General features: G+C 38.0%; 1 pseudogene; it reads left to right on the top strand.

The window, feature by feature from the left end:
* Window positions 1-25,245: 25,245 nt before the first annotated feature.
* LOC113890318 lies at window positions 25,246-68,801 on the top strand (annotated as a pseudogene).
* Window positions 68,802-72,089: the final 3,288 nt, after the last annotated feature.

The raw sequence follows: 72,089 nt of genomic DNA, 5'->3' as shown, positions 1-72,089 counted from the left end.
ACTTCCAAACAATACTATGGGACTTTGATATAGATGGAATAATTTGCAGAAACAATAGTTTGCCATTCACTTCTATTTCCTTTAAGATATATATATGCTTTTTCTTTGTTTCTAAATGACTTTTCCTGCATAATTGCTATAGTCATCTTCAGTTTTACAACCTTTGTCACAAAGTAAATGCATTAAGATACATTGTTCTTTTATCTCTGTGACATTTCAGAGTTTTTCATAAACATGAACTAATCTATACCCCTTATGACACAATATAACAACAGTTTGTTCTCATTCAAATTACTTGATTCTCTGTTGAAAAAATAATATTTTTGTTGATAATGACCTTATCCTCAGGTTCATAATAATAAATAATCATTTAAATAAAGTCAAAAGGTCAAACATGCTGCTTAAAATTATTAAAACAATTTTTTCCAATAGAAGAAGGGATCCATCCTTACCTTGTTGATATTGTTTTAAGAATATCAGAATACAAAATAATACCACTGAAAAAGATTTGATGAACCAACTAAATTATAGAGTCAGTTGCTGGACTAAATGAAAAATAAAAGTTATTTAAATATGACAGAACTTTATTTCTGTCTCATGTAACAAACTATATTGAAGAATCCCAGGGCTCAACAGTGTCAAGGACCAGACTTTTTCTATCTTGTTTCTCTGCCATCCTAACATCTTGATTTCATCCATGTGATCCAAAAGTAATCACCACCATATTCACCTTCCAGTTGGAAGAAGGGGGGAGGAGGAAGAAGGAGACCAGAGACATTCGTCTTCTTTTGAAGGTCATGAATCAGAGATGGAAATTTATCATTTCTAATGAAATCCCTTTGATCAAAGTTTCACGTGGGCCTACATAATTCCAAGAAAGAATTGAAAATATAATATTTATTCTAGGTGGCTTTCTACCCAGCTAAAATTCAGGAGCTCTATTAAAATAGAAAAGGAGAAGAATTGATATTGGAAAATAAGTAACCATATGCTCCATGCATTGTAGTTTAATTTCAATTTATTTTCCCCATCCAGAATGGATGCCACTTAAAAATGTATGAAAATAATCCTAACATTTTATTCATAGATAAGGAGGTGGCAAGCCTGAATAAACAGTGAGATTTTCATTTCTGTGACTATTCTATTTGTCAGCCACAAAGCTCCCAGACTTCCAGAGTAATAGTAAACAGAGACACAAGGGTCCTGTAAGTGGAGGAATGATTCAAATGGATTCAAAACTCTTCACGTTTATCTTCCAATGTTATTTTCACATTGTATCAAAGTGAGTCTCTATATTTAAAGTACAATTGCTGTGCACTTCCTTATTCGTGAGTGAAACAGTTCCTACTTTGTGCCTGAAAAGGAAGTCTAGATGTTTCTAGACAAGTTTTGAGCAGGAGCAAAACTCAGAAATGCAACTGGCATGATGGGAGAGGTGAGCTATATTCTAACTATATGGCATAATGTAGTCAATAGAATTATTGACTTCATTTAATTATAATTAAAATTAAATTAAAATTAAATAATTTTAAAATTAATTAAAATTCTCCCCACACTTTTTGTATAGCTACTGCTGTTAGTGCTCATAATTTTCTTTTTAGGGCCCTAAGAAGTTCATCGGAGAAGGCAACGGCACCCCACTCCAGTACTTTTGCCTGGAAAATCCCATGGATGGAGGACCCTGGTAGGCTGCAGTCCACTGGGTCGCTAAGAGTCAGACACGACTGAGCAACTTCACTTTCACTTTTCACTTTCATGCATTGGAGAAGGAAATGGCAACCCACTCCAGTGTTCTTGCCTCGAGAATCCCAGGGATGGGGGAGCCTGGTGGGCTGCCATCTATGGGGTCGCACAGAGTCGGACACGACTGAAGCGACTTAGCAGCAAGAAGTTCATACCCTAAGTGTTGCAGGCATTGGAAGCCGAAGCTCACATCTGCACCATTTCCAGGGGATAACCTGTAGTTGACAGCAGCTGCCTTGCTTGGATATGCCTACATTTTACCCTAATCCATAGCCAACAACTTCTGCTGCTGCTGCTAAGTCGCTTCAGTTCAGTTCAGTCGCTCAGTGGTGTCCGACTCTTCGCAACCCCATGAATCACAGCACGCCAGGCCTCCCTGTCCATCACCAACTCCCGGAGTTCACTCAGACTCACGTCCATCGAGTCAGTGATGCCATCCAGCCATCTCATCCTCTGTCGTCCCCTTCTCCTCCGGCCCCCAATCCCTCCCAGCATCAGAGTCTTTTCCAATGAGTCAACTCTTTGCATGAGGTGGCCAAAGTACTGGAGTTTCAGCTTTAGCATCATTCCCTCCAAAGAAATCCCAGGGCTGATCTCCTTCAGAATGGACTGGTTGGATCTCCTTGCAGTCCAAGGGACTCTCAACAGTCTTCTCCAACACCACAGTTCAAAAGCATCAATTCTTCAGCGCTCAGCCTTCTTCACAGTCCAACTCTCACATCCATACATGACCACAGGAAAACCATAGCCTTGACTAGATGGAACTTTGTTGGCAAAGTGATGTCTCTGCTTTTGAATATGCTATCTAGGTTGGACATAACTTTCCTTCCAAAGAGTAAGCGTCTTTTAATTTCATGGCTGCAGTCACCATCTGCAGTGATTTTGGGGCCCCCAAAAAGAAAGTCTGCCACTGTTTCCACTGTTTCCCCATCTATTTCCCATGAAGTGATGGGACCAGATGCCATGATCTTCGTTTTCTGAATGTTGAGCTTTAAGCCAACTTTTTCACTCTCCACTTTCACTTTCATCAAGAGGCTTTTTAGTTCCTTTTCACTTTCTGCCATAAGGGTGGTGTCATCTGCATATCTGAGGTTGATATTTCTCCCGGCAATCTTGATTCCAGCCTGTGTTTCTTCCAGTCCAGTGTTTCTCATGATGTACTCTGCATATAAGTTAAATAAGCAGGGTGATAATATACAGCCTTGACATACTCCTTTTCCTATTTGGAACCAGTCTGTTGTTCCATGTCCAGTTCTAACTGTTGCTTCCTGACCTGCATACAGATTTCTCAAGAGGCAGGTCAGGTGGTCTGGTATTCCCATCTCTTTCAGAATTTTCCACAGTTTATTGTGATCCACACAGTCAAAGGCTTTGGCATAGTCAGTAAAGCAGAAATAGATGTTTTTCTGGAACTCTCTTGCTTTTTCCATGATCCAATGACCCCATAGATGGCAGCCCATCAGGCTCCCCCGTCCCTGGGATTCTCCAGGCAAGAACACTGGGATGGGTTGCCATTTCCTTCTCCAATGCATGAAAGTGAAAAGTTTAAGTGAAAGTGAAGTTGCTCAGTCATTTTCCATCCATGGGATTTTCCAGGCAAGAGTACTGGAGTGGTGTTCCAATCCCTTCTCTGAGTCAACAACTAGCAGGGTATTATTTAAAAGCGCACACGTTTGCCTCCAGTTGGATCTAACTCCCCAATACTTCCAGTAAGATCAGATTGCCTGTAGACTCTTCCTAGAGCCACACTTTTTTTACCTTCTTCCCTTCCCTTATCTTCTCTCCTTCAATAAATTCCCTGAGGCTCTGCTTCTAAAGAAATCAAACTAAGATGTTTTCCTTTAAGTAGACTTAGTTTCTGTTAACATGAAGAGTAATGAGACAGGCAGATACCACACTCAATCCCTGTCATCATCAACTATCAATTTTATTAGGAACATCCAAATATTTTCAGTAATGATTCACTTAAGCAGAAAATATTACATGTGGACTTCAGGGCACAAATTAATATTGCATGTTCAATCTATTCAATACTAAATATTTTGAGCCATAAAAGATATAGAGTTATAGACCTAATGCTAGTGAATAAATAACATTAATGTACAGTATATGTACAAACATGTATAGTAACGTTCTACCATAATGTAATGAGAAAAAATACTAATTACATAAAATGAAGTCTTGTTATTATGAGCTAATGAAATAGTCTAGGTAAGCCTACTGAAAAGAACAGGAGTTAATCTCCAATTATGCTACCATATACCCAAATTTATATTATCATAAGGCTATTATTAGAGGATGTCATCTATATGATTACTTGAACATTCTTAAGATCTACAAAATGTATTTTATCCTGGGACATCTCAATTATGACTCTGCCTTGCATCTAATTCAGCGTTTACAGTTTATGGGAAAAAATATTTTTCAAAGTTACATAAGATGTAAAAAGTTCCCAAAGCTTAATTACATGGCCCCAAATCTCAGGATATTTCTAAATACATATGCATTTATAAAATATTATTTCACACTTTTTATTAGGCATTTTTATTTTTAACCTTATCATTTTCATTTAAAACTGTCATATTGATTGAACATTTACCTGCTAATTCTTTTTGTTTGTTTAGATTTGCAGCTCAGGTCAACCACAAGAATTTAAAATGATTCTGGTCCTTACTACTGTTTCCAGGATAAGGGACTACTTCTAGATTAACATTCCTGATATCTTCCCTCATCTTCTTACTCATTCTTTCTCATGGAGAGAAAGTGAAATAACTGATTGAGGTGTCCACATTTAATGAATGAGTGGAGACAATCTATTAAAAATGACTAAGGAATCATTTTCTTTTCTTCCATCTCCAACCCTGACCAGTGTAACTCAGCAATGAATATAAATGTGTCAGCTCTTCCAATCCAAACTTCAGTTCAGTTCAGTTCAGTTCAGTCACTCAGTCATGTCCAACTCTCTGCGACCCCATGAACCACAGCATGCCAGGCCTCCCTGTCCATCACCAACTCCAGGAGTTTATCCAAACTCATGTCCATTGAGTATCCTCCTGCCCTCAATCTTTCCCAGCATCAGAGTCTTTTCAAATGAGTCAGCTCTTCGCATCAGGTGACTAAAGTATTAGAGTTTCAGCTTCAACATCAGTCCTTCCAATGAACACCCAGGACTGATCTCCTTTAGAGTGGACTGGTTGGATCTCCTTGCAGTCCAAGGGACTCTCAAGAGTCTTCTCCAACACCACAGTTCAAAAGCATCAATTCTTCAGCGCTCAGCTTTCTTTGTACTCCAACTCTCACATCCATACATGACTACTGGAAAAACCATAGCCTTGACTAGATGGACCTTTATTGACAAAGTAATGTCTCTGCTTTTTAATATGCTGTCTAGGTTGGTCATAACTTTCTTTCCAAGGAGTAAGTGTCTTTTAATTTCATGGCTGCAATCACCATCTGCAGTGATGTTGGAGCCAAAAAAAAAATAGTCTGCCACTGTTTCCCCATCTATTTGCCATGAAGTGATGGGACCAGATGCCATGATCTTTGTTTTCTGAATGTTGAGCTTTAAGCCAACTTTTTCACTCTCCTCTTTCAGTTTCATCAAGAGGCTCTTTCCTTCTTCTTCACTTTCTGCTATAAGGGTGGTGTCATCTGCATATCTGAGGTTATTTTTAGACAATTGTCTAGACTGGAAGTAGGTGAATGTGCCAGCGAGCCCATTTACCTACAATTAGGTCATTACTTTCAATCAAATGTTTACCAATAATTAAGGTGCAATATTTATCTACTTTTAGAGTGTCTCTCTCTTTCTCTCTCTCTCTCTTTTTTTTTTTTTTTGTAACAAAATTAGGACAGAAAAGAGAAGATGGTTATTCACTGACCATGTAAAACCCAGTCCACTCTTATTCATCAAAATCTATTTGTCCCTGCTGATATGGTGACTTATTTCCATGAAATAGTCTGATAACCCCACAAAATGTATAACTGCACTCAGCTCAGGGCACTTCAGCACAAGCAAATGTGCTCTCTGTATTTGCAATTAAGCCAACAGACATATTCACTTAAAGGCTAATGTGAACTTTTACCCTTGAAGAAATCATTAATATTCTTTATTCATATTTTTTAAGTTGGTTTATTTTTCAAAGTTGGGTTCTCAGAAATCTATACTTAAAAATAAAAACTTTGCCTGAACAAACAACACAATATAAACAAAAAATATTTATACTAAAACCTTGAACTACCATTTTCTTTTTTCTCCTGTTTTTCAAAAGATCACCTGATCATTGTTAAAGTGTTTCTTTAACATTTTTTAAAAAGTCATTTTATTGTATGTAATACAATATTCAATTTACAATTTGAATGTAATACAATTAATTTACAATTTGAATGTAATACAATGTAATGCAAAATGTAATACAATTTATTCAACCTTGACAAGAGAAAAAGAAACAAAAAGAGCACATTTTGTGTTTCTTATATGTTATAAACTGCTGAAATGGGGAAAAGGTTTCACCTCTCTTAAAATCATCTTTTCCTCTCACTACACACTGGGAAATCTTATGCATTAATACCTCATGACTTTGTATTCCATCTCTACATTTTTGACTGTCATTTTTTTGTGTGTCCAACATTAACATATTTACTCATTTCCTCAGTCCCATAATACATAAAAAATAATTTTCTCTAGTAAAGGTTCATTTGTTTTAGCAAAATTAAGCAAATATCTATATAGTATAAATTCTTTTTTTATTTTTATTTTTTATTATTATTATTATTATTTTACTTTACAATATTGTATTGGTTTTGCCATACATCAACATACATCTGCCACAGTTGTACACGTGTTCCCCATCCTGAACCCCCTCCCACATCCCTCCCCATACCATCCCTCTGGGTCATCCCAGTGCAACATCCCCAAGCTTCCTGTATCCTGCATCGAACCTGGACTGGCGATTCACTTCTTATATGATATTATACATGTTTTAATGCCATTCTCCCAAATCATCCCTCCGCCACAGACTGTTCTATATATAGTATAAATTCTTGTTATTTCTTAGAGGAAAGACAGCATATTAAATGTATACATTTGCACTGAGCTTTTTCCATACAGTAGCATATACTAGAAAATTGCTCCATGTTACCTTAAAGATATCTCTATTGTTATTTGTATTTATTTGCTTTTTAGCAATAATACTTCAGAGTGTGAATGTACCTGAGCATATTAAATTTTCTACATGATATTTAAGTTGTTTTTCAGTTTTTTGCTAACGCCACAATGAATAATCTTGACTAACTTCCTGCAGGTGGGATTGCTGGGTCAAAGAGTAAATGAAACAAAACTATAATTGTATAGCACAAGGAATTATAGTCATTACCTGTCATTCCTAATACTGGTGATTTGTTTCTATTGCATTTCATTTTGGTTAGTCTTACTACTTACTAGTTTTCATCTTTTAAAAAACTAGTTTTGATTTTACTCATTTTACCTATTGTGTGTTTTCATTAAATTCTGTTCTTTATTATTTCCCCTCACTGTACCTTATTTAGGTTTAAACTGCTGCTCTTTTGCTAACTTCTTCAGACTGATACATATACATCATTTATTTTCAGGCTTTTTCTTCACATATATACTTTGAGGGCTATATTTTTTTTTTTCTGAAGATGTATTCAGTCCCATACCATAAATGTTATATATTATCTTTTCATTATACTTAAACTCAAAACATTTTCTATCAACAATATTTTATTAATAATTCTTCTTTTATGTATGGGTTATTTCATTTTCAAACTTTAGGAGATTTTTTACTTACTTTCTTATTTACTGATTTCAAACTCAAATCTATTATAGTCAGAACATACTCTGTATTATTTCAGTTATATGAAGTATTCTGAGACTAGCTATATGAAGTATTCTGAGACTAGCTTTTTGTATGTGTAGTCCACCATATGAAAATTTGGGGAAATATTCCAAGTACACTCCTGTATATTGATTACTTGGATGCAGTGCTCTATATTGTCAATTACGGTTAAGTTGATTAATCTTTCTTTTCAATTATTCTGTACTTTTACTGATATTTTTCTGCTTTATCCATAGCTTTCTGGAAATTTTGTATTAAAAATCTTTCCCTATGATCATGGATTTATATATTTATTAATTCTTTCAGTGTTTATTCTATAAACTATGTAATTAGGTACATACAAATTTAAAATTATTATATATTCCTGATGAATTGACCCTTTTATCATTATTAAATGCCTCTCTTTACCACCAGTAATGCTTTCTGTCTTAAAATCTATTATATCTAATATGGGTATAGTTACATAAAATTTATGCTAGTTGCTGTTTGAATGTTACATCTTTTTTTCTTTTACTTAACTTTCCACTTTTATGTAGGTCCTTATATTTAAGATTTAAGATTTTATCTCTTGCTGCAGCATACAAGTGTCTTGTCTGGTAATCTTTGACTATTAATTATAGAGTTTAATAATCTTATTATGAATTTAATCAAGTATTGATACATTTGGATTTACTACTATCTTAATATTTTATTCTATTTGCCTCACTTCTTTTAGCTTTCCTTTTCTCTCCCTAACTTCTTTTGGGTTTATCAAGTATTTTTCATTGTATTTTTGTCCGCTGTTACCTTTTACGTTATACATTCACTAACATTTTTAATTTTATTTTATTATACTTGTGTTTTGGGTGGTTCTTCTAAGAATCCTTCAATTCCTCAATCTTATATATATGTGTGTGTGTGTGTGTTTATATATATTAGCATTCCTAGATGGTGCAAGGATATTAAAATACTTTAACTTCAATTACCCCTTTGCATTTTTGTGCCATTCTTGTCATGTGTTTTGATAAAATACCACTATGCATTATTATTGATCTTTATAGTCACTATTTATTTGAACATATTCACCACTTCAGATGGTGACTGCAGCCATGAAATTAAAAGACACTTACTCTTTGGAAGGAAAGTTATGATCATGCTGCACTCAATATGCCAGCAAATTTGGAAAACTCCGCAGTGGCCACAAGACTGGAAAAGGTCAGTTTTCATTCCAATCCCAAAGAAAAGCAATGCCAAAGAATGCTCAAACTACTGCACAATTGCACTCATCTCACATGCTAGTAAAGTAATGCTCAAAATTCTCCAAGCCAGGTTTCAGCAATATGTGAACTGTGAACTTCCTGATGTTCAAGCTGGTTTTAGAAAAGGCAGAGGAACCAGAGATCAAATTGCCAACATCCGCTGGATCATGGAAAAAGCAAGAGAGTTCCAGAAAAACATCTATTTCTGCTTTATTGACTATGCCAAAGCCTTTGACTGTGTGGATCACAATAAACTGTGGAAAATTCTTCAAAAGATGGGAATACCAGACCACCTGACCTGCCTCTTGAGAAATCTGTATGCAGATCAGGAAACAACAGTTAGAACTGGATATGAAACAACAGACTGGCTCCAAATAGGAAAAGGAGTATGTCAAGGCTGTATATTATCACCCTGCTTAGAGTACATCATGAGAAACGCTGGACTGGAAGAAACACAAGCTGGAATCAAGATTGCCAGGAGAAATATCAATAACCTCAGATATGCAGATGACACCACCCTTATGGCAGAAAGGGAAGAGGAACTAAAAAGCCTCTTGATGAAAGTGAAAGTGGAGAGTGAAAAAGTTGGCTTAAAGCTCAACATTCAGAAAATGAAGATCATGGCACCCGGTCCCATCACTTCATGGGAAATAGATGGGGAAACAGTGCCAGACTTTATTTGTCTGGGCTCCAAAATCACTGCAGATGGTGACTGCAGCCATGAAATTAAAAGACGCTTACTCCTTGGAAGGAAAGTTATGACCAACCCAGATAGCATATTCAAAAGCAGAGACATCACTTTGCCAACAAAGGTCCATCTGATCAAGGCTATGGTTTTTCCTGTTGTCATGTATGGATGTGAGAGTTGGACTGTGAAGAAGGCTGAGCGCTGAAGAATTGATGCTTTTGAACTGTGGTGTTGGAGAAGACTCTTGAGAGTCCCTTGGACTGCAAGGAGATCCAACCAGTCCATTCTGAAGGAGATCAGCCCTGGGATTTCTTTGGAGGGAATGATACTGAAGCTGAAAGTCCAGTACTTTGGCCACCTCATGCGAAGAGTTGACTCATTGGAAAAGACTCTGATGCTGGGAGGGATTGGGGGCAGGGGGAGAAGGGGATGACAGAGGATGAGATGGCTGGATGGCATCACTGACTCGATGGACGTGAGTCTGAGTGAACTCCGGGAGTTGGTGATGGACAGGGAGGCCTGGCGTACTGTAATTCATGGGGTCGCAAAGAGTAGGACACTACTGAGTGACTGAACTGAACTGAACTGAACTGATTCACAACTTCACCATTTACATTGTTAGTCTTCCCCTCTCTGCTTTCATTCTTCCCTATGAGGTGATGTTCCTTCTGTTTAAACAAATATTTCCTTTTAGGAGTTTTTGTTGGCATCAATATTTCCTGTCTTGCTTTTGTTTATGAGGAAATTTCTTTTGTCTTCATTTTTGACAGATATTTACAATAAAAGGAGAATTTTAAGATAACCATCTTTTTTTTTTTTTTAAACCATTTATGGTCTTCATATAGGTCTCTTCTGGCTTCCACTTTTTTGTGTAAGAAATAATTAAGAATTGTAGAACTGTTACTTTAATTTTGTCTTTTTTTTTCTCCAAGATTTTTCCCTTTGTCATTACTTTATATTAATTTTACTATAATGTGCCTGGGTGTCATTTTCTTTGTCTCCATCCTGTTTAGTCTTCTAGTGTTTCTTGAATCTGTAGCTTAATATCTTTCATCAATTTTGGATAATTTGGGGCCTTTATTCAGGTCTTTCTTAGTGTCTTAAAAGTCTATGCATCACATATATAAATTCTTTATGTATTAGACACCTGTTATGCTCTTTTCTGTACTCTTAATCTTTTTGAATATTTTTTACTAATTTATCTATCTTATTCACTAATCTTTCTTGTAACTCTATGATAGCCTGTTAGCAAGGAAGCTGATCTCCTTAATGCAGTCAGGGATTAAGCTACTTGTAACTGGTTTTAGGCTTGGTCTTCTAACTTGCTATTATTCCCAGTGTATACTTCTCCAGAAGGCTTAACTAAATACCTAGAAGATTTGATGTAGTCAAATCTTGCTAGACTTTGAACTCAGTTTTTAATCTCCAAACAGCACTGTAATTCTCTGCCTCTTTTCAACTGTCTGCTTTTAGCTTCTGAGCCTTTCCACCCACACTGCATATGCACTAACAAATGACTCAAAGAGAAAAGCTGCCAAGAATAACACACTTAACTAGTTTTCCTCCTCTCTGGAATCCAGGGTCTCCAAGTTTTTGTTGCCTTGATTGCTTTCTGGTGTGTTCCAACAATTTTTAAATCAAATCCAGCTTTATTTTTGCTCTCAGTGGGAGGGTGGTCTGCTACAAACCAGTTCTTCCTAGCTGGAGTATGAAATTTTAGATATTTTTATAAATCTATGTTAATGATAACTCCTCCATGAAACTTTTTTCTTATCATCTTATCAGAAATAATTTCTTCCTTCACTAAATTCATGTGAATATAGAGATTGATAGGATAGAATCTGGAGCCATTTGACTCAGCCACAACTTTGGACAAGTTATCTAATTTTCTTTTTCCTCAGTTTTCTCTTTAATAAGATGGAGATAAAATGTGCACTTATGTCACAGTGCTGTTAGAAAGATTAAATAAGATGATATATGTAAAACACATAGTAAGCATTATGTAAGTGTTAGATATTCTTAGTCATATTATTAGTAATATGATAGCACCTTTCATTAAATATTTTCTTATTTGAGCATATATTAATTTAGACCTGACAATTGTACATTCTCTGAGAGGAAATGTCTTCTTCATCTTTATTTCCAAGTCTTGAGTGCTGCCACACATGTCTATTCATTGCATTAATAAATGAATATAAAATTAACTGTATATACTAAGATTGGTTAATTTAATGAAATGAAATGGCAATTTGTGTTGAAAGACCCATGGAGAGTGAAAGAAGTTTATTTTTTGCAAATGAGAACTGGATCTGTAGATTTCCCATATCCATTTTAACACAATTTAGCTCCTTAAAAGAAGAAATTGGGTTTTTGTGATGTCTTTATTTCAGCACTTAGCTCAGTTCTTGGTTAATGATAGATGCTCAACTAGTGTTTGCTGAGTGACTGAAGCAACACTCATTCTGTCTTATTTATTACTACGTACTGATGATCTAAAGTGGTTTTATTGAAAGTTCTTATTTATCTAGATTTCAACTTATCAAATCTTCTCCCAAATTAAAAAAAGCTGCAAGTTTTCTTTGAAGAGTCAGTTTTATTTCTCCTTTAGTGAGCTGTATTCCACTGACTATTCTAAAAGCTTCTTTTAAATAATTTGCATCAGGCAGTTATGCTTCTATTATGCTAAACTCTGATCACACAAGTGTGGCCCAGATGTCCATAGACCAAATAACTTAAACATCTTCTCACATGCTACAGAAGACAAAGAAAAATTTTCTATATTTTTCAAGCCAAGATTTCCCTTTTAAATTTTTGATCCTTATCTTTTTTTTTTTCCATAACATTAGCCAAAGTCTCATGGATCTTATTTTCTATATGTTGCCCTTCAGAGAGGTCCTTTGATGACAAGAAGAAAATGTTCAAAGATTTGATCTGGACAACAGAGAACCACAGAGCTGTGCTACTTCTTTTTTCTTTGCCTTGACCTTACCCAGAAGAAAGCACTCCTTTAGGCTCAAACTCTTGAAAATGATTGAAGTCTCTCTTAGGATGTGCTTAGGTCATAGAAAAAAAAAAAAAAATCATTTAAGTTCCATTCAAGGTACAGCCTCCCTTTACTGTATAGATTAAATTGGAAAGTACCATTGGGAAGGGAAAGAGGATCATGAGTATTTAAAGTTTATCATAAATGAGAAGTTTGTGAACAAAGCCTGCCCATGAGGCTGAGGATTGTGTCACATTACTTCTTAAAAGCAAATCTGCAAAAAGGAGTACTCACCATACAATCACACCAGAGAACAAAAATTCAGTATATGCCTCATTATCACTCTGAGAAACGCCAGTACCAATGGTCTTTCTTTAAGCTCTTGACCACCTTTTGACATTTTTCCTTTAAGTCACATCATCTTTGGCAGCTCACACAGCAACTAAAAAATTTTGTTTCTTGTCAATTATAAGTCCTTTTATGTTTTCTTTCTCACAGATTTTTGAAATGAGGAAAATACATGAGAAAGACATTTCTTAGATGAAGAGAGAAAGGAAATATTTGCCATAAAATGACTCACTGCCAAAGTTACTATTTTACTAGACAAGAGAAACAGCAGTCTTGGAATAAGTGTTTATAATAACAGTGTTAAGTATTCATTTATCTATTTGACCATGTTAATTAAAAACGCTATTACCAGACACTGCAAAATGGCAAGTGAATTTATACTTGATGCCGATTTGAATTTATACATGATGACAGTTTGATCCAAGTTTTCTATTCTCAGCGTATAGATTGTAAAACAATGCTATTTGGTGAGATTATATAAACCCTATATTATAGCTTTAAAGGTAAATAAAACAACTCCACTCCAAATTATTTCTCACTCCAACTGCTTTTACTACACTGTACTCCATATTGTAGAGTCCACTGGTAAATAAATAACGTGCAATCCATTGTCCTTATTGTCACTGAAAACATGTATTCATTCAGTGATTCTTTTATTCAACAAACATTCTGATTCTATTGTATGCAAGAACAAACTATCCATACCCCAATTCAGCATATTCCATATTGTTGAGATTTTGGGGTCTAAGACAGGGATCAGTACTTTTATCTATAAAAGACCAGGAAATAAATATCTTACAACTGTAAAAAGGAATGAATTTGAATCAGTTGAGATGAGGTGGATGAAGCAGAGCCAGTTACACAGAATGAAGTAAGTCAGAAAAAGGAAAACAAATATCATATGTTGATGCATATATGTGGATTCTAGAAAAATGGTACTGATGAACCTATTTACAGGAATAGAGACCCTGACGTAAAGCATGGTCTTGTGGACATGATGGAGGAAGGAGAGGGTGGGAGCAATCGAGAGAATAGCACTGACATGTGTATACTACCATGTGTAAAACAATTAGTCGGAAGCTGCTATACAACACAGGAAGCCCTGCGTAATGCTCTCTGATACCCAGAGGGGTGGGATGGGGCATGGGAGGGAGGCTCAAGAGGGAGTGGATATATAGATAAATATGGCTGATTCATGTTATTATACGACAGAAACCAACATAACATTGTAAAGCAATTATCCTCCAATTAAAAAAAGAAAGAAAAAGAAAAAAATAACTAAGTATCTTAGACATTGCAGATCGCAGAACACTCTCCTGGAGATGCTGCCGTTGCTTTTTTCTTCTTCTTCTCCTCTTTCTCTGTTCCTGCCTCTTCCTTCTCCTCTTAAACAGTTTAAAGATGTAAAAATCTTTTTTTAGCTTATGGACTGTGCAAAAACAGGCCTTGGGCTGGATTTGGCCAGCAAACCATCGTTTGCCAGCCCTTAGTCTAAGGGCATGTCTTTATCAAAATATGTTGAGTTTAAAACTCACTCTCATCCTCTTTAGAGTTTCCCTGTCACCATAATAGGAATATTGAGCTTCATGATTCTCTTCCCATCATTCAATTTCTGCTTCAGTCTCCAGAGGGTAACTGATTAAACTAGGGAACACATACATTTTATTTAGGAACCACTTTTGCTATGAAACATAATGGTTGTAACTCAACCCAAACTGAAGACCCCTTCAATATTGCTACACAGAATAATTTTTCTCTCAATGATTTAAAATTTCTTGAACAAAACCTAAGATTTTTATTTCCTTCTCAGATACAAAAATCCAACCGGATGATCTTTCGTATAAAAGGAACAATGTGTTTTAAAATACAATTCTTAAAGAATAAAAGTATTGCTCTTTTAAATTGTTAATACCTAACCTCTAGAATCTGTCCTCAAGGATTCCAAAATAGTTTTGCCAAGGCTTAGAGAATAGAAATGGTCATACACAAACACACACACACAGATCTGGAAAACACACTGACAGAGAGATCAACACATGTAACAATGAAGAAAGTAGATTGAATTTTGTATTATGGTTCTTGGAATCAGTATCACTTGCTTAGTGTTCTACCTAATATGTGTATATACGGGTTGTTGTTGTTCCGTTGGTAAGTTATATCCAACTCTTTGTGACCCCGTGGACTGTAACCTGCGAGGCTCCTCTGTCCATTGCCTGGGATTCTCCAGACAAGAATACTGGAGTGGGTTGTCATTTCATATTCCAGGGGATCTTCCTGACCCAGAGAGTGAATCAGCATCTCCTGTGTCTCTTGCATTGGCAGGCAGATTCTTTACCACTGAGCCACATGGGAAGTGTGATATAGATCTAGATATAAAAATAGGTTAGATATAAAGATATAGTAAACACCCCCAAATAATGATGGTTTAAACAAGTTAAGTATTTGTCACTTAAAAGTCCTGATGTAGTTAATTCATGGCTTGTATGGCAGCTCCGTGGTCTTCTGGGGTCCAGGCAGTATCTGTCCTTCTGCTTTTTTTTTATCCCCAGGACGAGTCCCTCAACCTTATGGTCTGAGATATGGCTTCAGCTCACAAAGGACAGAGGAAGGATCATATCTGTTTCATCAAAAAGAAATACCAGAAGCAGCACATCACCTTAGCTAGAACTTAGTCTCAAATTACAGTAGGCCGTAGGGTTAAGAAATGCACTCTTCTAAGAGACATGAAAATCATGTGTTCAAGAGAACAGATTTTGAGAAGCAAACAACTCTTTCCCTATAGCGATCAGAATGTTTTGAGATCATTCAGTGACATAGAAAACTAGTGGAATTATCTGTAAAGGAGAAAGCCTTAGAGGTACTTCTGCCACAATAAGTAGAACAAATAAGCATACCATTTAAAGTTACTTGGAAATATTCAGTGAAGGCTTAAGAAACTTAATTAGAAGACATTAGAGGACAAAATCAACATAATACATTTTTATATTAGCTCTACTTGTGACATTTCTAACTAGCAATAAGAATGAGAGGGAACATTTGTAGTTTGGAGTGTCCCTTACCCAACTTCTTTTTGTTTGGTTAGCTCTGTGCCCAATTTTCTTCGGAAGATTCACCTCTCCTCCTCTGGTACAGTCTTGGTGGAAATATCAACAGATACTCTGCTCAACTGAGGGTCTTGAGAGTTAAGGTAAACCAATAAGGATCTCTTTGGATACATTGAAACCAAATAAAAATGACACCAAGTTGCAGTGGTTCAGCCTGTGCCTTTCTGATGAACTGTCAAACACATAACGTCCTCAATTCCCATTCTATTTGAAATATACATCTATGTACACGTTTGTTTATTTCATTGATACAGCCCAAATTATTCCAATGAATTCTCTTTTGGTTTGTTTTAGGAAGCATCATATCTTTTTTTTTTTTTTTTAGGAAGCATCATATCTTGCTACTTGCAAACAACAACAAAAATCTGGCCATATCTGTATAGTAAATTGTGTACCAGGGTAAGTATAAGATATATAAACGTACACACATACACACTAATAGGACTCATGAAAAAGAGATCAGAATTTTACTATATTGTTTTCTCTTTTGTGTATACTTGGTTTGTTTTGTTTTGTTTTGTTTTGTTTTTTGCATGTATATGCTGAAAGGTGAAATATCCTACTCTAATTACTTGAGAAACAATGGGAGGAAGCGATAGCTGGAGAGAAAGCACATGATTTGGTAGATGGGGAAAGGTAAAATGAAACATTTTTAGGCCAGATGGAGTATCTACCCAGCAGCCTAATGATCTTAAGAAAGTGATTTTTCTGGGTTATACACAAGTCTAATATTTTTAAAGCCCTTGTTCCAAAGGATAAAATCATGCAGTACAAATGAAAACACAATGTGTGGATTAGATGCCTCTGGTTATATGAATACCGAGGGCTTTTTTAATGTATGTGTGTGTCTTTATTATTGCTCTTCTATTGTCATTTCAAAAAATGAATTTCTAAGACAGCCCTTCTAAAAGGTACTTTAGGCTTAATGGCTACAGCATTTCTGAAAGTGTTCAGAGGGTCAAATTGATTCAATTATTTTCGTTTGGATAAAAGGAACAAACATTCTTGAGAGTCTACTATGTTGGTTCTTAACCCCATTTGAATATTAGATTCACGAGAGAGCTCTTTAAAATGCAGATTTCCAGAACATTTAAAGTCCTCCTCCGCATCACTGTGATTTTGATACATCCAGTAAGTGCTAAGGATTGTACCTTATATTCTTTATATATAAGATCATACAGGGTAGTGGAGCAATTAAGAGGTCAGGCGCTGGATCCAGATTTCATTCAAATCCTGCTTGAGCGCAAATTGGCTAGATAACTTTGGGCAATTTACTTAACCTTATTGTATTTTGTGTTCCTCTGCTATAAAATGAGGACAGCGTTAGTGTTTGCTTCATTCTATTGTGATTTCTGGGTGGTTAGCATTCATTATTGTGGATTGCATAATAACTGATTTTAAATCCTTATAAAAATCCATTGAAGTTACTATTATTTTCATTTTAATATAGGGAAACTTAGAGATGAAAAATGATTTTCCCAAGGTCATCTAAGCTAAGGCATGGTACATTAGCAATGATGGAGACTATATGAATAGCAATTACCGGAGTGAGTTTTGGTCATGGTGACTTCGAAATTGTTACGGAGTGCCTAAGTAGAGAAGTAATGTCAATTGTGTCATGTGGCTCTATGTCTCAGCAGAGTGGTCCTGGCATAGGGATATTCGTTTGGGGTCTTTGACATGTAAATTGTGACCGAACACCTGTGACTGAATATGGGAGTAAGAGTGAGCTCATGCAGGAATCACATACAGAAGATAGCAGAAGGCCATTACAGGTCTTGAGAATGTCAACATTTTACAGGACACATAGTCAAAATGGAGACTGAAAGAAGACTAAGAAGCCAGAGGCAAAAGTAAGCTCTGAGAAAGTGTTAACTTAGAAAATTAGAGTGTGGAGTTTCACTAAGGAATGTTACTTAAAAGTGTTAAATAAACCCAAAGGTTTGAGGAAAAAGTTGTCACATGGTTTGAGAAAATTAAAGGTGATCTGGATCCTAAGGCACATCAGTTAACTAGACTAAATATGTGAGCATAGCAAGTATGAACATCACTTCAAGAAGTTTGGTGCTAAAGGGAAAGAAAGAGGATTATAGATAGGAAAAGATAATGGTAGGGGTTAAACAAAATAATGGAAAATGAAGGTAATGGATTTGTGGCTCAGTAACAATTTTCTCTGACCACTTCTTTTCAACTGAACTACTTCTGAATGAGTATATTATATGTGTATCCGTTCAGGCATGAATGTAAATTAGAAGTGTAAACATTTTGAAGACTTTGCACAGTGAGCTTATGAAACTTAACCCCCTTGAGTAGTAAAGTGAACCTACAAGTCAATACTGAGTAGAAAGATTCTCAAGATGTGACAAATGTTACCAAGTAAAAAGAAGGAAGCTTATATTTTATTTTAAATTTAATTGCATACAGGATAAAATATAAGTTTTTGTTTTAATTTAATTCCCAATAGTCTAGGATCCAACAAATTTTGGCAAAACATTGCTATCATACTACAATGGTTTCAAGTTCATTTTCTTCATGTTATTGGAGATGGTTTTAAAATTAAATAATTTTATATTAATATGAAAAACACTCAAAATTTCTGAATTGAGAATTAATGACATTTTCTAAAATGAATTCATGGACATGAAAGCAAAAGGAATTTGTGTTTGAAAGAAAATTGTGAAGTTTTACAGATCATTCACCATAGCACAGAGAGACGTGAAGGTTCAAGCGTCCTTACTTTTATAGTATCAAAGTATCCCATGTAAGCAATTTACTTTACACTTTTCCCTTTTTATTTTAGAAGTATATCTATATGACACATGCCTTAGTGGAAATATAACTCAACATAGAGTTACACTGATGATGAGTTACTTCATTTATTTTATGATGTATTAGAATCATTCTACTTTCTTTCAGTTCTGTGAACACCAATCTTACTCCAAATGTGGTGACACTAGATTTGCTGTTGATTTTGAGCTGTTTCTTCAACTGAACATTTTAACAGGGATCCAGTTATGTTGCTCACTCAATGGACTTCAGTGAAAACCATAACACCCAAAGACAGAGTAAGGAAAATAATATGGGAGTTGAGTATGTGTGTTAGTCACTCAGTCGTGTCCAAATCTCTATGACTCCATGGACTGTAGCCTGCCAGACTCCTCTCTCCGTCATATTCTCCAGGCAAGAATACTGGAGTAGGTTACCATTTCCTAGTCCAAGTGATCTTCCCCACCCAGGCCTATTACTAAATGCTGGGAGACAGTTGGGCAGTGGGATGTAGGATGAGGCCTCTGGAACAACGCCACAGAGCAGAAACTGATCACCTTTCCAAATGAGATTACACTGAAGTTTACAACCATCTACCAAAATGGATGAAACTACATTTTAAAGAATATGTGTGTAAAAGGAAATCTTTTACGTAGGAATATTGGAATGATTGGATCAAGTTAATATTTGTCAGCGGTCTCTTACTCAAGGACAAAGGTTGTGACTCAGTACTTGATAGAGAAATACAAAAGTAAGCTTTTGGCATCTTTTTGTTGAGTTGTATGATTGGTGTGCATATCCTCTAAGGGCAGGAACTGACATATTTTTGTATTCCCTGCTCAGAAAGCCCCTTGCCAGTATTCCATGCTAAAGACACATTTGGTATTTGGGGGAAATATGGGCATTATAAGCATACAAACTTGAGTGCCTACCCTGACCACAGTCAGCACTAGACATATCTATATTTGCAAGTTCCTTAAGCATTCTGATGTTGGTTTCCTTCATTTCTGAATAATAATATATAGGTTGAAGGTTTGTTGCAAGGAGTAAATAATGTGACAATTGTGCAATAATGCTTTAGTATCTCTTAATATAATGTTTAAGATTGATGATATTGAATAACTTTTAGTTCTATTCTTTTCTTCCCTTTATGATTCCTGTTTATACTTAATTCTTGATTTCCTGTGAAAACTCAGTGACTTGCATTAATGTCCCTGATTTTGGCCAGGATAGTCCTCCATTACTGATTCTTGCTTTCTGACTCTAGGCCTCACATACTTGCTCTATAGCCATGATCCCCTCCCCTCCCCACCCCACCCCCAGACTCCCTCATTTCCAGGACATATACTCTAGAAGTTCTTCCACCACTCTATCCTTACTTGCTTCAAGTTCCTCTCCATTTTTGATCCAACCATCTGGGTACTGACACTAAGACAGGTCCTGGCCTTTAACTTCCCATTTCTCACATTGCTTAGTGTCTTTATGACCTGCTCTGGGAATGTCTTCCTTCATCAACTCCATTCCACATTCAAAACTGTCTTTAAAATGCAGTTCAAATATTACCTCTTCCAGAAAGGCAACTCTCATCTTAGAAACAAAGAACAGCTTAATCCTAAATTGACATCTGGAAAGTGATCCATTCCCAAGTCTTAGAAGTGTCACTTTTTCTGATGTGTTTGTTGCCTTGCACTAGGTAGGCAGCATCACCCAGGGAGGACCTCTGCAGACTTTGAAGCTTGGATGATTAGAGATTAAATCCAGAATCACTAATCCAGTGTAACACCGGGCTAGTTACTTCACTTCCTTGTGACTTAATTTCCTTGTAACTGAAATTGAAAGAACGCTTACCTTACAGTGTCTCTGAGGATTAGAGATGATACAGATGAAACATCTAGAGTTCCTGAGATAAAGTAAGTCCTTATTCAATGATTACTGTTGTTAATGGATTTGTGTGTGTGTGTTTTATTACTTCTCATAGTACCTTATATTTGTCCGTAATGTTTAATCAATGTTGAATTTGTTATAATTTCTCAGAGTGAGACTTTTATTTGTATCTTTTTTGTAAATCCAACTCTTGTCTTCCCTGATTAAATACCTAATATATTGTTGCTATGCATATATGAGGCCTGAATAATTTCAAAACGGATAGACGAATGATCCAGTTTATATCTATGAATGAAATCACTATTTTTATTGTCATGTCTAAGTACTAACAATTAGAGCTCATAAAATATAGAACTACTAAAATTAAGCAGCTGAATCTTGAGACAATATGAAGATGGCTTTTGGAATTAAGATTTGTTTACATCTAATATTATTTTATTTTGATATTGTCTGCATTTATTTTACTAATATTTTACTTGTTGATATTTTATACTACTTCATAAAATTTTTAGCAACCAATTTTTTAAATGTATGAGTAGCATTATATGTATGAAACTATATATGTATATAGTATAATATATGTATACACATATATATTTACAACAGTGATATTTAAAATAACTTATTTGGATTTTTTTATTTGTTCATTTGAACCCAGCTTCATCCAAACACCTGATAAAAATGCCAAAGGACATTACCACATACATGTATCATGGAGATAAATAGAAATACCGAAGGTGTGGTAATTCCCTTCATATACTCTAATTCATGTACTGAGGTTATAGTAAGGAAAATTATACATTTCCTGAACGAAAAGTAGAGCTAGTGAGTTTTCTACATAGTACATATCTGTATATTAATGGCGTGTGTATCTTAGCTTTGTGTATCATTCATAGCTCTTGGGTGAGTTGTTAGTAAATAACTATATGCCTCTTATCTATTTTTACTAGATCAATATCTCCTATGTCACACTTTGACCTCCTAGAGGTAACAGCATTGAACCTATATGACAGGTAATAATGGAATACTGTTTCTATTGTAGTGAAAAGAGAAAGAGAAAGAAATACTAAAGGGATTAATACATAGTGCAATTGCTTATTAAGTGACTCAAAATCATGTGATATGTACAGTATATTATGTGTAAGGTATGTATGTACTCAGTCGTGTCTGATTCTTTGAGATCCCATAGACTGTAGCCTGCCAGGCTCTTGTGCCCATGAGATTTCCCAGGCAAGAATACTGGAGGGGGTTGCCATTCTCTTCTCCAGGGATTGAACCCATGTCTCTTATGTTTCTTGCATTGGCATATGGGGTTCTTCATCAATAGCACCACCTGGGAAGCCCTAATAGACTATAGGATAGTGTAAGCATGGGGCTTCCTAGGTGGCGATAGTGGTAAAGAACCCACTTGTCAATGCAGGAGATGTAAGAGATGTGGGTCAATCCCTGGGTTGAGAAGATCCCCTGGAGAAGGGAATGGCAACCTCCTCCAGTGTTCTCGCCTGGGAAATCCCATGGAGAGAGGAGCCTGGTGGGTTACAGTCCATAGGGTTGCAAAGAGTCAGACATGACTGAAGCAACTTGGCATGTACACATGCATAGTCTATTAAGCATATGATAGCATCTGTCTAAAAAAAAAAAAATATATATATATATATATAAACCTTAATTTAAAAATGACTCATTGCTAAAACATGAAAACCATCATGAGCCTTCAGCAAGTTGAAAATATTTTTGCCAGAGGATTTGAAATATTGTGAGAATTACCAAAATGTGACAGAGACATGAAGCGAGCAAATGCTTTTGGAAAAACAACACCCATAGACTTGCTAGACACAGGGTTTCACAGACCATTAATATCTAAAAGCTGTAATACAGTGAAACAAGGTGTGTCTATATTCATTCAATGGAATAATACACAGCAATGAGATGAACAAATTGTAAGTACATGTATAAGTTTACGAACATAAAATTGAGTAACAGAAGCCAAGAACATATTCTGTATGATTTCATTCGTGTGAAATTCAGAAGACACTTCAAACTATAGTGTTTAAGAATACAAGCTTAAGGAAATGTTTACCATACAAGGCATGATAATGATTACCTTTTCAGGATAGTAATTAAAAGGTAGTACTGCTACCAAACTTGCAAAAATAAAAGTATCACATGGAATTACTGTAAACAATTGTATGCCAACAAATTAGAGAATTTAGAGGAAATGACCAAATTACTAGAAATACAAGTTACCAAAACTGACTCAAGAAAAAAATAGAAAATTTGAGTAGACCTATAACAAAAAGAATGAAATAGTAATTTAAAGACTTCCCACAAAGCAAAGCTCAGAATTAGATAACTTGATAAAATTAGAATTTTATCAAACATTTAAATAGGAATTAATAGCAACCCTTCACAAACTTTTCCAAAAAATAAAGGGAGAAGGAACTCATTCTACTGGGTCAGTGTTACCCAGATACCAAAATCAGTCAAAGATATCAAAAGAAAAGAAAAGTCCCCTGTCCCATATACTTCCCTGATCCACATCAGAAGTGCAGCCAACAGGTCACACAACCAGAATCTAGAGCACAAAGTGCATAAGTCAGAGCATACTTTCTGGCTCTGCCCTGACCCCAAAGACCTCCCCTCATCCTTCTACAGTCTAGGGGCTGAGAACCCTGGCACCTTGTGTACTCTCTACAGCCATGGAGAACCTCTACTACCTTGGGAACCTGTATAAGAAAGCCATATTGAGCAATAACATGCAGAACTGGGAGAGGCAGAGGGCAAATAAAGGCACCTATCAAGCTCACTATGTTGACAGAAACAAGGGCCAGGTGGTAGAAACCAGAGGAGGCTTTTGTGGTTGCAGAGTTTCACTGACAGGCTTATCTGGAGCAGGAAAGACCACAGTGAGCATGGTTTTGGAAGAGTACTTGGCTTGCCAGAATATCATGCTACACTTTGGATGGTGACAACATTCATCAAGGTCTCAATAAAAACCTTGGCTTTAGTCTTGAACAGAGATGAGAATGTTTGATGAGTTGCAGAAGTTACTAAGCTGTTTACAGGTACTGGCTTAGTGTGCATCACATGTTTTATATTACTATATCCTCGAGATCCTGGGCTCCAAAATCACTGCAGATGGTGACTACAGTGACGAAATTAAAAGACACTTGCTCCTTGGAAGGAAAGCTATGACAAACCTAGACAGTATATTAAAAAGTAGAGATATCACTTTGCCAACAAAAATCTGTATTGTCAAAGCTATGGTTTTTCCAGTAGCCATGTACCAATGTGACAGTTGGACCATACAGAAGGCTGAGAGCTGAAGAACTGATGCTTTCCAACCGTAGTGCTAGAGAAGATGCTAGAGTCCCTTGGACAAGAAGAATATCAAGTAAGCCAATCCTAAAGGAAATCAACCCTGAACATTCACTGGAAGGTCTGATGCTGAAGCTGAAGCTTCAATACTTGGACCACCTGATGCCAAGAGCTGACTTACTGGAAAAGACCCTGATCCTGGGAAAGATTGTAGGCAAAAGGAGAAGGGGGTGGCAGCAGATTAGATGGTTATATAGCATTACCAACTCAATGGCCATGGATTTGGGCAGACTTCAGGAGATAGTGGGACAGGGGAACCTGGTGAGCTACAGTCCATGAGATAGCAAAGAGTCAGACACAACTTAGTAACTGAACAACAGCAACAATACTCAAGATCACCATAAGTGAAGTCGCTCAGTCGTGTCCGACTCTTTGCCACCCCATGGACTGTAGTCTACCAGGCTCTCCAGGCAAGAACACTGGAGTGGGCTGCCATTTCCTTCTCCAGGAGATCTTCCCAACCCAGGGACTGAACCCTGGTCTCCAGCATTGTAGGCAGATGCTTTATTGCCTGAGCCACCAGAGAAGTCAACCTCGGTAGGGACGTTCTGTGTTGGCTTGAGCTGTCAAAGTCAGAATCCAAAGGTGGATTCTTGGCTGGAGGGAGCATCTTGTCCTGGGTCCTGCCCTGGGAAAATCACCAGAGAAGTGAGGACCCTTTCAGCTGCAGGGCTCCTGGACTCCTAAGGCTGCTTGGTGCTGGCTGCTTGGGTTCCCTTCTAACCAGTCAATCTGGGCCACCACAGACTAGCCAGAGGCAGCTGCCACCATTTCCAGCAACAAGAAACAGGTGGGCCATGCCCTGGCTAGAAAGAAAGAAAGTGCAGTTGCTCAGTCGTGTCCAACTGTTTGCAACCCTATGGACTGTACCCTACCAGGCTCCTCTGTCCATGGAATTTTTCAGGCAAGAGTACTGGAGTGGGTTGCCATTTCCTTCTCCAGGGGATCTTCCCGACACAGGGATCGAACCCGGGTCTCCCACATTGTAGGCAGATGCTTTACCATCTGAACTACCAGGGAAGGTGTTCTTTTTCAAGATCACCATATTGCATGGCAAATTCCTAAGGGTGTGCTTGCCTTTTTTTTTTTTTTTTGAAGTACTTGTTGATGCTTCCCTGCATGTTTGTGAACAGAGCTATTAAAGGACTCTAACAAAATGCACAGGCTAGAGAATAAAAGATTTCATTTGAATCAGTTCTGAATATAAAAAACCAAAGGCCCCTGATATGATGCTGAAAATAGACTTGTGATAGAAATGATCGTGTGCAGTAAGAGTTATGGAACTTCTCTGGGAACAGGGTGTTGTACCTGTGACATCCTCTGTGTGCCAGAAAATAAACTTCATTTGGCAAAAACAGATGGAGAAAAATTACAGCATTAAAAATTAATAAAGTGGATATGCAGTGACTACAGGTTTTGGCAGAAGGTTAGCCCAGCCCATTGAATGGTTTTATGAGAGAGAGGCAGAACTTGCAATACCTTCATTTTGATTGTCTTCTGTGTGGGGGTGTTATTTTAATTTGTCAGTGCCTGTAGTTCTGACAGCTACTCAAGAAGATAAATGCTGGACATCTGGACAGCATTTTCTCTGGTGTAGAAGGGTCACTGTGTGGCTCTTCTTTACAATACTGAGCTTTTTTTTTTAACACAGGAAGAAAGAGCACTGTGTTAGACAGGAAGGAACAGCATTCAGGACCACCCCTACATCAAGATTGTTTTAGAGAAAGGAGACTGGCTGATAGAAGGAGACCTTCAAGTCTTTGACCAAATTTATTGGAATGAATGATTTTGATCAGTATTCCACTCTTACTGAGCTAAAGCAGATGTTTAAGGACATGAATGCTGATGCTGTCTTTGTATTTAATTACAAAACCTAGTGTAAAATGGACATGCTCTTTTAATGCGGGATACTCAAAAGCAACTTCTAGAGAGGGACTACAGGTTCCCTGTCTTTCTCCTTCACCCTGTTGGTGGCTGGACAAAAGATAATAATGTTCTTTTGATGTGGCACATGAAGCAGCAAGCTGAACTGCTGGAGGAAGAAATCATGAATTCTGAAACAGCAGTGGTGACCATCTTCTATCAAGCATGCTGGACCAAATGTGGTCCAATAGCATTGCAGATTCTATTCTGCAATCTGGAATCAAGATTGCCGGGAGAAATATCAATAACCTCAGATATGCAGATGACTCCACCCTTATAGCAGAAAGTGAAGAGGAACTAAAAAGTTTCTTGATGAAAGTGAAAGAGGAGAGTGAAAAAGTTGGCTTAAAGCTCAACATTCAGAAAATGAAGATCATGGTATCTGGGCCCATAACTTCATGGCCAATAGATGGGGAAACAGTGGAAACAGTGTCAGATATTATTTTGGGGGGCTCCAAAATCACTACAGATGGTGATTGCAGCCATGAAATTAAAAGACACTTACTCCTTGGAAGGAAAGTTATGACCAACCTAGATAGCATATTCAAAAGCAGAGATATTACTTTGCCAACAAAGATCCGTCTAGTCAAGGCTATGGTTTTTCCAGTGGCCATGTATGCATGTGAGAGCTGGATTATGAAGAAAGCTGAGCATTGAAGAATTGATGCTTTTGAACTGTGGTGTTGGAGAAGACTCTTGAGAGTCCCTTGGACTGCAAGGAGATCCAACCTGTCCATCCTAAAGGAGATCAGTCCTGGGTGTTCTTTGGAAGGAATGATGCTAAAGCTGAAAGTCCAGTACTTTGGCCACCTCATGTGAAGAGTTGACTCATTGGAAAAGACTCTGATGCTGGGAGGGATTAGGGGCAGGAGGAAAAGGGGATGGCAGAGGATGAGATGGCTGGATGGCATCACCGACTCGATGGATGTGAGTTTGAGTGAACTCTGGGAGTCGGTGATGGACAGGGAGGCCTGGTGTGCTGCGATTCATGGGGTCGCAAAGAGTTGGACACGACTGAGTGACTGAACTGAACTGAACTGAACTGAGCATTGCAGAACACTGATGGTTTCAAGATTCAATGTTTATAATGTTGAGTGAGACTGCTGGCATATCTCATCCAGAAAACAGGGAAGGGTCTTTAACAGCCAGCTCACTGTAACAATTGTAGCAAGAAAAAGAAATGCAAGAAGGCAGAATGGTCGTCTGAGGAGGCCTTACAAAGAGCTGAGAAAAGAAGAGAAGCTAAAGGCAAAGGAGAAAGGGAAAGGTAAACCCAATTGAATGCAAAGTTCCAAAGAATGGCAAGGAGAGATAAGAAAGCCTTCCTAAGTGAACAGTGCAAAGAAATAGAAGAAAATAGAATGGGAAAGACTAGAGATCTCTTCAAGAAAATTAGAGATACCAAGGAAATAGTTTCATGCAAAGATGGGCACAATAATGGACAGAAATAGCAAGGACCTAACAAGCAAAAGAGTGTGAGAAAAGGTGGCAAGAATACACAGAAGAACTCTACAGAAAAGGTCTTAATGACCCAGATAACCATGATAGTATGGTCACTCACCTAGAGCCAGACATGCTGGAGTGTGAAGCTAAGTGGGCTTTAGGAAGCATTACTCAAACAAAACTACTAGGGGAGGTGATGGAATTCCAGCTGAGCTATTTCAAATTCTAAACGATGATGCTGTGAAAGTGCTGCACTCAATATGCCAGCAAATTTGGAAAACTCAGCAGTGGCCGCAGGACTGGAAAAGGTCAGTTTTCACCCCAATCCTAAAGAAGGGCAACAATGCCAAAGAATGTTCAAACTGCTGCACAGTTGCACTCATTTCGCAAGCTAGCAAAGCAATACTCAAAATCCTTCAAGCTAGGCTTCAACAATACATGAACTGAAAACTTCCAAATGACAAGTTGGATTTAAAAAGGCAAAGGAACCAAAGATCAAATTGCCAGCTTTCTCTGGATCATGGAAAAAGCAAGGGAATTCCTGAAAAACATCTACTTCTGCTTCATTGACTACACTAAAGACTTTATGTGGATCACAACAAACTGGAAATTTGAACAACAGAATGGGTCAAAACTGGGCAAGGAGTACAGCAAGGCTATATATTGTCACCCTGCTTATTTAACTTCTATGCAGGGTACATCATGAAAAATGCTGAGCTGGATGAAGCTCGAGCTGGAATCAAGATTGATAGGAGAAGTATCAATAACTTCAGATATACAGATGCAGATGCCACCACCCTAATGGCAGAAAGTGAAGAGGAACCAAAGAGCCTCTATATGAAGGAGAAAGGAAAATAAGAAAGCTGGCTTAAAATTTAAACTAAGATCATAGTATCTTGATCCATCTATTTATGGCAAATAGATGGGAGAAAATGGAAATAGGGGCACACTTTGTTTTCTTGGGCTCCAAAATCACTGGACTACAGACACAAAATTAAAAGATGCTTGCTCCTTGGAAGAAAGGCTATGACAAACCTAGACAGCATATTAAAAAACAGAGACATCATTTTGCCAACAAAGGTCTGTATAGTCAAAGCCATGGTTTTTCCAGTAGCCATGTACGGATGTAAGAGTTGGACCATAAAGAAGGCTGAAGACTGAAGAACAGATGATTTTGAGCTGTGGTGCTGGAGAAGACGCTTGAGAGTCCCTTGTACTGCAAAGAGATCAGACCAATCAATCCTAAATGAAGTTAATCCTGAATATTCATTGGAAGGACTGATGCTGAAGTTGAAGCTCCTATACTTTGGCAACCTGATGAGAAGAGCTGACTCACTGGAAAAGACCCTGATGTTGGGAAAGACTGAGGGCAGGAGAAGGGGACAACAGAGGATGAGATGTTTGGATGGCATCATAACCTCAATGGACATGAGTTTGAGCAAACTTCAGGAGATAGTAAAGGACAGGGAAGCCTGGCATGTTGCAGTCCATGGAATTGCAGAGTTGGATATGACTGACTGACTGAAGAACAACAACAATGTGGAAAATGGATTGGAGAGTACAAAGAGAGGAAATTAGAGTGGAAAGGAAGCAATTGCAACAGATAAGACTCAAGATGATAAGAGTTGGACTGAAGTATGGGTAGTAATGACATAGAAACAAATTAATTTGACAATTATTTTGGAGGCAGGAATCATAGGGCTTCATAATGTATTGAATGTCAGTTACTTAAAGATAAGGGAAAGGTGAGAAAAATGACTTTATGTTTTCTGATTAGTAAACAAGACGTATAGTTGATCCAACAACAAGAAAGAGAACACTGGAGAAGAAGCTGTTTGTAGAGGAGGGTTTGGAGAAAGATGGGTCACAGTATACAACTAAATCTATTGAATTTAAGTATTAAATATGAAATAGACCTGTCCAGAGTTTATGTGCAAGCAAGAAACAGAGACTCACAGAAACTGGAGGTCCTATTGAGTAAGGTGAAAATGTTTTGTTTTTTTCCTAGTACTTTGGTTCCATTTCTACAGATCTGTCTGATAATTCTCATTCTGCAATTGTATCTTTCTGTTCCTTGAAATCAAAGAATCTTTGAATAATAGTCAAGATATTTTTCCCTCTTCAGTCTCTCAGATCAAAATATCTATGCAGTATTTGAGGTAGAAATGTTTCAGTAACAGGTGAAAAAAAAAAAAATAAAAGCCTCTAAACTCAAAATTATTTAAACAACAAAGAGGATTACTGACTTAAGTAACTGAAAAGTCAGAATAAGTCTCGATCTCACACCTTAAATGAACTCTCCAAGGATCTTCTTTCTCATATCCTCTCTACTCTGGTCCTCTGATGGCTGTATCCCCGTTCTGCCCTGGTAGCCCTCTGGGAGTTCGAGGTTCTTCTGATAGTTTCAGCAGAATGTTTGGAACAGTTCTTCATCCTCAGGGAAGCAAGAATCCTCTTATAGTAGGTGTTGTACATCAGTTTCCTTTCACTGGCATGAACAAAAAACCTGCCTGACAATGTTGGAGATGTGGGTTCAATCCCTAGGTCAGAAAGATCTTCTGGAGAAGGAAATAGCAACCAACTCCAGTATTCTTGCCTGGTTAATTAGCAGGCTTTAGTGATTGGGGTCACAAAAGAGTTAAACACAACTTACTAAAGAACAACTACTCCAATCATTGTGACAAGATTAACAAATATTCCTTATTTTGTAATGGGATTACATCTCATGCATCATACATTGACAATATCAAAGTTGAAATGCATTTAATACACCTACTATAAGAAAATTCATCTTAGCTTCAGTTCAGTTCAGTGCAGTTTCTCAGTCGTGTCCAACTCTTTGCAACCTGATGAATTGCAGCACGCCATGCCTCCCTATTCATCACCAACTCCCGGAGTTCACTCAAACTCATGTCCATTGAGTCGGTGATGCCATCCAGCCATCTCATCCTCTGTTGTCCCCTTCTCCTCCTGTTCCCAATCCGTCCCAGCATCAGAGACTTTTCCATTAAGTCAACTCTTTGCATGAGGTGGCCAAAGTATTGGAGTTTCAGCTTTAGCATTAGTCCTTCCAATGAACACCCATTGTTGATCTCCTCTAGAATGGACAGGTTGGATCTCTTTGCAGTCCAAAGGACTCTCAAGAGTCTTCTCCAACACCTCAGTTCAAAAGCATCAATTCTTCAACGCTCAGCTTTCTTCATAATCCAACTCTCACATCCATACATGGCCACTGTAAAAACCATAGCCTTGACTAGATGACATTTGTTGGCAAAGTAATGTCTGTGATTTTTAATATGCTGTCTAGGTTGGTCATAACTTTCCTTCCAAGGAGTAAGTGTCTTTTAATTTCATGGCTGCAATCACCATCTGCAGTGATTTTGGAGCCCAGAAAAATGAAGTCTGACACTGTTTCCACTGTTTCCCCATCTATCTCCCATGAAGTGATGGGACCAGATGCCATGATCTTCGTTTTCTGAATGTTGAGCTTTAAGCCAACTTTTTCACTCTCCTATTTCACCTTCATCAAAAGGCTTTTTAGTTCCTCTTCACTTTCTGCCATAAGGGTGATGTCATCTGTATATCTGAGGTTATTGATATTTCTCCCAGCAATCTTGATACTAGCTTGTGCTTCTTCCAGCCCAGTGTTTCCCATGATGTACTTTGCATATAAGTTAAATAAGCAAGGTGACAACATACAGCCTTGACGTACTCCTTTTCCTATTTGGAACCAGTCTGTTGTTCCATGTCCAGTTCTAACTGTTGCTTCCTGACCAGCATATAGGTTTCTCAAGAGGCAGGTCAGGTGGTCTGGTATTCCCATGTCTTTCAGAATTTTCCACAGTTTATTGTGATCCATACAGTCAAAGGCTTTGGCATAGTCAATTAAGCAGAAATAGCTGTTTTTCTGGAACTCACTTGCTTTTTCGATGATCCAGCAGATGTTGGCAATTTGATCTCTGGTTCCTCTGCCTTTTCTAAAACCAGCTTGAACATCTGGAAGTTCACAGTTCATGTACTGCTGAAGCCTGGCTTGGAGAATTTTGAGCATTACTTCACAAGCTTGTGAGATGAGTGCAATTGTGCAGTAGTTTGAGCATTCTTTGGCATTGCCTTTCTTTGGGATTGGAATGAAAACTGACCTTTTCCAGTCCTGTGGCCACTGCTGAGTTTTCCAAATTTGCTGGCATATTGAGTGCAGCACTTTCACAGCATCATCTTTCAGGATTTGAAATAGCTCAACTGGAATTCCATCGCCTCCTCTAGCTTTGTTCGTAGTGACGCTTTCTGAGGCCCACTTGACCTCACATTCCAGGATGTCTGGCTCCAGATGAGTGACCACACCATCATGATTATCTTGGTCATGAAGATCTTTTTTGTTCAGTTCTTCTGTGTGTTCTTAGCTTAGCTTAGCATAATTTAAACAAGGTCAAAAATCATATATAAAAAACTAATAAAGAGAAACTTCAATTAAATAGAGTTGGGAGACCAGAAAAGTGATCTCTTGACTTTAGATCTTAGCCAGGTACAAAAAGTAGACTTCTCCTACTTCTTGGAAAGGACTCAGCCACTAAAAAAACCAAAGACTCTTTGTTTACTATAGCCCTCCCAACTTCCTCCTGTGAAATTGTAAAGGTAGTGTCTTACAGTTCCTCCATATATTTTAAACTGTTGCTATCATCGTATTTAGATCTTTAATCCACACAAAATTAATTATGGTCTTTCATTAGAGAGCTTTTCTTTTTGCTATATTAATAATAAAATCTCTGAATACTATTTAATCAATAGCTTATCCTCCACTGGTAGGCATTGGTTCCTCTGTCATATATAAGCTTTCCATTCAAACACTGATCTATTTCAAGTCTCTGTTCAATTCCATTGGTGTATTTATCTTTCCCAGAACAATGCATGCTGCCATTATTGTTTATAGGTTTATAGCTTACATTAAGTATTTTTATATGTAAGGAGATCTCCTTGTATTGTACTTCTTCAAAATTATTGTGGATATTTCATCTTTGGGATTTCCATATACATGTTTTATAATCATCTTGTCAAGTTCCATGTAGATTAAAAAAAAAAAAGATTTTGATTGGAATTTTTAATTTCACTGGCTCAGATATCCAGTTTTGGTATCAGTGGAGATGGTGAGGCTTAGATATTAATTATTGATTCATTTCTTTTGATCACTGAGGATTAGTCAGGATTTTAGTTCTTCTGAATCACTATTGGCTAGTTACATTTCTCTAGAAAATTGAACATTTTGTCTTAAGTTTTCAAACGTAATGACATAAGATCTTTTAAAAAATATCTTCTCTTTCTGTTTACATGGTTAGGACTTTTTCTCTGTTCATGTGCTTATTTGATGGATTTTCTCTTTCTTGCTTGCTCAATCTTGCCAGAAGGTGTCTATTTTATTAGATTTTTCAAAAATGAGTGTTTGGCTCTGTGGATCCTCTCTATTTTATCTTTTTTCTATTCAATTAATTTCTCCTCTTATTATTTAATTCTTTCAACTTCCTTTCATTTTATTCTGCTGTTCTTTTTCTAACTGCTTTGAGTTGAATAATTAGGTCATCAATTTTCAAACTTTATAAGTAACAAGTGTTGAAGGCAGGAGGAGAAAGGAGCAGCAGAGGATGAGATGATTGAATGGCATTACTGATTCAATGGACATGAGTCTGAGCAAATTCCAGGAGGTGGTGAAGGACAGGGAAGCCTGGTGTGCTTCAGTTCATGGGGTCACAAAGAGTTGGACACAACTTACAACTGAACAACAACAAATAATGTTAAAATTATTTTAAGTAATGCTTTTCCTACATCTCCTTACTTTTAGATATTTCATCAATTTTCAATCCTAAATATTTCCTAATGTTCATCATTATTCCTGTTTAGAACCAAAAATTATTTGAAAGCGTCTTTTATTATAATTTCCAAGTTCAGTTCTGTTCAGTCACTCAGTCGTGTCTGACTCTTTGGGTCTCCATGAACCACAGCATGCTAGCCCTCCCTGTCCATCGCCAATTCCTGGAGTCCACCCAAATCCATGTCCATTGAGTTGGTGATGCCATCCAACCATCTCATCCTCTGTCATCCCCTTCTCCTCCTGCCCTCAATCTTTTCCAATATCAGGGTCTTTTCAAACGAGTCAGCGCTTCACATCAGGCGGCCAAAGTATTGGAGTTTCAGCTTCAGCATCAGTCCTACCAATGAACACCCAGGACTGGTCTCCTTTAGGATGGACTGGTTGGACCTCCTTGCAGTCCAAGGGACTCTCAAGAGTCTTCTCCAACACCACAGTTCAAAAGCATCAATTTTTCGGCACTCAGCTTTCTTTATACTCCAACTCTCACATCCATACATGACCACTGGAAAAATTATAGCCTTGACAAGACAGACCTTTGTTAACAAAGTAATGTCTCTGCTTTTTAATATGCTATCTAGGTTGGTCATAACTTTCCTTCCAAGGAGTAAACATCTTTTAATTTCATGGCTTCAGTCACCATCTGCAGTGATTTTGGAGCCCAGAAAAATAAAGTCAGCCACTGTTTCCACTGTTTCCCCATCTATTTCCCATGAAGTGATGGGACCAGATGCCTTGATCTTAGTTTTCTGAATGTTGAGCTTTAAGCCAACTTTTTCGCTCTCCTCTTTCACTTTCATCAAGAGGCTCTTTAGTTTTTCTTCCTTTCTGCCATAATGGTGGTGTCATCTGCATATCTGAGGTTATTGATATTTCTCCCGGCAATCTTGATTCCAGCTTGTGCTTCCTCCAGCCCAGTGTTTCTCATGATGTACTCTGCATAGAAGTTAAATAAGCAGGGTGACAATATACAGCCTTGACGTACTCCTTTTCCTATTTGCAACCAGTCTGTTGTTCCATGTCCAGTTCTAACTGTTGCTTCCTGACCTGCATACAGGTTTCTCAAGAGGCAGGTCAGGTGGTCTGGTATTCCCATCTCTTTCAGAATTTTCCACAGCTTATTGTGATCCATACAGTCAAAGGCTTTGGCATAGTCAATAAAGCAGAAATAGATGTTTTTCTGGAACTCTCTTGCTTTTTCCATGATCCAGCGGATGTTGGCAATTTGGTCTCTGGTTCCTCTGCCTTTTCTAAAACCAGCTTGAACACCTGGAAGTTCACAGTTCACATATTGCTGAAGCCTGGCTTGGAGAATTTTAAGCATTATTTTACAAGCGTGTGAGATAAGTGCATTTGTGTGGTAGTTTGAGCATTCTTTGGCATTGCCTTTCTTTGGGATTGGAATGAAAACTGACCTTTTCCAGTCTTGTGGCCACTGCTGAGTTTTCCAGATTTGCTGGCATATTGAGTGCAGCACTTTCACAGCATCTTTCAGGATTTGAAATAGCTCAACTGGAATTCCATCACCTCTTATAGCTTTGTTCGTAGTGATGCTTTCTAAGGCCCACTTGACTTCACATTCCAGGATGTCTAGCTCTAGGTGAGTGATCACACCATCGTGATTGTCTTTTTTGTAAAGATAAAAAGGTCATGAAGCTCTTTTTTGTACAGTTCTTCTGTGTATTCTTGCCACCTCTTCTTAATATCTTCAGCTTCTGTTAGGTCCTTACTATTTCTGTCCTTTATTGAGCCTACCTTTGCATGAAATGTTCCCTTGGTATCTCTAATTTTCTTGAAGAGAACCCTAGTCTTTCCCATTCTATTGTTTTCCTCTATTTCTTTGCACTGATCGCTGAGGAAAGCTTTCTTATCTCTCCTTGCTATTCTTTGGAACTCTGCATTCAAATGGATATATCTTTCCTTTTCTCCTTTGCTTTTCACTTCCCTTCTTGTCACAGCTGTTTGTAATGCCTCCTCAGACCGCCATTTTGCTTTTTCTCATTTCTTTTTCTTGGGGATGGTCTTGATTCCTGTCTCCTATACAATGTCATGAACCTCTTATCAAATTAGCATTTTAATGATTTCTAAAGTAAATATATTTTATACAGAAAAGATCACCTGTCTGACAACAATTCTTTGTGGGGTTTTTTTTGCAAGAACCTACTTAATTATGTAGAATGCAGAAATTTCTTATATATGTTCCGTGCATATTTGTGAAGAATGTACACTCTCTAATTGTTGGATACTCAGTCCAAGTTTGTACTGCTCGCCAAACAACAGGTCAATAAATGGAGAGAGGAGTTGTCGAGTGAAGAAATAACAACCTTAATCAGAAACCCAGGAAACCAAGAAGATGGTAGACTGGTGTCCCAAAGAACTATCTTGCTGAAGTTTGTATGCTAGTTTCTTTCATAGAACAAAGAGTAGGGAGATGAGGATGTAAAGTAAAAAAGGCAATAAGTTATTGCAAACATTTCCTGGTTTTGCCCAGACACTGGAAGAGATATGTAATTGCTTCTTTCCTACAGCCATTCATAGACGGGCCTGGTCAGGATGTTTCCTGTGATCTGAACAGAGGTATTTTAGTTCAGGCATGGGAGGCAGGGTTCCTAGAGATGGGCTTGTATGTATACTTTGTTATAAGCAACATCCCTTTAGTGATTAATTTGTAGCAAAGCAATAGAATACAAAAGTTAAGGTAAAAGAAACAAATTTAATATGGAGTCAGATTTGTCCCTCCCTATTACAGAGTTGTAGATATTCTCATTATGTCAGACTTGCTAATTATGTTGTTCAAATCCTCAATGGTTCTGTCTGCTGTCTCTATCAAGCATTATGAATGAGTTTAAAACTTCCTATTATGAATGTCCATGTATGAATTTCTCTTTAAAATTCTGTCAGTTTTGCTATATATGCATTAAAATATATATAAAGATTATAGAATTGGGTGCTTATAAATTTAGATTTTTCTTTCTATAAGAATCTTACCTATTATTAAACATTTATATTCTTTATCTCCCAAACATATTTTTACTTTGAAGTCAATTTTGTCTAATAAAGAGAGAGAGAGGTGGATATATTTACATATCTACGCCAGATTACTTTGTTCAGTATTTGCCTAATATTTATCCTTTAACTTTTCATTATTATATGTCTAAAATGCTTAAGGTTGTGTTTTGAAAGAAGTATATATATAGAGAGATTTTATTATTTATCCTAATTTGAAAACATTCTTATTCTGACTGGCATGTTTACTCTACTGACATTTATTGTGATCACTAGTATATTTTGAATTAGTTCTTCTACTTCGTATTTATTCTGCTTTTTCTTTGCTTCATTTTATTTTTTACTTTCCTGTTTGGTTTTGAATCCATCAGGAATTTTTACATACTCTTTTCCTCCACCAATGGTGAGAAAGTTGTAAGCATTTAGGTAAGATAAAACTGTCTTTCCTAACTAGTCCTCATGTATAATATTAGTGGCTTTATACTACACTGCTTATGGGCTTCCCAGGTGGTGCTAGTGGAAGAATCTGCCTGCCTTGCAGGAAATAAAGAGATGCAGATTCAATCCCGGCATGGGGAAGATTCCTTGGAAGAGCACATGGCAACCCACTCCATTATTCTTGCCTGGAGAATCCCATGGACAAAGGAGCATGGAGGGTTACAGTCCACAGGGTCGCAAAGATTCAGGCATGACTAAAGTGAATTAACATGCATGCATGCAAAACTTACCAGGAGCTGGAGCCAGTAATTGGTAGGAACAATCGATCAGTTGCTGAAGGCTGAGTGTGGACTAGCTTGAGGCTTAAAACTCCTAAAGGGCCCATCATAGGGAGGCCCCTGTACTTTCACGAGTTCCAGTTCCAAGAGCTCATATCGGAGGAAAAATTCCCTCTTGTTCTGGAAAGGAGGAAAGAAAAGCAGCGATGTTGAAATACACTCAGAGCCTTCTGTTCTGCATAACAAAACCCGGTCCTCAAGGGAAACTACCATACCAGGAATAAACAGGGATCTATTTTCAAAGAAGACATAACAATCAGTAACGTGGGCGTGTGTGTATTGCGAAGGTGTGCACCTTCTAATATGTGTGTGTACATATGTATGTATGTATACATAATGCATTGATATTTATTTATCAATTTTGACATATGTAACATACTATTGCAAGATGTTAGTAGTAAAGGAAACTGGAATGAAAGAGGAGAAGAGTAGTGTACATGGGACCTGTGTACTCTCTGCTCAATGTTTCTGTAAACCTAAAATGGTTATAAATATAAATCTATTTTAAGAAAGAAAAAAAAAAATGGGGCTTGCCTGACTTCTCAGTGGTAAAGAATCCATCTGCCAATGCAGAAGACATGGGTCCAATCCCTGATTCAGGAAGATCCCACATGCCATGTAGCAACTAGGCCTGTGCTCATGCTCACCACGATACTGAGCCCATGCTCTAGGGCCCAGGAGCAGAAACAACTGATCCCATGTGCCGTGACTACTGAAGCCCGAGCACCCTAGAGCCAGTGCTCCATAAGAGAAGCCACTGCAGTGAAAGGCCAAGAACTGCAACTAGAGAGTAGTCCCTACTCACCACAGCTGGAAAAAAGCCTGAACGTTAACAGAGATGCAGCCCAGCGAAAAATAGATGAATAAATAAATAAAATTATTTTTTAAACTGTTTTCAAAAAAAAAAATTCTTAGCTCTCAGAACTTATAAAATCAGGTTACAGGCTGTATTTAGATGGCAGCCCTTAATTCTTAATCTTTGGTTTAAAAAACCTTCATTCTGGGGTCTATTTCCATCTTCTTGGAGTCTTTTAGAAATGTCTTTGGTGAAGTACACCAACTCTGTTGGTGATAAACTCATTTTTGTTCATCTGAAAACATCCTGATTTTTTTTTTAATAATAGTTCAGCTGATAATTCAATTTTAGGCCACCAGCAAGTTCTCCAAGCATTTCAAAAACAGTATACTTCTGTCCTTTTTGGCTCTTCAGAAATCTACTCTAGTTTTTTCCTCTCTCTGACTACCTGTAACTGGTGCTACTGGTAAAGAACCCACCTGCCAATGCAGGAGACATAAAAGGCGTGAGTTCAATCCTTTGGTGGGGAAGATCTCCTGGAGGAGGATATGGCAACCCACTCTAGTATTCTTGCCTGGAAAATTCCATTGACAGAGAAGCCTGGCAGGCTACATTCCTTGGACTGTGGGATCCAGTGCTCTTTTCTCTCTCTAGCTGGTGACTCTATTCTCCAACCTAGGACCTTCAGTCTGAACTTTGGAACCACCCCAGTCCTGCTCTAGCCCAACCTAGGTCCTATGTCCCAGGTCAAGAAACCAGGCTCCTTTCTTGCTCCCATATCTTAACCTCCACCTTAGCCTCTTATTCAAGGAAACTGGTATCTGTTATCATCCCTTCAGATCAATTTCCTGCCTTAATAACCAGGATTCCACCTGAGATCCTTCATATTGGGGCTGTTTTCCTCTTGCTAGGTCCCTTGAGGATTCCTACAGTGTAGTCATTAAGAGTTCTAGGTTCTGAAGCTTGAACACCTTGAGTTTCAGTCTCAGTCTGGCCAAATACTGGGATTAGGTAAAAAAAAAAAGTAATTTGTCTGTCTCTGTCCATAAAAGAGCAATAGTTATAGTGGCTACAGTGGAACGCTAATGTGATAATGAACGTCCATGTTCTATAACACCTGGAACACAGTAAACTCATTTCATTACTGATTATATTATTATTATTTAGCATCCCTTGCAGAAATTTGATTTCTTCTGCTACATCACCTAAGTCAGGGTAACTTTCAGTCCAGTCATTGTCTAATGCCTGATTCAAGACACTCCAACACTATCCTCCCCTTGCCTTCATCTGGGATCAGTGGGTACTCCCTGACTTAGATAGCTCTTTCATTTATTTGCTCTATATTTATTGAGCACCTAATATATGCTGGGGCTTCCTTGGTGGCTCAGATGGTAAAGAATCTGCCTGCAATGCAGGAGATCCAGATTTGATCCCTGGGTCAGGAAGATCTGCTGTAGAAGGAAATAGCAACCCACTCCAGTATTATTGCCTGGAGAATTTCATGGACAAAGAAACCTAGCTAGGACCTTTGCTGAAGCTGGGAATACTCCGAGAAGCAGAAACTGTCATAGCCTGGAATGTTAAGCCCCACATTTCACTGTATGTTCCGCAAAAAAGACAGAAATACATGAATTTTGAAAATGTCCTCCAGCTACTGCTGAGTCATGCTTGCTAACTTCATCCCTCATCACACACACACACACACACACACTCATACACATATCTTTTCCTAGCTGAATATTCGTGTCCATTTTCTTTGCTAACTTAGCTCCCAAATGCTGGTTTAGCTGTACCGAATAAGTCTTTCTTTACCATCCTCACCAGACCCTTTTAAGATCTTCTAAGATTCTAGGCATATAATGGACATAATACAAACATGTTAAAATATGCTCACTTCACAATAAATGTGTGATATAGTAACTCCAGGTAAGCTGGGCTGAGCTGAAGTTAGAACCAAAATTATTTTTTCATGTCTCAAACTATACAATAGTTCTTGCATTTCTATACACCCAAAACCCTGAGCCTACATGCCATAATCTTTGCCCCATTCATTTCACCATCCTCCCATTTCACCTCTGTTCTGACCTGGTTCTCTGGATGACAGAGGAAAGAAGAATCAAGTGGATAAGGTTTTCATATAGAAACTAGGAAGATGCAAATTTTGCCTTCTTTGCAATTTTGTCCAAGACCCTGATAGCTGCTGCTGCTGCTGCTGCTAAGTCGCTTCAGTCGTGTCCGACTCTGTGTGACCCCATAGACGGCAGCCCACCAGGCTCCCCCATCCCTGGGATTCTCCAGGCAAGAACACTGGAGTGGGTTGCCATTTCCTTCTCCAATGCATGAAAGTGAAAAGTGAAAGTGAAGTCACTCAGTCGTGTCCGACTCTCAGCAACCCCATGGACTGCAGCCTACCAGGCTCCTCCATCCATGGGATTTTCCAGGCAAGAGTACTGGAGTGTGTTGCCATTGCCTTCTCTGACCCTGATAGCAACTGATATGAAATGCCTGTGAGACTATCCATGTATATTTTGAAGGGGGAAACTGTTCCTTTTAATAACTTCAACATTGTAGGTGCAATTTGGGGCATTTATATAGTGCTTGATATTGACAAAACATTCATTCAACCCCCCTAATCTTATAAACTAAATATAATTATAATTCCATATCATAAATGGCAAATTAAAAGCCAGAATAACCAGAATAACATGCCCAGAATAACACAGACAGTAAGGGGAAGAGGCAAGACCTGGATGCACACATGATGTCTTGATATCTTAATTTTTTTTCTTCCAGGTTTATTGAGATATAATTGACATATACCATTGTACCGTCTGAGCTGCAAGGCTTTCCTTGTGGCTCAGATGGTAAAGAATCTGCCTGCAATGTGGGAGATCTGGGTTCAATCTCTGGGTCAGGAAGATCCCCTGGAGAAGGGCATGGCTACCCGTTCCAGTATTCTTATCTGGAGAATCCCATGGACAGAAGAGCCTGGTGGGCTACAGTCCAAAGGGTCCCAACAGAGTCAGACATGACTGAGGTGACTTAGCACACAATAATTTTGCAGGTTAAAGGTGTGCAGCATAATGATTTGACTCACATACATCATGAAATGACTATCAGAATAAGATTATCATTTCATACAGATACCAAATTAAAGAAACAGAAAAATATCCCTTGTGATAACACTCAGGTTTACTCTCTTAACAACTTTCATATGTAACATGCAGCAGGGTTGATTTTATCATGTACATTACATCCCTAGTACTTATTTATCTTATAACTGGAAGTTTGTACCTTTTGACTCCTTCATCCAACTCTCCCTCCCACCCATACTCCCCCTCCTCTAACTACAAATCTGATCTCTTCCTGTGAAATTGTTTCTGAAGTATAACTGACCTACAAAACTATGTTAGTTCCTGCTACACAATATAATGATTCAATATATTTATACACTTCAAGGGCTTCCCTGGTGGCTCAGACGGTAAAGAATACGTCTGCAATGCAGGAGACGTGGGTTCGATCCCTGGGTTGGGAAGATCCCCTGGAGGAGGGCATGGCATCCCACTCCAATATTTTTGCCTGGAGAATCCCCATGGACAGAGGAGCCTGGCGGGCTACAACCACAGGGTCACAAAAAGTCAGACATGACTGAACGACTAAGCACGGCACAGCACATACACTTCAAAATGATTACCATAATAAGTCTAATAAGATATGTCACCATAGTTACTGACTGTACTCCCTACATTGTACATTTCATACCCGCAGCATTTATTTTGCAACTGAAAGTTGTTACCTCTTAATCTCACTCATTTATTTCTCACCTCCACCCATCCCCTCCCTTCTGGCAACCAGCTGTTTATTCTCTGTATCCATAACTGCTTCTGTTTTGTTATGCTTGCTCATTTTTTTTTGTTTTTTTAGATTCCATACATAAGCAAATATTTGTCTTTCTATATGCAAAAGACATACATTATTTGTCTTTCTCTAATTTATTTCACTTAGCATAAAACCCTCTGGGTCTATCCAGGTTCTTTATTCTACAACCAGATTCCTGTATAATGCAAGGTTTCCCATATGGAAGAGGTCACCTCCCTCAGTGAGACCAGGAACATATGTATATATTCTCTCAGAGTGCCATTTCTTTTTAGAGCTTTTCAAATATAGCCCTAAAATGTGAGCGTCTGCTGATTCTAAGCCTTGAGTGGATGGAACTGCACACACATATGCCTATTTAGTGCCAAGACATTCTTTTACTGTTGCTCCCCTGTCTTTAGCAACAATCCAAGAACAAGGACCTCTAATCCCATTTCAAATTTTCACTGCATCAGGGTCAGCCTCTCTCTCTTTCTCTCTCACTCTTTTTTTTTAAACCAAAGTCATAAATGCATTCTGCACAGTCTTAAACCAAATAATATCCATCTCATACAGACTGGGTCTGACTTCACCATTATTGCTTTTTTTTTTAGGCCCATAACTGTCTTAAATTACTGTTCCCTCCAGCATCAGCAATGCTGTAAGATTTTCAGGGACAAGACTTTACTGCCTACCACTGCTTCCTGCTTTATTGTCAGTGGCAATTTCAATTCATTTCATTTCTGTGTCACTGTCACTCCAACTTCTATCTTCAGCTCTTTGTGGTGTCCTGAAGTTCAGAGTTAATATATAAACCTTTGCTTTAATAGAAAAATAATGTTTTTTGACTTTTTCTCTAACATGAATAGAGAGCCAGGCAAGGCCAATCTCAAAATTTAGCAAAAATAAGGCTCTTCAACTCTTTGTGTGAGTTATATGGAGGGAAGGATTATCATCTACCTACCACATAATAAGAAAACAATAGTTAGGAAATAAGTGGATTAGGTTTTTTTGTTTTGTTTTGTTTTGTTTTTGAGGGCAGACTTCAGTTTCTTGTCTTTTTATTGATTGGATGGACTTATGACTTCAGGTAAAGGTCTTACTCTTCTCTAAGTTCATTCCGCCCCTCTCCCTCCATGCCCATGTAAAATCTGAGATACAGCTATTGCCATTTATTTTCCACTCAGGGATGCTTTAAGTTTGAGCCCAATGGAAAAGAACATAGTACAAATTGTTACTGCTGACAATGGATCTGATCTTGTATTGAGCTAAGATGAACAAAACGGTCTCTAGGGAAGAGAAAGGTTCACCTATGTGAAGTAAATGAATTTCTCTGTGGCTCTAGGGAATGGTGAGATTGTTGTATGGTATACTGATGCCCTCAAAAGTTTATTATCTTCAGTCCATTTGTGGATAACTTGCCTGACTTGATATAGAACCCAGTCAATAATGATGTCTTTTTGGATTTACACAGGAACATTGGATAATATGTGTAATCCTTTGTTTTTGCTTTAGTATCAGTAACAATCTTATACCAGAGTCATAGTAGAAAAGGTGGCTATTTCTTAGAGTCAACGTACTTTGCTCTCCTCCCTGGTCTAGGTTTGTGGGAGGACAGAACCTGAGTTGACACCTAAAAGTGAAAATAAGGGGTGAAAAGGAGGGAAACAGAAGGCAGCAAAAACATAAATGTTTTCGATAGCAGAACTTCCCTATCTCTCAGTATCTGTTTCAAGCTTTCTCTCTTCAGGGAAAATGCACTGAAGGAAAAGAAGGAAATCAATCATAAAGAACTTTGGGGAGAGTAAGAGATTTAAAGCTGTAGTTCTTTCTGGGCAACTGATAGAGTTTCTGGAAATAAACCATGGAAAGGATGAGTCATATGACTTATGGTTTTTATACTCTGTAATACTTGAGTCACTGACATAGAACTGAATGAATCAACCCATGTTAGAAATAGGATCTTTCCTGGAAAACCCAACCGTATGACTTTATTATGTCTGCCTGTATCTGAGAATGAAAATTTATCACTTGTAGCTTTTACCTCTCTTTTCATGTAGAAAATATATTAAACAAATATTTATACCATGATAATAATGAGCCTGGAATTTTCTCAAGCACTTGGAAAATTACAAGTTAGTCATTGGTAGAATGACTTTTATTACAGGTTACCTGAGTTTTCAAAATTGTCCATTCTTTATTTAACTTATAAAGAAATAGCTTTTCCTTTTCAGGCTATAGAATTTGCACAGTAAAATTGAAAATTTATGAAAGCATAATGGCATTTTTTCCTTTAATCTTACAGATGCTACTTTACTGTTTGTTCTCAATATATGTTAAAATTTAAATTTTCCCACTTCCTACCCCTTTCATTTCAAAAGTGTGCCATTCCCAGATGATACAGAACTTTATATTGCTAGACATATTTATCTTATACCGATTTGTTTTCTTTTATTATTTGGTCTTAACTTTACAGTAAATGAAATGCAAAAAATAGCAGCTACTGAACACTTGGGATAATTATTTTTCTATCAACAAGATTTTTTTCACTAATGGTAAACAAGTGTGCACACTGATAGGGACTAATAAATCAAGACTTTTTGGGCTATTAGTAACATAAGACTCCAACTGAAGTTACTTAAATTATAAAAAATAAGTTGCATCAGAGATCAAGTGTTTGGCAATAGGCTGTTCTGGACTTAATTCAGAAACTCAATGATGTCAGTTTTTTCTGCAGTTCTCTTGGATTTTGCTCATGGTCACTATATGGCTGCAATGGAACCAAGTATTAATAGCATAGCCTTACACAACAATATTAAAAGATAAAAATGCTGAATTTTTATCAGGCATCCCTTTGGAAGGTCAAGAAAAACTTTCCAAGGTGATCTCAGAAGACTTCATCTTCTATTTCATTGACTGGAGTATTATCACATATTCATGTCTTTTGCTAACATGGGGATGAAATTATCACAATTGACTTCAACATTCCTCTAAGTTTAGAAAACAAGCCATGAAGCACTTGAGAACCTAAGGATCAAAAAAATCAGGATTCTATCAGGAAGAATGAAGGTGGGAGCTATTTACCAACAGTGTGGATCTGATTGAGGAAATGCATAAAAAGATAGGGGCAGTAAGGCTTGGAAGAGTGGAAGCTGTTACCATGCCTACCGTGAACAGTCGAGGGCAGAGAGTAAAGGCTCTGTAGCCTGGGCTACCTGTTAGGAGCAGTTCCCTTTCATACAGCAAGGCAGCCAGTCCACTACAATTCTGTGGGGAGGAGCCAGGGAAATAAATCCCTCAGCCTAACTCCCCTTCTTCTCTCTAGTCTCCTTTATTGACAGACCACCCAGGAGACAGAGCATGGAACACAATAACTCATTCAATGCATCTGCCTCCAGAGACACAGAGTAGGAGTGTAGAGTTTGAGGAAGACAGAAGTCATCTATCAAAACTTTTTTTTTTAAATATTAATTTATTTATTTTAATTGGAGGCTAATTACTTTACAATATTGTAATGGTTTTGCCTTACATTGACATGAATCCGCCATGTGTGTACATGTGTTCCCCATCCTGAACCCCCTTCCCACCTCCCTCCTCATCCCATCCCTCTGGGTCATCCCAGGGCACCAGACACGAGCACCCTGTCTCATACATCGAATCTGGATTGGCAATCTGTTTCAAATATGATAATATACATGTTTCAATGCCATTCTCCCAAATCATCCCTCCCTCACCCTCTCACACAGAGTCCAAAAGAATGTTCTATACATCTGTGTCTCTTTTGCTGTCTCACATATAGGGTTATTGTTACCATCTTTCTAAATTCCATATATATGTGTTAGTATACTGTATTGCTGTTTTTCTTTCTGGCTTACTTAACTCTATGTAATAGGCTCCAGTTTCATCCACCTCATTAGAACTGATTCAAATGTATTCTTTTTAATGGCTGAGTAATATTCCATTGTGTATATGTACCACGGTTTTCTTATGCATTCGGCTACTGATGGACATCTAGGTTGCTTTCATGTCCTGGCTATTATAAACAGTGTTGCAATGAACACTGGGGTACATGTGTCTCTTTCAATTCTGGTTTCCCAGCAGTGGGATTGCTGGGTCATATGGCAGTTCTATTTCCAGTTTTTAACGGAATCTCCACACTGTTCTCCATAGTGGCTGTACTAGTTTGCATTCTCACCAACAGTGTAAGAGGGTTCACTTTTCTCCACACCCTCTCCAGCATTTATTGCTTATAGACTTTTGGATCGCAGCCTTTCTGACTGGCATAAAATGGTACCTCATTGTGGTTTTGATTTGCATTTCTCTGATAATGAGTGATGTTGAGCATCTTTTCATGTGTTTGTTAACCATCCGTATGTCTTCTTTGGAGAAATGTCTGTTTAGTTCTTTGGCCCATTTTTTGATTGGGTCACTTATTTTTCTGGAATTGAGCTGCAGGAGTTACTTGTATATTTTTGAGATTAGTTGTTTGTCTGTTGCTTCATTTGCTATTATTTTCTCCCATTCTGAAGGCTGTCTTTTCATCTTGCTTATAGTTTCCTTTGTTGTACAGAAGCTTTTAAGTTTAATTAGGTCCCATTTGTTTATTTTTGCTTTTATTTCCAATACTCTGGGAGGTGGGTCATAGAGGATCCTGCTGTGATTTATGTCAGAGTGTCTTGCCTATGTTCTCCTCTAGGAGTTTTATAGTTTCTGGTCTTACATTTAGATCTTTAACCTATTTTGAGTTTATTTTTGTGTATGGTGTTAAAAAAGTGTTCTAGTTTCATTCTTTTACAAGTGGTTGACCAGTTTTCCCAGCACCACTTGTTAAAGAGATTGTCTTTAATCCATTGTATATTCTTGCCTCCTTTGTCAAAGATAAGGTGTCCATATGTGCGTGGATTTATCTCTGGGCTTTCTATTTTGTTCCATTGATCTATATTTCTGTCTTTGTGCCAGTACCATACTGTCTTGATGACTGTAGCTTTGTAGTAGAGCCTGAAGTCAGGCAGGTTGATTCCTCCAGTTCCATTCTTCTTCCTCAAGATTGCTTTGGCTATTCGAGGTTTTTTGTATTTCCATACAAATTGTGAAGTTATTGGTTCTAGTTACGTGAAAAATACCGTTGATAGCTTGATAGGGATTGCATTGAATCTATAGATTGCTTTGGGTAGTATACTCATTTTCACTATATTGATTCTTCTGATCCATGAACATGGTATATTTCTCCATCTATTTGTGTCCTCTTTGATTTCTTTCATCAGTGTTTTATAGTTTTCTGTATACAGGTCTTTTGTTTCTTTAGGTAGATATATTCCTAAGTATTTTATTCTTTTCATTGCAATGGTGAATTGGATTGTTTCCTTAATTTCTCTTTCTGTTTTCTCATTGTTAGTGTATAGGAATGCAAGGGATTTCTTTATGTTAATTTTATATCCTGTAACTTTACTATATTCATTGATTAGCTCTAGTAATTTTCTGGTGGAGTCTTTAGGGTTTTCTATGTAGAGAATCATGTCATCTGCAAACAGTGAGAGTTTTACTTCTTCTTTTCCAATCTGGATTCCTTTTATTTTATTTTTTCTGCTCTGATTGATATAGCCAAAACTTCCAAAACTATGTTGAATAGTAGTGGTGAGGGTGGGTACCCTTGTCTTGTTCCTGACTTTAGAGGAAATGCTTTCAATTTTTCACCATTGAGGATAATGTTTGCTGTGGGTTTGTCATATATAGCTTTTATTATGTTGAGGTATGTTCCTTCTATTCCTGATTTCTGGAGGGTTTTTATCATAAATGGATGTTGAATTTTGTCAAAGGCTTTCTCTGTATCTATTGAAATAATCACATGGTTTTTATCTTTCAATTTGTTAATGTAGTATATTATGTTGATTGATTTATGGATATTGAAGAATCCTTACATCCCTAGGATAAAGCCCACTTGATCATGATGTATGATCTTTTTAATATATTGTTTGATTCTGTTTGCTAGAATTTTGTTAAGGATTTTTGCATCTATGTTCATCAGTGATATTGGCCTGTAGTTTTCTTTTTTTGTGACATCTTTGTATGGTTTTGGTGTTAGGGTGATGGTGGCCTCATAGAATGAGTTTGGAAATTTACCTTCCTCTGCAATTTTGTGGAAGAGTTTGAGTAGGATAGGTGTTAGCTCTTCTCTAAATTTTTGGTAGAATTCTGCTGTGAAGCCATCTGGTCCTGGGCTTTTGTTTGCTGGGAGATTTCTGTTCACAGTTTCAATTTCTGTGTTTGTGATGGGTCTGTTAAGATTTTCTATCTCTTCCTGGTTAAGTTTTGGAAAGTTGTACTTTTCTAAGAATTTGTCCATTTCTTCCAAGTTGTCCATTTTATTGGCATATAGTTGCTGTTAGTAGTGTCTTATAATCCTTTGTATTTCTGTTGTGATTTCTCCATTTTCATTTCTAATTTTGCTGATTTGATTCTTCTCCCTTTGTTTCTTGATGAGTCTGGCTAATGGTTTGTCAATTTTATTTAACTTCTTAAAGAACCAGCTTTTGGCTTTGTTGATTTTTGCTATGGTCTCTTTTGTTTCTTTTGTGTTTATTTCTGCCCTGATTTTTAAGATTTCTTTCCTTCTACTAACCCTGGGGTTCTTCATTTCTTTCTTTTCTAGTTGCTTTAGGTGTAGAGTTAGGTTATTTATTTGACTTTTTTCTTGTTTCTTGAGGTAAGCCTGTATTGCTATGAACCTTCCCCTTAGCACTGCTTTTACAGTGTCCCATAGGTTTTGGGTTGTTGTGTTTTCAACCCAAGAAGAAGATATAACAATTATTAATATATATGCACCCAACATGGGAGCACCACAATATGTAAGGCAAATGCTAACAAGTATGAAAGGGGAAATTAACAATAACACAATAATAGTGGGAGACTTTAATACCCCACTCACACTTATAGATAGATAAACTAAACAAAAAATTAACAAGGAGACACAAACTTTAAATGATACAATAGACCAGTTAGACCTAATTGATATCTATAGATCATTTCACCCCAAAATAATGAATGTCACCTTTTTCTCAAGTGCACATGGAACCTTCTCCAGGATAGATCACATCCTGGGCCATAAATCTAGCCTTGGTAAATTCAAAAAAGTTGAAATCATTCCAAGCATCTTTTCTGACCATGATGCAGTAAGATTTGATGTCAATTACAGGAGAAAAACTATTAAAAATTCAAACATATGGAGGCTGAACAACACAGTGCTGAATTTCACAACTCTTGTTAACTGAGCACCTATCCTGTTCCAAGCAGTATGATAAGCAATTGGCATGAATCAAACAGGGACTCAGTATGGCAACAATGGAATGAACATATTTTCCATTACACGCCCAGAAAGAGATAGCAGCACTGTTTGTAAATATGCTGTGAGGTAAACTGATATGGGAAATCCCCAAGATTGAGTGGAGGAAGCATGGAATGATAGTGGTCAAATACCGTGAATTCGAGGAAAGGGGAGATTCCCCACACCTGTGAAGGGGTGGGGTTTCATTTGTTTTTGTAAATTATAAAAATCCACACCCAACCCAGTTTTAACTCTGTCAGGAAATGTATTACACATTTATTAGCTCTGTCTCAGGATGGAGGAGGGGAACGTTGCATGCTGTATCTTGGGTTGCTAATGCTTAAGCTCCCAGCCATGGCAAAGACCCCTACACCCAAGCTTGACACAGAAATAGCAGAGCTGCTCATGTTTGAATGGATCATGTGGACTTAAACATTGAGCATCTAAATAACACTACAGTGTGTTTGGGAGTTAAGGTTTTTCTTCTTTCCAGCCATGAAATTAGACTCAGACTCTTGGGGAACAGTTATCTATGACCAGAGGCAGAGAAGAACAAATATGAAGGAAAATGACTGCCTCAGTATTCTAGAGGATGACTGTTAGTAGACTGAGATTAATTTTTATTTAGAAAAATAATATGACATTTCTTATACCCAAGTGTGAGGGAGTAAATCAATATCCTCAATACTTAGATCATTTGCTTTATCATATCAACTTTGTGAAGGAAGAATTGCTATCTCTCTTTTTATCAATAATGAAAGTATGTTTAAAGAGTTCCCACAATTTGGCTATGATCATGGGACTTGTACTTGGGACAATGTGCTCCAGGGTCTCTGCTCTCAATCACTTTCTTATTTTACTCAGAATTGACTTGGATAGGGGTGTGGGTTCTTCTCCAGGCAACACAGAGCACTCTGCATAACACACCTCATAATTCCATTGGATGGTATTTGCTGCTACTGTGCTTTAAATAAATAGCAACATAACAGTTTATAGCCGCCATCCCAGGATCAACCCAGCTGATACTTGTATTTGATTTCTGCAACATAGCCAAAATGTTACTGCCACCACCACTCCCCATTACCATTTTCTAGACAAGAAAACCAAATTTTAAAGAAAGACAGAAAGAAGGAAGGTAAAAAGAAAAGTTACCTAACTTAAGGAACCAAGACAAGAGCCAAAAAACTCTTCAACTCCTAGTTCGGTATTCCAACCACTCTTTGCTTTACACACAATAATTTTAAAAATCACTAACCAAAACATTGGTTTCTTCTTTCTAGAGCACAGACAGTGATTCAGTGTTTGTGTAATGAGACTGAAAAGGCAAAGAGCTCTGTATGTATCAGTGTGGGAATGCCAACACATTCCTAATGGACTCTAGAGAATGGGCAAATGTCAGACAAGGATCAGTGACTTTGAGGATCACTTACTTTTTCAATATGGATCCAAATCCTTAGTACAAACTTCTATTATGCCATGTCTGTCATAACACCCTTCAATTCCATCAACAAAGTGAAGGAATGGCAAGATTTCTAGTTCCTACTAGAACCATAATTTCCACCTTAAATGCTACATCTATAACATAAGACTTTTCTTCTGGGCTATATTATTACAGCCTGAAGACCCTTCTCTTTTCACCTTCTCTGGTCTGCCTCTTCTTGGATTACTCATCTGGACTGATACCATTGTCAATCCCTCAGTTTCCCAAGAACAAAATTTGAGTAGTCACCCTTGAAACTTATTTTCCATGACCCCTCAGAGCCATTGTCAGCTCTAGTCTATTTTTGAAATGACTATTAAATCAGACCCTTCTATCCTTTTCCCACCATCATTATTATAGGTGGCACTAATGATAAAGAACCTGCCTGCCCAATGCAGGAGCTGAAGGAGATGTGGGTTCAGTCTCTGGATTGGGAAGATCCCCTGGAGGAGGGCATGGCAACCCACTCCAGTATTCTTGCCTGGAGAATCCTATGGACCGAGGAGCCTGGTAGGCTACTGTTCATAGCATCGCAGAGTCTGACATGACTAAAGCTACTTAGCATGCATGCACAATCCAATATTAGATCTTCTCTCGCTTGACCTTGGCTGACTCTACTTGTTCTCTTTACCTAAGTCCCACTCTAATTTATTATATATGCTCCTAACAGAGTTACTTTCATAAAAGAAAATTTTGATGATATCAACTTCCTTGCTTAAAAATGTGTTCAGTGATATTCACCTATTTGTTAAAACCTAGGTTCCTGGGAATATCCCACAAGCCCTTCACAATCTGATGCCAACTTCCCTTACCAGCCCTATCTCTTCCCATCCTCTGTCGTCTGCTTATATTCTCATAGTAATAACTACCCTTAAGTCCCTGATTGCATAATTCTGTGCTTTTGCACATGCCATTCACTCTGCCTTCACTTTTTTCTCTGCCTAAATTCTCCAAAATTTTCTTTGAAACAAGTTGCAGTATCATCTCCCTGGTGAAATTTTCTGACTCTGTAAGCATGTTAGTCAGTCCTGTGTCAGGATTATAGCAGTACTTTGGCATGCAACTAGGGGTAACAGCTGGAACTTAACCCATGTTTATGGTGGGATCCAGCTATATCTTGGCAAGCCTGGCAGCCTGGAGAGGAAAATCTATGGAAGCTGTTTGCATGTAAGGCCAGGTGCCTTACAAGTGTCAAACCCAGACTCTGACCAGATCCAATTTGAGGGTTGTGGGTGGGCAGTGATGTGAACACAGCATTGTTGTGTTTCTCAGGCTCCCCCTGGTTCATCACTACCTTAAACTGCTATCTAAATCTTTGGGAATTAAGGTTGCATAGAAAAATACAAAGTTATCTCATTGACAGTTCTGTGGGCCACCAAAATCATGACTCACAGATGGTTTGATCTTAACCACCAAAAGCAAAGTCATTTTCCTTAGAATTGTATGGAAGCAGCTGTATGGTTCACTGATTTGACTCTAGAAGCTAGAAGCAGCTTTAGAAGTTGCAGTGCTAAGTGTCCATTTCCTGTCTCTCTGGTAGCGATGGGGAGCAGAGGAAGAGAAAGATAGGCCTCGAAAACCCATCCCATGGGGCTGTAGGACAAGAAGAGGTTTCAGCTGAAATTACCCCTGAAGGGTACTGAAGCAAGAAAAAAGTGAGGACTGCCAGAGGATAGTTCCAAAAGACTATCGAGAAACCTAAATAAGATACACCTTAGGCAATTTCATCCCTTACTTTAACACTTGTTCATGTGTCTGCCCTGGGCATTCACCATTCCAGATGCCAAGGACATGGCAGAGAACAAAAGGTGAAGACAGGTAATAACTCCACAAGGACAGAAAAAGTCCATTTCTGGTGTCAGTGGGTGCAATGAAAAAACAAAGGGGCTGCTGTAATAGAGGACAGGAACAGAATGCGTCTTGTTGAGGAGAGATCATTTGAGCTCAAACCTGAAAAAATTTAAAAAATCAACCATGTGACTAACTTGGGAGAAGAACATTCCAAGTATAGAGAACAGTAAGTTCAAAGACCTTAAGATAATAATAAGCTTGACATTTCATAGACTAGAAAGAAGGTCATTGTAGAAACTAGTGGTCAAGTGAGAGTGGTATGGGATGATTCATGGAGATAAACAGATGTTGAGTCATGTAGGAACTTCCAGAGCATGTTCAGGACCTTGGACTTCATCCTGGGTATAATGGGAAGCTACTGGAGGTTTTAGCTGGGAATGGATATGATCTGAATTTTGTTTTAAAGATTCACTATAACATTTCAGCGGAGAATGGAATGTGGAGGAAAGAGGTCGCAGAAGGGGAAGCAGAGAGACTAGTGTAGAGGCTACTGCAGTATTTCAGGCAAACAATGGTGTGTGTTCAGACAGAGACAGCAGTGGGAAAGGGAGAAAAACATGGTGGACTTGAAACATATTTTGCACATATAATAGACAGGATTGGCAGGTACACTGGATGTCAGGGTGGAAAGGTTGCAGAATAATAAAACATAGCATGGTTTATGGCTAGAGCAACTCTGAGAGAAATGACTGTTAGAAAGGAAAGAACTGGGAACAACAGTGGAAGAGGAGGAAAATTGGGCTGCTAATTTTGTGACCTGTTAGACTTTTCAGGTAATTGGATTTAAAAAAAAAAATTCTGAAGAAACAGGATAAACTTTCATGGGTACAAAGTTTAGGAGCCATCAGACGATCATGGGTATTTAGTGAGAATAGTTCCAGAACTAAGTAAGGGAGAATTGGGGAAGCAAACAGGTTCCACAACCACATATGAGGGTTATTTGTCAGATAACATTAATGGTTCTTGAAGTCAAAGTCGCTCAGTTGTGTCCTTCTCTTTGCCACCCCATGAACTGTAGTCCATGGAATTCTCTAGGCCAGAATACTAGAATGGGTAGCCTTTCCCTTATCCAGGGGATCTTCCCAACCCAGGGATCAAACCCAGGTCTTCCACATTGCAGGCAGCTTCTTTACCAGGTGAGCCACAAGAGAAGCCCCAATGTTTCCCAGAGACTTAACAGGGAATGCTCATAAGAATAGAAGGAGATGTATGTGGCACCAAGCCACAAAGAACAGAGGACCAAAGCCAGAATATGTTATCAAATCTGTTTCTTTTTGCTTTCCTAACTTGTGACTTTATAGCTCCCAAATATTCCACTTGCTTTTCCTTGAGGATGCAACATTTTGTTTAGTCTTTGAACTTCTATGGTATCTCCTTTTGTGATTACAGTAACACTATCTAGGCAGAATTGGAAAAAATTCAGCAGTTATTTAATGAGCAACACTTGTGATTCAAGAAGGATACATATAGAACAATAAAATTTCTTGTTAAAGTATTAATTTCTAAAGCCCAAAAGGCAAAATTTCAATAACCAAAAATTATTCTTGAAAATCTCCTAAATTGCCCATATGAAACAAAATAGATGGTTTTAGATACCAACACTGTACGGATTCCCATAAAGTCCAAAGTGGAATACTTTTTCCCTAACACTAACAGACTGATATGGTTATACCAGATGAAGCTATACAGTGTACCCCAAAATAGCAGAGGTAGAATTAAACTCATAAATGTTCAAAGGATGTATGAAATGACTCCACGTTATCTAGTCCTGGTTTAAGAGTCTTTGTGGTCAGATATTCAGACAATAAAGGAGATTTTTCCAGTAATGATGGAGAGGAGCTTTATATAGTAAGTTTTCAAGAACCATAAGACACAGAAATGAAGCTGCTGAGAATATGTGTCTGATTCAGGACCAAATATTGAATTTGCATATTCTTGAACTTGCTCCATGCTCAGTCTCTCAGTCATGTCTGACCCTTTGAGACCCAATGGACTGTAGCCCACCAGACTCCTCTGTCCTTGGGATTTTTCCAGGTAAGAATATCTCTTAGAGTGGGTTACCATACCATACTCCAGGGTATCTTTCTGACCCAGGGATCAAACCCATGTTTCTTGGGGCTCCTGCATTGGCAGGCAGATTCTTTACCACTGTGCCACCGGGGAAGTTGTAAATTTGGTGAATAACAGAATGCTTTCTAATCTGCAAGCAGTCTGATAAGAGAGACAGATTTGCAGCTAGCACAGTTAGTGAGCTGCTGCATATTTTATCTGTCTGCAAATCTGTCTGCCCTACCAGACTACTACTTCCTGTCCACTTACACTAAAAGCTCAGCATACAGAGAACATTCAGTAAGTAAATTATACTCCCATGGCTGGGGAAGGACTTTCCCACTTCAGCTTATTTGTCATGACTCCCTCTATAACTTGAGGCCCTTGCTTATTTCTTATACTCTGATTCATTTGCTTCCTGGTTAGATGGACCAATATCCGTGGAGCTCTCCATGACAAAGTCAGCCAGGCCTCAGCCCCTTGGCCTTTCTCCCTGCAGGGCTAGTCCAGAAGCTACAGAGGGTGCTTTTTTATCTTAAGCCCACTGTTGCTCTTGGATTGACTCTGGTTTAAGAATATTCCTATAATCCCTTTGGATCAGCTTTTCTCCCACTATTCCTTATTACTAATCACTGTTAGATGGAAAATGAGAAATCTCATCATTTTGGTTAACTGGGTCACTATGAACCAAAGTATTCCTATGTTCCTACCCTGAAAGCATAATTAAAGCCTTGACTAATTACTGTTAAAGTAACCTTAATTAACTAACCTAACTTACCACTAATCAAGGGAATGGGTCTTCTGAGGGACTGTGAATCATTTTCTAGTCAGTATATAACATAAGGTAATATACATCTATATCCCTAGGGATGTACTCATTAAAAATAAATAAAAACTCTTCATTATTAGGAGATAAAATTGGAGATTACTTGTTTATTTATTTACACAAAGGATTGGACTCAGGACCTTGTCTTGCATTTTTACTACAGAGCTTTTGCCATGTTTATGAGACAAGTAGGGACTTGGCATCTCCCTTACTTACTCTGGGTTATTAGTCAACCCATGATAATTATTTCAGCAGTATGCAGAGGCTGCTATATCTGATTGCCACATTATGTGGTATGTTTGTGGGCATGCACACTCAGTCATGTCTGATTCTTCATGACGCCATGGATGGTAGCCCACGAGGCTCCTCTGTCCATGGCATTTTCCAGGCAAGAATACTGAAGTGGGTTTCCATTTCCTCCTTCAGGGGATCTTCCTGACCCACAGTTCAAACTAGTATCTCTTGTGTCTTCAGCATTGGCCGGCAGATTCTTTACCTCTGTGTCACCTGGGAACACCCTGTCACATTATAGTCAATTGTCATCTGTGTGACTTACGATATGTCAGTTCACCTCCCTGGACTCCAGCCTCTGCCTATAAAATGAGGCCAGTATATCAAAGCCCCTTCCAACTTTATTTTTTTTTTTAATTTTTTTTTCCTAATTTTATTTTATTTTTAAACTTTACATAATTGTATTAGTTTTGCCAAATATCAAAATGAATCCGTTCCAACTTTAATATGCTCTATTCTATGGCATAAAGTTACTCTTGATGTCTAGGTACTCTGTCTTGAAAGTCAAATTGATATGATGTTATTCTGTAACACTAAGAGTTATTTTCTATGACTACTCACAATATTAACCCTTCTCTTTGAAAGTTTTAATTATACAATTTCCAAAACTGCCTGATGAGAAGACAAATTAATAAACTGCCTCAATGCAATAATTTCAACACAAGAGAGGTTCCACCAAAATATCTATCTTAGCTCTAATTATCTGGAGTTCCCCATTTTATTTCTGCAGTGTAAGGCACCATGCATTTATCAATGATTTGGCATCAATATGAATGAGTTTATATAAGACCATTTCCTTGGCACAGGCTTTGAGTTAGACAGAAGTGGAAACAAAAACAAAAACCCAAAAAGCAAACATTACGATACTGATGTGAAGATACAAACGAAAGACATCAGAGTAAACACAATGGGAACTATCATCATTAGTTTCTTAATATTTCTCCAGTGGGTACCATGGCCCCAGGCCATCCCTGCTTTTCCTGTGATAAGAATTCGTGTCTATTGTTGACACTCAGGAGCCTGTAGTGGAAAAAAGTGGTGCTGAACACTAGAACTAATGCATGAAGGAGGCTTTATGCAAAATCCCCTTTCCTGAACAGGCTTAAAACTAAGTTAGCTTTCTTTTAGTTTTGGATTGTTTAAAGACATCTGCAAAAAGCCTGGGGTTGGAGATGCCTGTAGGCTTCCCTTCCATCACAGCGTTGCTCTGTTTGCCAACTGCTGGGAGCATCCGCAGCCAATTTATCACCTGAAAGCCACAAATACCTGGAGAACATATTCTGTCTGTAAAAATAGATTTCACAGATTCTTCAAGTTGTGTCATTATGTTTTAGTCTTCACTGCCTATTTATAGGGAGAAGGCAATGGCACCCCACTCCAGTACTTTTGCCTAGAAAATCCCATGGACAGAAGAGCCTGGTAGGCTGCAGTCCATGGGGTCGCTAGAGTCAGACACGACTGAGAGACTTCCCTTTCACTTTTCACTTTCTTGTATTGGAGAAGGAAATGGCAACCCACTCCAGTGTTCTTGCCTGGAGAATCCCAGGGACAGGAAGCCTGGTGGGCTGCTGTCTATGGGGTCGCACAGAGTCGGACACGACTGAAGCGACTTAGCAGCAGCAGCCTATTTATAGTAAATGAATGAGTGAATGAGAAAGCGAGTGAATAAATGAATAACCAGGTAAGTTAAAGTGTTTTCTTCCTTTCTACCTAAATAATTAAATCAGTTTCAATCATGTGTGAAAAAATAGACTGGAAAGGGTTTTTTTTTTTCAGGGATTGTTGTCTCAGTGATTATCAAACTTTAGTGTCAATAAGAATCACAGAAAACATACTAAATATTCAGATTTTGGGCCTTTGCACCTAGAGATTCTGAGTCAGTAGATCAGGCACAAGCACAGAAATGTAAGCATTAATAGCACAAGTGCACACACACACATGCAAATACACATGCTTCAAAGCTGATTCTAATGTGGGTGGTTCACAGGCCACATTCAGTGAAAAACTACTATATAATGACTATTGATCTTCTGGTCTGTCACTCTGATATCAGAACCTTCAAAATATTATGGGTTGTACCCATCTCATCTTTGGACCAGGGTGTTGAATGAAAGCAAGCAACACCCAAATAAGAGAATTCCAAAGAGAATGCCAAAGTACAAAGGGAACTTAGAATATCTAAGCTGAATGTTTACTATAAAAATAATTAAGACAAGATGATAATGACACAAAAATGGATAGATTAATAGATCAATGGAAAAGAATGAAGAGTCAAGAAATAAAAAACATTATATGTGAGAAATTAATTTTCAACAAAGGTGAAATGAATTCATTGCTGAATAAATAGTCTGTTCAATGCTTGAACAATTGGATATCCACATAAAGAAAAAAAGGGCTTTTCTTTACCAAATTCAAAAAGCAAATAAAAATGGGTAATACAACCAAATGTTAAGCTAAAAGCTTTACAATTTATAGAAGAAAAGACAGAGGAAATTTTTTGTGATCTTGCTTTAGGATAAGAATTTTTAGATTTAATAGCAAAACCACAATCCAAAAACAGTAAAAATTGGTACAGTGGAGTTTTCCAAAATTAAGAACTCTTCAGAGTGAAAACACAAGCCACTGACTGAAAAATTATACTTGTAAATCACAAATAAAATGGTATTTGCAAATCACTTATCTGATAAAGAACCTGTATCCACATTTTACGAATAGCTCCTAAAACTCTATAATAAAAAGTGGAAGCGAAACTCACTCAGTCATGTCCGACTCTGCAACCCCATGGACTATATACTCCATGGAATCCTCCAGGCCAGAATACTGGAGTGGGTAGCCATCCCTTTCTCCACAGGATCTTCCCAACCCAGGTCTCCTGCATTAGAGGTAAATTCTTTATAAGCTGAGCCACCGGGGAAGCCCAAGAATACTGGAGTGGGTAGCCTATTCCTTCTCCAGTGGATCATCCCAACCCAGGAACTGAACTGGGGTCTGCTGCATTGCAGGTAGATTCTTTACCAGCTGAGTTACCAGGGAAGCCCATAATAAAAAATGTTAATGGGTAAAGAATTTAATATAGATAGTTCACCAGCAAACATGTATGGATAACAAATAAGCACATGAAAAGATGCTCAAACTCATTAATCATTAAGAAAATGCAGATCAGAGATACCACTACAAATCTGTTAGAACAATTATAGTTTAAAAGACTGATGAAAATATTTAGGACATTGAGGAACTGAAACACTACTCCACAACAAAAGGAATGAACTATTAACACATGCAACATGAATGAGTCACAACTATTTACGCTGAGTGACAAAAAGCAGACAGAAGAACTATAGTCCTAAGATTCTATTTGTGTGAATCCTAGAAAATAAAATCTGATTCAATTTGACAGAAAGTAGATTAGTGGTCTCCTGAGAAAGGGGAAAGGCAAAAATGGGAGGAAGAAAGGGATTAAAAGGAGACTCAAGCAGTCCTTGTGGTAGATGTATTATAATGTTCATTGTCTTTACTGTGGCCAAAGTTTCATAGGCTTATGTCAAATATATACATCAAAGTATATCAAATTATATACATCACATGCAAATTATTGTATGCCATTTGTATCTTAAGAAGACTACTTAAAAATTGATATGGGCCTCACTGAGTTCCCTTGTGGGGAACTGAGGTATGGATAACCATCTCCATGGATAATATTCTTTGTATTCAAATCTCTGGATGAAAGAATACCCATACACACACAGAGAGAGAAATATATGCATACATATGTGAATATGTATACATATTCATGAATGAAGCTATGATAAGAAAGTTTCTTAGCTTAAAAGTATAACAATTATATCCTTTAGGAATTAATAACATGAAAGTATTATTTCTAAAGAGTAACTAGAACAATTTTAATTTAAACATTACCTGTTAGGGAAATTTTTAAAAAAATAAAAAGCCAGAAAACAGCAGTAATAATGTGAGAACACTAGAATTCTCATTTCTCTCATTTTCTTCTGGTTGGAATACACACTTATAATTACTTTCATTATTTTTTAAAAGTCATCTTGAGTGTGTGTGCCTGTATGCTAAAGTTGCTTCAGTCATGTCTGACTCTGCGATCCTATGGACTATAGCCTGCCAGGCTTGTCTGTCCATGGATTCTCCAGGCAAGAATAATGGAGTGCATTGTCATGCCCTCCTCCAGGGGATCTTCCCAACCCAGGGATTGAAACCACATCTCCTGTGTTGGCAGGCAGGTTCTTTACCACTAGTGCCACCTGGGAAGCCCCAAAAGTCATCTTATAAAATTTAAAATGTATATAACCTGTGTATTAGTTTTCTATTGCTGTGTAATGTATTAACACAAATTTACCACCTTTAAATAACAAAAATGTATCATGTCTTACTTTCTATGGATCAGAAATCTAGGTATGGATTAGCTGGGTATTCTGCTCAAGGTCTCACCAAGCTAAGATCAAGACATCACTAGGGCTACAGTCTTGATCTGAGGTTCAAGATCTTCAAGATCACTGTTATTGGCAGCACTGAATATCTTGTGCTGTGTGTCTGAAGACCCATATTCTCAATGATTATTGGTCAGAAACTGCCATCACTTTTTAGGGGTTGTTCCCAATTTCTTCCTACATGACTTCCTCCATGAGCACTTCACAATGGAGAATTTGCTTCTTTAAGACTAGTAAGAGAATCTTTCTCATGCTTCAAATATCTTTTTTGCAGAAGGGGCCCAGCCCCTTTGAAGGATTCACCTGATTGAATTAAATCCACCCAGGATAACCTCTTCTGATTCATTCAATTTCAACTGATTTTGGATATTGAAAACCATCTCATCTTTGTCATGTAATGTATCCTAATTGTGGGAATAAAATTCATCATATTCATGACCTTGTCTATACTCAAAAGGATAGACTTATTTATGCTGCCTACATTAGGGAACAAAGAATTTAGGAGTCATCTTAAAATTTGGTGTACAGCATTTGGTTCAGTTCAGTCGCTCAGTCGTGTCCGACTCTTTGCGACCCCATGAATCGCAGCATGCCAGGCCTCCCTGTACATCACCAACTCCCAGAGTTCACTCAGACTCACATCCATCGAGTCGGTGATGCCATCCAGCCATCTCATCCTCTGTCATCCCCTTCTCTTCCTGCCTCCAATCCCTCCCAGCATCAGAGTCTTTTCCAATGAGTCAACTCTTCGCATGAGGTGGCCAAAGTACTGGAGTTTCAGCTTTAGCATCATTCCTTCCAAAGAAATCCCAGGGCTGATCTCCTTCAGAATGGACTGGTTGGATCTCCTTGCAGTCCAAGGGACTCTCAAGAGTCTTCTCCAACACCACAGTTCAAAAGCATCAATTCTTCGGCACACAGCTTTCTTCACAGTCCAACTCTCACATCCATACATGACCACTGGAAAAACCATGGCCTTGACTAGATGGACTTTTGTTGGCAAAGTAATGTCTCTGCTTTTGAATATGCTATTTAGGTTGGTCATAACTTTCCTTCCAAGGAGTAAGCGTCTTTTAATTTCATGGCTGCAGTCACCATCTGCAGTGATTTTGGAGCCCCCCAAAATAAAGTCAGCCACTGTTTCCCCATCTATTTCCCATGAAGTGATGGGACCGGATGCCATGATCTTCGTTTTCTGAATGTTGAGCTTTAAGCCAAGTTTTTCACTCTCCACTTTCACTGTCATCAAGAGGCTTTTGAGTTCCTCTTCACTTTCTGCCATACATTAGGACCCAGAATATCTAAACACAGGTACCCAAGGAGGCAAGTGTAAGGATGCACATCCCAGCATAGCTGATAACATGAGAACATTTTACCTTCCATTCAAAAGTGCAAAATAGGAAATGTATAAATAAAATGAGTAATGTTCTTAAGTTGGAATATAAAACAAAATTTGGGCAGTAAAAAAGTGAGTAACTAGGTAAAATATATGGGGTCTTTTGGGACAGACCCCTCCACTTATTCTCTGCAGCGGTTCTTCTCTGAAGTATCTAGATAATAGTATCTGATGCACATTTCCTGAGTTGTCTTACAGATGCTAACCCCATCAACAAATGAAAGAAATTAACTTCTTGATGACCATGTGCAGTAGCCCCCAGACCTATCTGCTCCTAAGGATCGATAATGTTAACCCCTGTGACACCACCCTGTTACTTCATCATCAACTAACCAGAGAACTGTGCATGACTTGATCACATACCCTCAGACGCCCCTCCCTTGCCTTGTCTTTTTTTTTTATTTTTTTAAGTCTTTATTGAATTTGTTACAGTATTACTTCTGTTTTATGTTTTGTGTTTTTGGCTGTGAGGTATATGGAATCTTAGCTCCCTGACCAGAGATCCAACCTGTACCTCTTGCATTGAAAGGCAGTGCCTTAACCACTGGACCACCAGGGAAGCCCCTCAACTTGCCTTTAGAAAATGCTTTGCTAGGACTTCCCTGGTGATATAGTGGATCAGAGTCTGCCTGCCAGTGCAGGGAACACAGGTCAGATACCTAGTCTTGGAAGGTCCCAAATGCTGTGGAGCAACTAAGTCTTCATGCCACAACTACTGAAGACAGAGCACCTGGAGCCCGTGCTCCACAAGAGAAGACATCACAATGAGGAGGCCGTGCACTGCAGCAAAGAGTAGCCCCTGCTTGCCGCAACTAGAGAAAGCCCTCACAAAGCAATGAAGACTCAACACAACCAAAAAAACAGATAGTTCTTTTAAAAATCTATATATTTCCACATGAAAGGTTACAACTTAAAAATTGCCCAGTGTTCACCAGTTTCGGAAATCTGACCTTTGCTGATGCTGCAATAAAATGTTGCAATTGAAAAAAAAAATCTATATTAAAAAAAGAAATATTTTAAAAAATACTTTCCTAAAACTCGTCGTTGAGTCCAGACTTTTTGAGTGCCAGCTGTCCCAGATTCCTTGTCTGACGCCTTACAGTAAGTGCTGCACTCTCAGTCACCACAGCCTGATGTCAGTAGATTCGCTTTACTGTGTGAGGGCTAGCAGACCCAACTTTGGTTCAGTAACAGGGCTGTTTATTTCAGCATTTGCTTTACCTACATGAGAAACATAAACCCCTCTTGTTTATATCTACACAATCAGGTTTCTGTCACATGCAGCCAAATGCAAATCTAAATAATATGTGGGTTCTAAGAATCTCTGTGTAAAGAAATCTATCTTTCTTAAACTTATTTGTACCCAAGCATTTCTAAACTATTTATTTTTTACTTCATTTGATATAAAATTCCACAAAACAATGTTCCATTGGATATCTGTTTGGGTAATGAAGTTTTATTTCCTGTTATAAAAAACTTGTATAATTGCCAGTCTGTTTTGCTGGCTAAAGTACTGAATTAATGAGATCAAGGCATGAAAACTGGTCTTCATATGAACATCTTGATTTCACCTTATAAGATAAGCTATCTTAGAAAAGACATTATGGATTTACCCATGAGTCCATTGATCCTAAAAATATCTATTTGCCACCCAATCAACACAAGCTCTCTGCCAAATTCTGGGGATACAAAGATAATTTAATCATGTGTGCAAGTCTCAGTTATCTTAAATGGATACAAAGATAATTTAATCATGTGTTCAAGTCTCAGTTATCTTAAACTAAGTGTGACAAAACAATTCATTATAATGTAATATATCTAACATTCCATTATGACAATTTAAGGACAATTCCAAACATTCAGGACAGTCATAATTTTCCTGAATCAAGAATATTGACCTCCACACCATCAGGCTCTTAGGAAAAACTGGGTTCCTTAACAAGAAAGAGAGCTAAGTTAACCAGCTAGCATTGGCATCTCAACTTTGACTTTCTTTCATTATCCTTGTACACACAGTGACATATGTCAAAGAACACAGATATCAATTCTTTGTGAAAACTGTAAATTAACAGTCAACACTGCTGATAGAATGAACAGATCTGATGTGGAAAGAAGAGGGGAAATATTTAATTACAACTAAAGGGAAAGAGGCTTCAGGTTAAGAAGACAGACATCTTCAACAGGATGAAAGGCATCAGCATGTTTGCAGACAGCAGGGGAGTTTTCAGTGGAAATGCAGAAGATGAATGTGTTGAAAAGAAGAGTTAGTTGATGGAGCAAAGTCTCAAAAGAGAAAGGAGGAGTTGGAATAAAGTACATCATATTAAACTGAACAGAAATAAAGCCTTATCCTCCGATTCAAAAGGAGGGGAATAATATGCAGGTGGATGTAGAAGGGATTGATATGAATTGACTTGTGTCACAAAAATATATGTAGAAGTCCTTACCCCACTACTTAAGAGTGTGACCTTATTTAGAAATAGAACCAATGCAGATGTAATCAGCTAACAAGAGATCACACTGGAGTAGAATAGACCCCTAATCCAGTAGAGATGAAGTCCTATAAAAACTGCGACATTTAGAGACAGACACTCAGAGAAGGAAGACAACGTTAAGACACATGAGGAATGATAACCATATGACAATCAAAACAAAAACTTGAGTGACCCATCTACAAGTCACGGAATACCAAGGATTGCTGCAAACTCCCAGAAGCTAGGAAGGGGCAAAGAAGAATGCTCTTCTACAGATTTCACAGGGAACATAGTCCTGCTTCTGTTCTGATTTCACACTTCTAGTTTCCAGGACTGAGATAATAAATTTTTGTTGTCATAAGCCACTAAGTTTCTGGTACTTTGTTACGGCAGCCTTAAAAACCTAATGGAGGGATGTTGTGGAAAACCACCCTGGTAGCCTTATCTTATAGATGAAGAGGGGGTTCAGGAAGTAGCAGGATGGTTTAGAAGGGAGTGTTGAGCTGTAGTGAAGTTCAAAACTAATCCCCTAAGGGAATGGAAATGGTAGCCAAGCATGAAGATGGAAGATATAAAAATGAGTAATGAGAACCTGACTGAAGTCAGTGACTATGAATTTACAACAACAGTAATATGATAAAAATCCTAGACACAAATAGGAATTTAGTACATGATAAAGGTGGTATTTCAAGTTAATGGATAAATGACAAATCCAATACAATACACCTGACAATTTGTAGGAAATAAATAAGGTTAAATATCTATGGACAGAATAATCTGTCCCCTTAAATCTATTGTTTATAATAATGGCAAAAGTTTTAAAACCTAAATATTAAATAATTGTAAATAGCATATGATGTTTGGTTGCTAACACATTTTACATAGTGAGAATATATCATTTTTAAATTTAAAACAATGTCAATATATATTATTTTTGACTGTTATTATAGTCTTCTTGTGAAATATATATATATATATATAGAGAGAGAGAGAGAGAGAAACCAAATGATGAAATTCTATAAAAAAATCAGTGGTCGTTTGAAGTAAGTCAGAAAGAGAAAAATTGTATATTACTGCATATATGTGGAATCTATAAAAATGGTACTGATTAACCTATTGGCAGGGCAGAATAGAGACACAGATGTAGAGGACATGTGGACACAGAGGGGGTTGGAAAGGAAAGGGTGGGACAAATTGGGAGATTAGGATTGGCATATATACACTGCAACAGGTGTATAAAACAGGTAGCTAGTGGGAAACTACTCTACAGCACAGGGAGCTCTGCTCAGTGCTCTGTGGTGACCTGGAGGGGTGGCAGGGGGAAGGTTCCAGAGGGGATATATGTATACAAATAGCTGGTTCACTTTGTTATTCAGCAGAAACTAATACAACATTGCAAAGCAACTGTACTCCAATAAAAAAAAAAAAGAAGGAAAGAAAGAAATACAAGTGGAACCCCTTCCCCAAAATGATAGAACTAGAATACAATATATACAATAAGTCAGCATCCTGCTTTAAGTGTTAAAGAGCCATGGTCAAGAGCATTTCTGGAGGAGGGGAAAAAAACAAAAACAAAAAACTGCCCACCAGCTGGGATCAGGAGTGGGTTACAGGATTCCTGGAAAGATGATGTCCAAAACCAGTGCCATGATCTTTGTGGGACTAACTATTAATACAAAGATTCCATGTGGATGGGCCTGAGTTGGAGGGGACAGTGCAATGTTCTGCTGAGATGCCATTTTGGAGAGAAGTGGGACTATAAACAATCCCAGAAACACTTGGATTCTTACAGGTTTATTAGGGATACAGGGATACAAGGGTTTACTTGAGCGTTTGTCTGTGGCAGCCACTCCTTAATCATTTATAAATTTGTTTAGAAAACAAAGTGCTATAATTATTGTGACTCCAGAATTTCAGTCTTATACAGAACTGTGTACCTATTTGTATTCATGAGACCTCATAGCTTCCTTAAAAAATGGTGGCTTCCACTTCCTCTGCATAACATGGAATCCTTGAGAAAGGAATGTGGGGTTCCCAGATGGCACTAGTAGTAAAGAACCCGCCTGCCAACACAGGAGAGGTAAGAGATGCAGGTTCAGTCCCTGGCTTGGGAAGATCCCCTGGAGAAGGGCATGGCAATCCACTCCAGTATTCTTGCCTGGAGAATCCCATGGCCAGTGGAGCCTGGTGGGCTACAGTCCATAGGGTCGCAAAGAGTCAGACACAACTGAAGCAACTTAGCATGCATGCAGAAGGAATGTATGTATGTCTCTATATATGTACACCTATGCATACATTTTCAAGGGCAATATCTATTGTATTAGAATTTTTTTAATCTTTACATCTATGCTATTTGCACATTCCCAGATTTAATGAAAACAGGAGTTCTGCTGAAAATAAAATGGTCTGAAAAAGAAGAAGCAGGTCAGCTTAGGAACAATTAGGCTCAAAAAAAGTTTGAGTACTATCTTCCTGGTGGGCTTAGTTGTGTAATATAATCCAGAAAAAGCACAAGTTTGTAGAATGTTCTCCAAGATGAGGTTCTGAGATGTTTTATTTTAGTGCTTTCATTTTCTATAATGAAATGAGATAATAAATCTCTATTTGTGTCTGAATATCCCAAAATAGCTTGTAAGAATAGAAAAATCTGACAGTTGCTGAGGAAAAAGGAAAAAAAAAAAGTGAAAATAGCTGAATCTGTCCAATCTTGTACTTATCCATTCAGGCTAAAAATGGTGTTATTGTTGAAAAGAAGTTAAGAAATTTTCTTCAGGAAAAAAAAAAAAAAACTTTTGTGGATAAAAAATGTCATTTGTTGCTCTCTAAATGCAAACGTGCAAAATTAATTTAATTCTTTTATTGTAACTAAGTAAAAACATAATAGAGAATTGTCTTTCTTTCATTCTGCAAACAGATAGAAGTCCCAGCCTGGGCATTCACTGACAGAGATAGACTCCAGCAGGAATAAGAGGTAGTCTTTGCCCTCAAAAAATCTTATAATCTTCATGAATTAAAATCATGATGAAGGGCACAAATAGGCAGTTCACAAAGAGGAGAAAAGCTAATTGTCTAGAAACATACATAAAATATTCATCTTCAATGGTAACCAAGCAGTGCAACTTTGAAATAGCAAAATGATATTGTTTTTCATCAACAACTTAGAAAAGAATGTCTAAGAATAATACATGACTGACACATAAAATTAGGACCTCTAATTAATTATTGTTGATGTTGCTTAGTCTCTAAGTTGTGTCTGACTCTTATGTGACCCCATGGAGCCCCTCTATCCATGGGATATTCCAGAAAAAAATACTAGAGTGGGTTACCATTTTCTTTAATCTGGAGATTAAACCTATATCTCTTGCATTGGCAGGTGGAGTCTTTACCACTGAGTCATCAAGGAAGCCAATTAATTATTGTTGAACATAAATTAGAAAATCTTTCTGGAATATAATCTCACAGCATGTATCAAAAGAATTAAAATTATTCACATAGTATGGTACAAATCCACATCCAAGAATTTCAACTGAGAAAATAAATGATTGACGTTCTCATAAATGGAGCAATGAGAATGTTCATCACACAGTTTTTAGTAGTTTTAATAGCTCAAAATAAATTTTAACAACCAATGTACCATGAAATGGAAGATTTGTCAAAAATATGGCACATTTTTATAAAATGATGTTGCTAGTAAGACTTAAACAATAAAATAATACTGAATAATATCAAGAATTTTATGATATAATTAGTGAAAGATAAAATTAAAAAATTGGGTTCAGCAGGATGCCATTGTAAATAAGTCATGTGTATATATTGTAAAAAGCTATATACACAAATAGTAAATACAAGCAAAAGAGTTAGACTTGTTTTCATAGAAAAATAAGATTAGAGGGAATTTTCTTCTTTTTATTTCTTTCTATTACTTAGATTTTTAAATGCTGAGCATGTGGCATTTCTTCTATTAAAAATTAACTTTTAATTATTGCCAGGAGAAATATCAATAACCTCAGATATGCAGATGACACCACCCTTATGGCAGAAAGGGAAGAGGAACTCAAAAGCCTCTTGATGAAAGTGAAAGTGGAGAGTGAAAACGTTGGCTTAAAGCTCAACATTCAGAAAACGAAGATCATGGCATCCGGTCCCACCTCTTCATGGGAAATAGATGGGGAAACAGTGGAAACAGTGTCAGACTTTATTTTTCTGGGCTCCAAAATCACTACAGATGGTGACTGCAGCCATGAAATTAAAAGACGCTAACTCCTTGGTAGGAAAGTTATGACCAACCTAGATAGCATATTCAAAAGCAGAGACATTACTTTGCCAACAAAGGTTCGTCTAGTCAAGGCTATGGTTTTTCCTGTGGTCATGTATGGATGTGAGAGTTGGACTGTGAAGAAGGCTGAGAGCAGAAGAATTGATGCTTTTGAACTGTGATGTTGGAGAAGACTCTTGAGAGTCCCTTGGACTGCAAGGAGATCCAACCAGTCCACTCTGAAGGAGATCAGCCCTGGGATTTCTTTGGAAGGAATGATGCTAAAGCTGAAACTCCAGTACTTTGGCCACCTCATGCGAAGAGTTGACTCATTGGAAAAGACTCTGATGCTGGGAAGGACTGGGGGCAGAGGAGAAGGGGACGACAGAGAATGAGATGGCTGGATGGCATCACCGACTCAATGGACATGGGTTTGGGTGGACTCTGGGAGTTGGTGATGGACAGGGAGGCCTGGTGTGCTGCAGTTCATGGGGTCGCAAAGAGTCGGACACGACTGAGTGACTGATCTGATCTGATCTGATCTGAATGCTTAGACACAGTCCTTGCTTGCTTTCTCAGATTCCATTGACTGACTCCTTTCTCTCTCAGTTGACTACCTGCCTTCTTCAAATACCCCTCTACTCTTATACTGCGATGCAGCACCATGCATGGGAGTGTGGGATTTGGCTTCCTCAGAAGCTCCTGTGGAGCCAGATGAAAAATTAATTTCCCATAAGGTAGACTTTGCCCACTAAGAAACAGGAGATGAGAGAAAGTCAGACAGGTTAATTTTCCCTTCTCTCTCTCACTCATATATTACTGAGATGTGAATCTTCTTTGTAATCTAGTGAAGTCTCATGCACTGAGTACACATGTGAGCTGAGAAATATCAGTGTCCCAAGGGCATTGGTTCCAGGACCCCACCACAAATGGAGATGCCAGGGGCTTCCCCAGTGGCTCAGATGGTAAAACAAACAAACAAACAAACCTGCCTTCAATGCAGGTGACCCCAATTCGATCCCTGGGTCTGGAAATCCCCTGGAGAAGGGAATGGCAACCAACTCCAGTATTCTTGCCTGGAGAAATCCATGGACAGAGGTGCCTGGCAGGCTACAGTCCTGGGGTAGCAAAGAGTCAGACATGACTGAGCGACTACAATTTCTTTTCTTTCTTTCAAGTCCCTTACATAAAATGCTGTCATATTTGCATGTAACCTACACAGATTCTCCCTTACAATTTAAATTATCTGCAGATTATTTATATCTAGTATAATGTAAATATAACGCAAACAGCTACAAATACAGTGTAAATACTATGCAAATAGTTGCTGGTGTGAGGTAAATTCAAGGTATTTTTGGAATTTTCTGGAGTTTTTAAAAATATTTTTGATTCAAGATTGGTTGACTATACAGATGTGAAAGCTTGGATACAAATGTAAAGCAAAGTAAAGTGAAAGTCACTCTCATGTCCAACTCTTTGCAACCCCATGAACTATACAGTCCAAGGAATTCTCTAGGCCTGAGTACTGGAGTGGGTAGCCATTCCCTTCCCCATGGGATCTTCTGAACCTAGAGATCGAACCCAAGTTTCCTGCGTTGCAGGCAGATTCTTTACCAGCTGAGCCACAAGGGAAGCCCTGGACAACTATAATAGATTTGCTTTTTCTCCTTTATTGCTTTAGGCTTGCACCACCCAGATAAAATGTCAATACCTTAAATTTTCCTCCAGATTCTCTAAGGCTAAAATTGGAAAAGGAGATCTGCACAAATATCCATATGGCAAATATGTTACAAATTCCAAGTGAGAGATACAAATTGAGTACTAGAGAGAATACAGAAAGAGGTCACTTTCCATAAGATTTTGGGGAAATTCTCTTTAGAAAGGTCACCTAAGTTGGACCTTACAGTCTGAATATGATTTTTGACAATGGAAATGTAAGGTTAATTCCATCGACCTGAAGGCTCATTAAAATTAGAAATTTGTATTCAGCGACATAAGAAAAGCAAAATGGCATCTCTTAACTACAAAGCAATATATAACTCTCATTAACTTTGCTTCCCCGATGGCTCAGCAGGTAAAGAATCAACCTGCAATGTAGGAGACACAGGAAATGCAAGTTTGATCCCTGCATCAGGAAGATACCCCAGAGAAACAAATGGCAACCCAATCCATTATTCTTGCCTGGAAAATCCCATGGACAAAAGAGCCTACAGGGCTACAGTCCAAAACATCGCAAAGACTCGGACATTTCTGAGCAACTAACCACATGCACATGGCATCTAATAAGGCTCAAGTTTCTTTTGGTGCCTTTGAAGCATGGGCCTTTGTATGTGGTAAAGATGTTTGCAAGTAGACAGTTTCTGGAATTGTTTGAGTAGTTCAAGAATGAAGGGTCATGATATCTGTAATTCTTCTGGCCTTTTCTTCAGAGTGAAAAGATGGTACCTATCAGTTCAGTTCAGTTCAGTGGCTCAGTCATGTCCGACTCTTTGCGATCCCGTGAACTGCAGCACACCAGGCCTCCCTGTCCATCACCAACTCCCAGAGTCCACCCAAACCCATGTCCATTGAGTCGGTGATGCCATCCAACCATCTCATCCTCTGTCATCCCCTTCTCCTCCTGCCCTCAATCCGTCCCAGCATCAGGGTCTTTTCAAACAAGTCAGCTCTTCACATCAGGTGGCCAAAGTATTAGAGTTTCAGTTTCAACATGAGTCCTTCCAATGAACACCCAGGACTGATCTCCTTTAGGATGGACTGGTTGGATCTCCTTGCAGTCCAAGGGACTCTCAAGAGTCTTCTCCAACACCACAGTTCAAAAGCATTAATTGTTCAACACTCAGCCTTCTTCACAGTCCAACTCTCACATCCATACATGACCACAGGGAAAGCCATAGCCTTGACTAAATGGACCTTTGTTGGCAAAGTAATGTCTCTGCTTTATAATATGCTGTCTAGGTTGGTCATAACTTTCCTACCAAGGAGTAAGTGTCTTTTAATTTTACGGCTACAATCACCATCTGCAGTGATTTTGGAGCCCAGAAAAATAAAGTCAGCCACTGTTTCCACAGTTTCCCCATCTATTTCCCATGAAGTGATGGGACCAGATGCCATGATCTTCATTTTCTGAATGTTGAGCTTTAAGCCAACTTTTTCACTCTCCTCTTTCACTTTCATCAAGAGGCTCTTTAGTTCTTCATCACTTTCTGCCATAAGGGTGGTGTCATCTGCATATCTGAGGTTATTGATATTTCTTCCGGCAATCTTGATTCCAGCTTGTGCTTCCTCCAGCCCAGCATTTCTCATGATGTACTCTGCATAGAAGTTAAATAAGCAGGGTGACAATATACAGCCTTGACGGACTCCTTTTCCTATTTGGAACCAGTCTATTGTTCCATGTCCAGTTCTAACTGTTGCTTCCTGACCTGCATACAGGTTTCTCAAGAGGCAGATCAGGTGGTCTGGTATTCCCATCTCTTTCAGAATTTTCCACAGTTTATTGTGATCCACACAGTCAAAGGATTTGGCATAGTCAATAAAGCAGAAATAGATGTTTTTCTGGAACTCTCTTGCTTTTTCTGTGATCCAGTGGATGTTGGCAATTTGATCTCTGGTTCCTCTGCCTTTTCTAAAACCAGCTTGAACATCTAGCTGTAGCTATTAATCATATTACAGGAAAGTGAGAGCATGACAAAATGGCTCATCTCAACCAAAATGTTCACATTTTAAAAACCTCATTTTTACTCAAAGATCCACCTAACAACATTAGATTTATTTCTAATTAATCAGGAATGTGACATATGGCCACCCATTTATGGAAATGAAACTAAGGAATGAAATTTTCAGCTATGCACCTTGAAACCAATAATCAAGTCAAGGGAAGAAGGAGAAAATGCATACTTGGTAATCAATTAGTACTATCCAACACATTATATAAAGCCTTTAGAATGGAAAGCAGTTAGCCAAAGGAAGACTCATAGCATGTGAAGGCTTACTTGTTATAGAGTGCCAAAGAAAGGGAGAAGTCAAAGATGACTGAAGTT

Source organism: Bos indicus x Bos taurus, chromosome 3, assembly GCF_003369695.1.
Source record: "Bos indicus x Bos taurus breed Angus x Brahman F1 hybrid chromosome 3, Bos_hybrid_MaternalHap_v2.0, whole genome shotgun sequence".
Classification (NCBI taxonomy): domain Eukaryota; kingdom Metazoa; phylum Chordata; class Mammalia; order Artiodactyla; family Bovidae; genus Bos; species Bos indicus x Bos taurus.
Note: the sequence above shows the minus strand (reverse complement) of the source record. Positions and strands in the feature narration are given on the sequence as shown.